The sequence below is a fragment of the Wolffia australiana genome, chromosome 1, assembly GCF_029677425.1.
Source record: "Wolffia australiana isolate 7733 chromosome 1, ASM2967742v1".
In the NCBI taxonomy this organism is placed as follows: Eukaryota; Viridiplantae; Streptophyta; class Magnoliopsida; order Alismatales; family Araceae; genus Wolffia; species Wolffia australiana.
The window spans coordinates 3,751,567-3,812,514 of NC_135835.1; the positions used below are offsets into that span (position 1 = coordinate 3,751,567).

General features: G+C 39.4%; 3 protein-coding genes across 5 annotated transcripts; 2 read left to right on the forward strand and 1 right to left on the reverse strand.

Annotated features, from left to right (window-relative positions):
• Positions 1–477: 477 nt before the first annotated feature.
• LOC144702338 (Leucine-rich repeat protein kinase family protein) lies at positions 478–8,488 on the forward strand. Of its 3 annotated transcripts, none has more exons than XM_078574357.1 (14): positions 478–631; positions 708–842; positions 2,904–3,435; positions 4,163–4,674; positions 4,749–4,881; positions 5,025–5,096; positions 5,173–5,241; positions 5,325–5,396; positions 6,024–6,092; positions 6,255–6,418; positions 6,495–6,863; positions 6,934–7,002; positions 7,070–7,392; positions 7,974–8,488. In XM_078574357.1, exons 3-14 carry the CDS (start codon positions 2,981–2,983, stop codon positions 8,283–8,285), a joined length of 2,619 nt encoding a protein of 872 aa, XP_078430483.1. In that variant the 5' UTR covers positions 478–631; positions 708–842; positions 2,904–2,980; the 3' UTR covers positions 8,286–8,488. The 3 variants fall into 3 exon arrangements, with proteins under 3 accessions (XP_078430483.1, XP_078430490.1, XP_078430475.1); XM_078574364.1 differs by having other exon boundaries at positions 509–631; positions 700–842; XM_078574349.1 differs by lacking the exons at positions 478–631; positions 708–842 and adding an exon at positions 1,500–2,340.
• A 24,398-nt stretch (positions 8,489–32,886) lies between these two features.
• On the forward strand, positions 32,887–37,811 carry ABCI10 (ABC transporter family protein). Its single transcript, XM_078574374.1, has 6 exons — positions 32,887–33,031; positions 33,109–33,343; positions 36,211–36,297; positions 36,982–37,107; positions 37,235–37,357; positions 37,554–37,811. The coding sequence occupies exons 1-6, from the start codon at positions 32,943–32,945 to the stop codon at positions 37,716–37,718; spliced, it is 825 nt and encodes a 274-aa protein (XP_078430500.1). The 5' UTR covers positions 32,887–32,942; the 3' UTR covers positions 37,719–37,811.
• Positions 37,812–38,563: 752 nt separating this feature from the next.
• Positions 38,564–54,513, reverse strand: SNI1 (negative regulator of systemic acquired resistance (SNI1)). The gene is made up of 15 exons (XM_078574387.1): positions 54,373–54,513; positions 54,210–54,276; positions 53,920–54,013; positions 53,754–53,828; positions 53,544–53,636; positions 52,175–52,243; positions 46,657–46,738; positions 46,514–46,563; positions 45,599–45,811; positions 45,446–45,516; positions 45,287–45,356; positions 44,822–44,887; positions 39,515–39,667; positions 39,120–39,244; positions 38,564–38,742 (listed from the first exon to the last, which is right to left on the reverse strand). The coding sequence occupies exons 1-15, from the start codon at positions 54,476–54,478 to the stop codon at positions 38,664–38,666; spliced, it is 1,413 nt and encodes a 470-aa protein (XP_078430513.1). The 5' UTR covers positions 54,479–54,513; the 3' UTR covers positions 38,564–38,663.
• Between the last annotated feature and the right edge of the window lie 6,435 nt (positions 54,514–60,948).

Sequence of the window (60,948 nt, forward strand, 5' to 3'; positions counted from 1 at the left end):
GTAGACAACAAAATTAGAGAATTGGCATCTTCCAGTGCAAGGAATAATGTATTACAAAGTAATTATTATACCTAGACAAGCGGGATGCGTTTTCATTTAATATAGCTTGGAAAGTGAAAATAATACTTTCACGGCAGAAACCTGCATTGAACTGAATCTACCGGACACGTGGCAGCTTTCTATTTGGATAAATCGATTTCGATCAGATCGGATATGTCGATCTGATCGAATCATTCGACCAGATCGAACAAGATCGATCCGAACGAACTAGCTCGACTTCTTGATCGTCGGATCGGATGAAGCCTAGGATCAACGGCGATTCGATCTGATCCGATACGATCACGGTAAGCGTACCTCCCGGCGGTGGATTTAGGGAGCTAGTCACCGCCCATGGAGTAGGCGAGCCGGTCACTGCTCGGTAAGAGTACCTCCATTGGATTATAACGTGGAAGCCGCATATAAAACAGAGAAGACGACAGAAGTGGGGACTTGCTTGGAGAGGAAGTTTGACACAGAACGGACTTTCAAATTTCCGCTCGTCTTCTTCCCGGCAAATGGCAGGATCAGCGTTTAGTGGAAAACTTTCCCTAACAAGCCTGAACGGCTCCGCCGATTGCCGATCCGATGCTAGGTTCGAATTCCATTGTGTTTTTAGCGATCTCATTTCTCCGGAGTTCTTCGTTTCCTAATGCGGAGCAGCCTTGCAGATGGATCTGGCGGAGTAGTTTTAACAGATCAGCGTGTCTTGGCGCTTTTGAACTGGCGGTTGAAAGGTCCCATTCTAGTCTGAAGCAGTGGATCGTCGTGTTCTGAAGATTCTGATCTCATCCAGCGCACGTCAGGTTTACAGTTTTAATCTTCTCCTTTGAAGTGAATTAGTGAAATTTAGCGAGAGAGAGAGTTTTACCTTAATAACGAACTCAGATAATTCTCAGGTTTTAGCGGCATTGATTTGGAATTCAGATCGTTTCTTATTAGATCTTTTGTTTGTTTAAAGTTGAGATCCTCGACGGTGATTAGTAAGAACGTCGATTTCTAGGGAGAGAATGGGGGAGGGAGGGAGGGAGAGAGGGAGAGAGAGAGAGAGTGGGAGAGTGAGAGGGAAAGAGAGAGTGGAGAGTGTGAGAGTAAGAGAGAGGGAGGGAGAGAGAGAAAGAGATAAAAAGAGAGAGTGGAGCGAGAGAAAGTCAGAAAGAGAGAGAAATAGAGAGGGAGGGAGAGAGAGAAAGAGAGAAAGAGGGAGGAGACGGAGGGAGAGAGAGAGAAAGAGAGAGAGGGAGGGGAGAGAGAGAGAAAAAAAAGAGGGAGAGAGAAAGAGAGAGAGAGAGAGAGGGAGGGAGACAGAGAGAGAGAGAGGGAGAGAGAGAGAGAGAAAGAGAGAGAGGGAAGGAGAAAGAAAGAAAGGAAGAAAGAGAGAGGGACATCTCCATTTCATCGTGAAAAAGAGAGAAAAAGGGAGAAAGAGAGGGAGAGAGGGAGGGAAAGAGAGAGGGAGAGGGAGGAAAAGAGAGAGAAAGAGAGAGGGAAGGGAAGAGAGCGAAAAGGGAAGGCAAAGAGAGAGAGAGCAGAGAAAGAGAGAGGGAAGGGAAGAGAGCGAAAAGGGAAGGCAAAGAGAGAGAGAGCAGGGAGAGAACAAATAGAGAGGAAAAGAGAGAACGAGGAAGGGTGAGAGAGAGAGAGAGAGAGAGAGAGAGGGAAAGAGAGGGAAAGAGAGGGAAGGAGAGGGAAAGAGAGAGAGAGAGAGAGATAGATAGATAGATAGATAGATAGAGAGAGAGAGAGAGAGAGAGAGAGGGAAAGAGAGGGAAAGAGAGGGAAGGAGAGGGAAAGAGAGAGATAGAGAGATAGATAGATAGATAGAGAGAGAGAGAGAGAGAGAGAGAGAGAGAGAGAGAGAGAGAGAGAGAGAGAGAGAGAGAGAGAGAGAGAAGAGAAACGTAACTGATTACCGGATAGAGGGATTGGGAGGGAAGGGCGGTGTACGTGCGAAAACCCGAAATGATGGCGGAATACTTCGTTTAGTTCGCACGAGTGCCAGAGGTCCCAGGTTGTCTGCCTCAGTTTCACCTTCACCGCTGGTGAGCGAGGTTTCATCATTGCTCCCATGCTTTGAAGCTTCAAATATCGGCAATGAGTTTGTAAAGCTCGTTCTCTTGTCCACTCGTCTTCCGTCTCTCCGAAAGAGCACAACCCGCCTCCAATCTTTTCTTTCATCTTTCCCTACCTTTTCCGCAAGATCCTGCTCCCGCGGAAGGATTCCTTCGGTCCAAATGGAGTCGTTCTTCATATTTGCTTTGCTGTTTCTCTCCTTCTTTGTCGTCGTGGATGCTCAGATGCCTGGTGAGTGCTATTTTTTCTTCCATTTTGGCGTGGTAGTAGCCATTGATGGCCAGCTGCTTGTCTGAATTTATGTTTCGTGAATCCGTGTTTTCTGGAATTTATTAATGGTCCCCTGGTCATAAAAACTGCATAGACTCGACTAAGATGTCTGCATCCGTTTTAAAGATCCGAATTTAAGGGTTCTTGCAAGTTCGAGCCGATGTCCTGCGAAAGAAGCCGTTAATGTTCCTCACACCGGAGAGATTACACGATGAAATGGGGATATTTTCTGTAGATGTTTTTGGGTTATTGTCCTTTCTCTGGAAGATGAGATCCAACAATGCCAAGTTAATGGGATCTAGATCAATTTTTGAAAAAAAAAAGGCCAAAATTTCAATGAATAAAGCTTTTATTATGTTTTTCCCTTCGTTTATTCATGTACAAATTTCCATTCCAATATTAAGTGGACAAGTTCGATGCCAAGTTTACTCTGGATTTGATTTCCTCCCGAATTGACGTACATACAGTGTGACAAATGATCTCGAATTTCATTCGGCTTAGAAATATGAATTTCTTCGTGTCAGGTTTTGTTAGCGTTGACTGTGGTGGAGCAGAAAACTACACTGATACTATAGGACTTGTCTGGAGCCCTGATAATGAAATGGTTTTCGGTGAATCAGCTTCGATATCTGTTCCTGGTGAACTCAGGAAGCAGTACACTACAGTGAGATACTTCCCTGCAGATAATAGGAAGTACTGTTATACATTTCAAGTCTTAAATAGAGCTAGATACTTAGTCAGAGCTACCTTCTTGTATGGGAACTTTGACAACAGCAATGTCTATCCTAAGTTTGATATTTCGCTTGGCGCTACGACTTGGACGGCCATTGTGATATCTGATGCAAATACTATAGAAACGGAAGAGTTGATTTTGCTTGCTGGATCTCCAACAATTAGTGTATGTCTTTCAAATGCTACCACTGGACGACCGTTCATTTCCACACTTGAGCTTCGTCAATTTAATGGTTCACTCTACTACACCGAATATGAGACAAAATTCTTTCTCGGAGTGTCTGCAAGAATAAATTTTGGCGCAGAGAGCAATGCCTCTGTCAGGTATTGTCTATCTAGCGGTTATTTTCCCTTTAATTTTTCAAATGTTCATTTGTTTGTTCTAGTATATAACTTTTGATTTTTTCACGTGACAATTTAATGAGGGATCAGTGACGGTTTTGCATTCCTGCCTTCCATGGATCACCATATAGGTGTTCGCTTACGTAAGGCCTGTTTTAGTTGTGGGTTCGTGACTCCCTCTCCTTACACAATTCAATGGCAGGGACATGAGGAAATATTCCTCTTTTGTTTCTCTTCTGGTATAATTTATTAATTATAATTATTGTTTTAATATGATTTCTGATTGATAACGCATTTGACTGTGTTGATTATTATTTTCAGTAGGGTGTCATAATACATTGTCATGATGCATTTTATGTGGTGGGGGAGACTAAATTATCACCCCTCTGACTAAAGTTGCAGGCCTCTGGTTAGAGGTGGGGGAGTGGATAATTTGGCTTATGGGAAGGGAAGTTTGATGTGTAGCCGCAATTCTTTTCTTTCCAAACTCACATTTAGTCGCTTGTATAAATTTTTAGAACTTTTTTTTTGATGTATTATGTGATTTTGTCATAAAACATTGCCTATTTTGTTTTACTAATTATTTTTACAACTGTTTTGTGGTTTTTGCAAGGAGGTGACTTAATTGTTTTCTTCTGATGTGTCCTAACTTCTTTTTTCTGATGATTCATGGAGGAAAGGATTTTTAATGAATACTTTATTATTTCAGGTACCCTGACGACTCATTTGATAGAATATGGCAATCTGACTCATTAAAGAAAGCAAACTATCTTGTTGATGTTGCCGATGGGACTGAGAAGATATCCACGAAAATGCCAATCTTTGTCAACACAGGTGAACGACCACCGCAGAAGGTGATGCAGACTGCTGTGGTGGGACAGAGCGGTTCTCTAACTTACAGGTTAAATCTTAAGGGCTTTCCGGCAGCCGGTTGGGCAGTATCATACTTTGCTGAAATTGAAGATTTGGCTCCTGATGAGACTAGGAAATTCAGGTTGTTCCTTCCTGGCCCAGAAAATCCTCAGAGCACGAAGGTTATTGTTAACGTTCAGGAAAATGCTCAGGGAAAGTATCGGTTATATGAGCCTGGCTATACGAATATATCTTTTCCTTTCGTATTTCCCTTCGCATTCAGGAAAACCAATGATTCGACCAGGGGTCCTATCCTCAATGCTTTGGAGATTAATCGATACGTACGAATAAGTGACGGCTCTAAAGATGGTAAATAATCTTCTATAGAGTGTTCTTTCTAGGGAAATTAAGTCTCTTGCTAAGTGGTTGCATTTGAATTTCAGCTGTTGCAATGGGCAGTTTCCTTTCGCTGTATGGAACGGCTGACTGGGCCCAGGAGGGGGGAGACCCGTGCCTGCCAGCATCATGGTCCTGGGTGCAATGCAGTTCTTCCTCCAGTCCTTATGTGGTATCGATGTAATTGAAACCAAATGCTCCGCTAATTATGATTTCTCACTATTTGGTTTCAGAATCATGCAACTAAACTGGGGTGCATGTTTTATATTTCCCGTATAATTTTACTCGATTCATTGTGCTGATAACTCTACAATTTTGTGCAGCGTTCTGTCGAGGAAAAATATAAGTGGCATTATTCCATTGGAGTTGACACAGTTGACTGGCCTTGTTGAGCTGTAAGATAATTTCCTTTAGCCTTTTCTTTGAGGTTATGTTGTGCCATGGTGCGTCATTGATCTTGTAAATCTTCAGATGGCTTGATGGGAATGCTTTAACTGGCTCTATCCCTGATTTTAGTGGGTGCATAAACCTGAAGATAATGTAAGATGTTTGGCCAAACATTGCGTTTTCTGGATAATCATTCTTATTCTGCGCTAGTTGAATATATTATCATATTTTTTCAGCCATCTCGAGGACAACAAATTGACTGGCGATTTGCCCATATCTCTTGGCAAACTTCCAAATTTGAAAGAACTGTATGTACGCTGACCTCTTCAAGCCAAACTTTATGGTAGTTTTTTTTGGGGTTTGTACTTTCCATTCTCATTTGCACTATTGCTCGGGTTGGCATGTATCTCTTTATCATTTCCCGTCGCCGCCTCGAAAACCATATCCAAGTCTTTTTTGGACTTGCGAATTCAGGTTGTGTATGCTGTCTATTTTTTTGCTCTAAATATTTCTAATGATACTTTTCTATCGCTATTGTATGTTTTTTCTCCTTTCTCTTCGGCAATTAACCGAGATTGCTGTCCGTTTCTAAGTTTTCATGAATCATATCGAGTTTCTACATGTCAACGGCTTTGGATGATCTTCATTATTGCTCGCACAATATGAAAAAACTGTTTTGGAAAATCTGGTAGCAGGCATTTACCTCTTGCCTTGCCGGACCATCTCTCATTACGATTATCCTCTATGGTTCTGCTAATACGTGGACCCATTCTGGAGAATAGGGCGATTGGATAGTATCTTGGATTTCCGAAGCTTCCATGCTTAAACGTGGAGAGGGTGTCTGCCTCCAAAAATGTGTTGTTATTTGCTGCTTATGACGTGAAGTTTACAAAAGGAGGCTATCTAAAGAACATGTTCCTGGCTCTTGGATGCAGGTACCTGCAGAACAACATGCTGTCAGGCGTTGTGCCTCAGGGTATTCTCAACAGGAACATTATTCTTAAGTGAGCATTCTTTCACCCAGTTGAACTGTACCGTGGGGCTATTTTTTTCTTAATAAAAAAGCATCCCAAGATAAAGAAAGCAATATATTAACCAAACTGTGTGGCATGCAGAATAATGTTCAGAGCTGTTGGAACTAATTTTTATATTTTTTCTCTTAATAGTATATCTGGGAACGCAAATCTTAGAGAAGAAACGCACAAGAGCAAATCCCTCACAATCTTTCTTGCCGTGCTGGGCTCTTTCCTGCTGCTAGTGTCTCTATTCGCATGTTCTCTGCTTGTATTCAAGAACAAGAGGAAGAAAAAAAACGAGCTCAGCATAGAAGGTACCCTTCATCTCATTGACATGTACCATCTCGCCTCCTTTAAAATGTGTCTCATTAAAAGCCGGGGATTGTTCAGTTGCATCCAGCGTGGGCCCCCCATCCAGAAAGCTCATGTCCTATTTCAGTGGTGTATCCCCACAAAAGACAAACTGCTTCTCGCTGACCGAGTTGGAGGAGGCGACGGGGAAATTTGACCGGGTTATTGGGTCGGGCGGGTATGGCGTCGTGTACTATGGGAAGCTCCAGGATGGCCAGGAGATCGCAGTCAAAGTGTTGATCAATGATTCGTACCAGGGCACCAGAGAGTTCTCCAACGAGGTATCTCTTCTCTCGAGGATTCATCACAGGAACCTGGTTCCCTTCCTGGGTTATTGCCAAGAGGGTGGGAAGAACATCCTCGTCTACGAATTCATGCACAACGGCACTCTCAAGGACCATCTCTTCGGTCAGTGCCCAGACATATAACCCTATTGCGTTGAAATTGCATTAAAATCCTGACCGTTGCTCGACTGCAGGATGCTTTTCCGCAGAACAGAGCCTCAGCTGGATCAAGCGGCTGGAGATTGCCGAGGAGGCCGGCCGAGGTCATTGGTGAATCTTTTATTCGTTTATTTTATTTTATTCTAAAATTCTATTATTGGGGGGGAACAGGGATAGAGTATCTCCACACAGGGTGCACGCCAGGGGTGATTCATCGGGATCTGAAGAGCAGCAACATCCTGCTGGACAAGAACATGAGAGCCAAGGTCTCTGACTTTGGGCTGTCCAAGCTGGCAGTTGATGGCTCCTCGCACGTGTCCAGCGTCGTGCGAGGGACGGTCGGGTACCTGGACCCCGAGTACTATGTGTCGCAGCAGTTGACACTGAAGAGCGATGTTTACAGCTTTGGGGTCCTCCTTCTGGAGCTCATCTCCGGTCAACAGGCCATTTCCAATGAGAGGTTCGGCCCCAACTATTGCAACATCGTCCCGTGGGTAAGCAACAACCATTAGATTCACTGTCAATCTTCGCCATCACCTTTGATGATGTCAAGTCTTCATTATTCGTCTCTGGCATTTGTCCTTGCCTTGACGAAATTATCATCGTCTGTCGTCCTCTTGTGATCGAACCTTTGTTGACCTCACTCAGATGACGAGTGGTACCCATCCCTGTCATTTGTCCTCGACAAATTGTCGTTTACGACGATGATAAGAGGAGAAAAAATCATCACCATCCCCATCATGTCTTTGATGTGATGACGAGGGTGAGACATCATCATTGTCTCGCATTATCAGACATTTGTTAACATCTCTCAAAGTGACGAATGGTCACCATCCCCGTCATTTTGTCCTCGACAGGATGACGAGGCAAATGGATACGTGTGACGATGACGAGTCGTCACTTCCCTTCCCGATCATCCTGAACAAAAGAAAAATTGCCATCGGCCGTTCAGATGACGAGATGATGGCAAGAGGAAATGATGAAATGGTCAGAGAATGAGGATGATGTTAATCATCTTTCTTAAACACTAATTAATGATTGAGGCTGAGGATGAGGTCAATGGGGTCAAATGCAGGCAAAGGCGCATATCGAGAGTGGGAATATTCAGGGGATCATTGACCCAGCACTGGGGGATCGGTTCAACTTGCAGTCAGTGTGGAAGGTGGCAGAGCAGGCGATGATGTGCGTTCACCAGCACGGCATGGCGAGACCGACCATGCCAAAGATCCTCAAGGAACTCCGCGAGGCCATCGCCATTGAGCGCGGGGTGGAGTCCGGCCCGGATGATGATGATGATCTTGATGCATCCTCTTCGTCTGCTCACTTGCCTGGTCCGTCGTTGTTCCCTTCCTTTGGTGACGATGTCTCCCTTCCATCTGCTCGGTAGCCATTTCTACTGATGCCTACAAGACCAAGGTACAAGTGAGCCTGGTCTGTGAATAGGACGCTGGAAACAGTGGAGCATCCTGATTGGTGTTAAGTGGAAAGAAATGTTATTCCTTTTTTTTATTTTGATATGATACAGATATGAAGATATAGATATCAAACTAGATATATTGTTTTTGAAGAAAACTAGATATTAACAATTGTTGTTTAAAGTGTTGAGAGTTGACCAGGAGTCTAGTTTAATTAGGTGAACCTTATTAGTTGTTATTGTAACAGTGAATATTAATTGTTATTTGATAGATATGCATTTTTTGCTTACCTTAAAGGAGTTTATTTGCAAGGTACACTATTTAAGGTTAAGTTTTAATCTAATAATACCCCAGGGTGACTCGATGGGTCAGAAGGCTTCCTATTTAAGGTTACGCTTCTCCTAATAATGCAGATATATTGATGTTTCAAGGTATAAAAAGGCGACAAATTCTGAAGACGATGAATAATGACACTAATATCATAACATTAAGTGGTTGCATGAACTCCTCATTACAGATGACCGTCTGATCCACTCATTGCTGCAAGCAGGAGGGATCCAGAACAAAGCCCCCACTCCTATTCCAGTGATACCAGGTGGCCTCCTTTTCTTATTTATTTTCTTGGTATTACATAAGTTAACATTATTTCAATTCTCATTAAAATTTGACACCTTGTGGTTTTCTTGGTTATCCATTCCTCCAATGCAGAACCTTAATAATAAAAGAGATATAGTAGGGTCTTCGGTAATTTTATCTTTAACATCCTAAAAGAAAATCTGTCAGTTCATAAAAGAAAATCGGATCATTGATGAATGAGAACTGAGTCAAATTAAAGTCAACAACCATGGGTATGAGAGCACTAAAAATGTCATAATATGTTTTTTCCCTATTCTAACAAATGTCACGAAGTTATCACCAAAACTAAGCTAAAAGAAATTAAACAATTAAAAAATACATGATTGAACTTTTTCACCTATCACAATTATGGAGATCTAGAGTTCCAGCTATTGCACAATGTTTGGATGATTTATCAAAGTTTGTGTTTTATTCCAGCTAAGTTATAGTATTGGAGAATAACTAAAAATAAAAAAAATTAAATCATAATTTTTTTTATCACCTCGAAAAGTATTTGAAACTTATTTACTAAAATTAGAAGAATAAATTCTAAATGTAGAGGGAGTGTTGAAAGAAAATTCCAACAAATGTCCATCAAAATTGCAGTGAATTACATTTTGATATATCCTGTGAACTTACAATGCTAGGAATATATATATTGAAAAAGATTATGGTCATTTTTGTAATGTCAACATTGGTTCGTGATGGTAATATAGACATGAACCCTAAAGTTTCATTTTTTTTATTCACAAGTCCTCATTCGGTTTAACTGCATTATTTAGTAATTTCTCACTCTTCATCCATCCCTTTATATTCAGAAAGCAACGATGAAAATAAATACTTTTGCGCGTAAACATATAAATATATTCAGAAAGCAACTGATCGTCTTAGTAGACATAAATAATAGAACCAAAGTTTCCGAGATTACTTCTTAAAATGTTATGAATTATTTCCTTTCTGTAGGGTCTTCTAATGACTGCTAATCTGATCAATAAAGGTAGAAACAGGGTAAAATAAATTATGATCGGGCTCCAAATATTTCATTTTCATCTTTCAAAAGTGCCTCTAGAGTGTTTTTAAATTGGTTTTCAAAGCTCAACTTCCAGATGAAAAACACTCTTAAGATTCTTCAAACCTTGAAGTGAAGCTTTAGCAACTGATCGTCATAAAATAGAGGTGCACCTGCAGTTGATTGATAAATTATGTACAATACTCGTGCTTTTCTGTTGTGTATCTATTTGTATGTATGCCCTCTATCCACCTTTAAAAGACATTATCATTTACAATCCATCGTAACTAACCAGATCAACTAACTCCTCATTTTAATCCCAAAAAGCTTATTAATTGGTTTTCCCACCTCAGCTTCTCAAATGAAAATTGTTTTAAGACTCTTCCAATGGAAGCTTTGTATATTTAACGTCATAACTAGTGCGTAATCATCAGTATCTTTATGTTGTGTATATGTTTGTTCTTTGTTTTTTCTCTACTGATAAATAATCTTCATGAAAAATACATCGTAATTTTAATGACAGAAACTGATATTCACATCCAGCAAAAGGTGAAACCATCTACGTGTTAATGCATTGACAAGCACAATGCTCAACTAGGAATGTCTCTCTGTACGGACGCCGCCAAGCACACTTCTTTGGGAAACCTCCGCCACATGTTGCCACCGTCTGTACACATCAACTGCCGAGAAGCCGCCAAAGCTTCTCGATCCCAGTGCTGCCACCAATGTCCTCGGGACAAGTAATCCTCTGTCATGAACATACCTCCCCAGCACAAAAGTTGCACGGTCCCGATGAGTTGTTCAACTGCTGTCAGGAGGTGCCACGAAGGCCGATGCGCGTCATCATGCCATTCGGCATGGTGACGTTCAGGCGGCTGAGTACTGCTATAAATGGCCTGAACCTCCTTTGAATGCCTATAAATAGTCGGACGTTGTGTTTGTGAAGTTATGGGATTTTCCTCTCCAGTCCCAGTCTCTTCCTCTTCGCCCTCTCTCTCCTTTGCTACTACTCCTTACACTACGAGCTATGCTCCCTAAGTACATTAAATTCCAACAAATGTCCATTAAAGACACTATTGTTTTACTTTTCCATATTTATTTCTCTCCATCCAAGGACGAAGAAGGATCCTCTAGCCAGCTACTATTATCTTACTCTTTCTTCCTTGTGTCTATTGGTGTCTGGAAGATGTTTTATTTCAGTACCCAGGAGGAGGAATGCACAATCCACATGCGGGTGAGATCAGAAGCGGCACACGCGTAGATCTGAGGGTCGATGTGAGAATTTTGTTCAGATTTGCTGTCATTGAATTATTCATTGTACACCACATTTTTCATAACTTCGCTCTGTTGGTCGCTGTTTGCTGGGAGTGCATGTCCTGCACCGATCTTCCCCCACCGCAAACGTCAGATCTGCACACAGAAGTGCAAGCATCTCCAACCATGCCGATGAGAGCATCATTCATTTTCATCTCAACAAGGATCTTGATAGCCGAGTGTAAAACTCTTACTAATGAACCACATACCCATACTAGTGGCTAGGATCAAATATAAGTTCAAAGATAGATGGTCAGGATAAAACGTAGATAGGTTAAAATCTAGCTGTCAGGGTCAAAGATAGATAGGGGTTAATCGAACAGTCACGATTTATCTTAGCACAGCCATTACACTCTGTTATAACGGCTATGATTAAGTTATAAAAACTAACTACTAATAGCTATTAGCTAATAGGATAAATAAAAACCAATGTTAAGAGATTCATTTTATGGATTAACAATGATTTTGGCTGAGGCCTCGACAACTCCATGTCTCTCTCTCTACTCCACCTCCTCTCTATGTCTCCTCGTTCTTGCGCAAGATCTTGAAATCCTTCAGATCTCTTGTTGCTTGATAACTGTCGAAACACCTAACTGAAAAAAATAATTATGGACTTATGTTTGTTGCCTTGTATATTCCATTTTCAGGAGGTTACCCGTCTTGAGGAAATCGCGACACTTCCAGCGTCGATGAATGCTGTTCAATGCCAAGGTCATCTTTTTTTTGTCTAATTGAAAAGTCTTGAGGGGAAGCCTTTTGGATAAATACCAATTGACTTACTGAAGTCTCTCTGAGTAATGGGATGCTCAAGAGAAAAGTCTAATTGCCATATGACCCAAGGATCTGATCCCTATTTATATGAAGCGGTGATACTTGATCCTCTTTAGTCTATCTTAATTAATCCCTTCATTATAATTAACACAGACTTAGCCTCTACACGCTAAATAACCATAATTATTTTTATAAATGTCTTAATTCCATCATTAAGTGAATCACATTAATTAGGATTTGTAATTCATAGCTTAACCATACGCAATTATACACACACACACACACACACACACACACACACACATATATATATATATAACTGTCCAGAGATTAACATATTAATCCAACATAAATTTCTATCTCTAGTTCTACATAAAGACTACATGATCGAAAACTTAGTACCCAGAAAGACTGCAGAAAGACTACATGCAGAATGACTCCAAATGACTACCGAGAAATTCAACGTAATTAAAAACTTAGTACCCATCATTCAACCAGAAAGGGGCACATTTTATAGAAAAGTCATCATTTGTAAGGAGCCGTAATCTCTTTACTTCATTCCTTCTATTTCTTCATTCCAAACCACGTACATGTTTGTGCCCGATTCTGACTGATCGTGTTTGTGTTCGTGTTCATTCATGTCCGTTCGCATGTTTGCGAACGAACGAAATTTTTTTCCGATCCCTAACTGCAACCCATTTTAATGGGAAAATAGAATATGTGGAGTGATAAGATGAAGTCTTTGTTCAGAAGCAATGCATTTTATTTCCCTAATAATTGAAAATTCCATTGTAATCCTTATTGAAACATCTAAACGTACCCCTTGGAAGTTTCAAATACAATTTCACTAAAACAAGAAAGTTCCAGCTTTGTAGGAAGAAAACAAAGGTTCGCAGAATTAGATCATAGTAAGACTCAATAGATTGCAGAATGTGGAAAACATGAATGATTTAATTCTTTTGCGAACGGAATTACAAAGACAATTATGCCTAGAACTACCCTGCACTAAGCACTTAAATTAAACAAGTACATGTAGAACTACCCGACAACTCCGTACTATTAAACACGTCCACATTACACTATTATTCAGCATTCGAAAGGTTCAATAATCATTACCGAGAAACTCCATGTGATAGAGAACTTATTACCCAGCATCCAAAGAGTTCACAAACAATTACAGAGATATTCAACATGGTAGAAAACATAGTGCCCATCATTCAACCAGAGAGGGCACATTTGAAGGAAAAAACATCATTTTTAAGAAACCGTACTCTCTTTAATTATTCCTTTTATTTCTGCATTTCAAACTGCGAACATGTTCGAGTCCGATTCTGACCATTTGTGTTCATGTTCATTTGTCTTCGTTTGCATGTTCGCGAACGAATGGAATTTTTTCCCCATCCCTAACTGCAACCCGTTTTAATGGGAAAAAATATTCTATGTGGACTGATAAGATTAAGTCCTCATTTATAAGCAATGCATTTCACTTCCCTAATAATTGAAACTTCCATCATAATTCTTATTTAAACATCTAAACGCACCCCTTGGAAGTTTCAATTACAGTTGCACTAAAAAAGGAAAGTTTCAGCTATGGAGGAAGAAAACAAAGGTTCCTAGAATTCGATCATAGTATGACTCGATGGTTTGCAAAATCAGGAAACCCATAGAAGACATGGAACGAAACTATATATTAAAGCTCTCACCTTTTCTCCGTGGTTTCAAAAGAAACCCTTTAATTCAGAGGCATAAAAAATGAATGATATTATTCTTTTGCAAATAGAATTAAAGAGACTATTCCGCCTTGAACTACCCAACGTTAAACATTAATATTAAACAAGTACGTCTAGATCTACCCAGAAAATCCATTGTATTAAACACGTCCACATTACACTATTACCCATCATTCAAAAGGTTAAAAAAATATTACCGAGAAACTCTATGTGATACAAAACATATTACCCAGCATCCAAAGAATTCACAAATGATTATAGAGAAATTCAGCATAAATGAAAACTTAGTACCCATCATTCAACTAGAGAGGTCCACATTTTAAAGCATAAGTCATCATTTGTAAGGAAGCCGTACTCTCTTTACTTCATTCCTTATATTTCTGCATTCCAAACTGCTTGCATGTTCGTATCCCACTGTGGTCATTCATGTTCATGTTCATTCGTGTTGGTTAGCATGTTTGCGAACAAACGAAACATTTTCTTCCCATCCCTTACTGCAACCTCTTTTAATGGGGAAAAATATTTTATGTGGAGTGATAAGATGAAGTCCTTGGTTAGAAGTAATGCACTTCATTTCCTAATAATTGAAACTTCAATCATAATTGTTATTGAAACTTCTATACTTGCTCCCTGGAAGTTTCAATTACAATTGCACGAGAAACAATAAAGTTCCAGCTTGGGAGGAAGCAAAAAAAGGTTCCCAGAACTGGACCTTCGTAAGACTGGATGGATTACAAAAACAGGAAACACTAATATTAAACAAGTACGTCTAGAGCTACCTAGCAACTCCATAGTATTAAACATGTCTACATTACACTATTACCCAGAATTTGGAAGGTTCAATAATTATTACCGAGAAACTCCATGTGATACAAAACTTATTACCTAGCATCCAAAGAGTTCACAAACGATCACAGATAAATTCAATGTAATTGAAAACTTAGTACCCGTCATTCAACCAGAGAAGGGCACATTTTAAAGCACAAGTATCATTTGTAAACAAAGTGTACTCTCTTTACTCCATCCCTTCTATTTCTGCATTCCAAAGTGTGTGCATGTTCGTGTCCGACTGTGGCCATTCGTAATCGTGTTCGTGTTTGTTCATGTTCGTTCGCATGTTTGCCAAAGAGCAAAATAATTTTTTCCACCCCTGACTACAACCCATTTGAATGAGGAAAAATATTCTGTGGACTGATAAGATGAAGTGGTTGTTCAGAAGCAATGCATTTCTTTTCCCTAATAATTGAAACTTCTATCGTAATCGTAATTGAAACTTTTAGACACATTCCCTTGAAGTTTCAATTACAATTGCACGAGATACAAGAAAGTTCCAGCTTTGGAGGAAGAAAACAAGGATTCCAAGAATTCGACCCTAGTAAAACAAAGATTTTAATTTTTTTTTATTTTGTATACTTTTCATGTTTCTCCTTTATATTTTTGCTTTGGATTTTGCCTTGTGGGGTTGAAAATACGAGGCATATAGATCACACGTTTCTCTTGCCCTTGCTCCATATCCTGCTTCTTGTTCTTATTTCTCATAGCTTATACCCTTTTTCATAGGTGTTTGAGATTTATCACTTGTAGGACAAAGATATGCGTTTAGGAGCTTAGGCTTGAGACGAGAGATTTACAGCACATCTCAAGGTTATAAGGTGATAATCAATGACTGAAGAGTAGGCTCAGAAGTTCAGATTGGTCATGTTCATTTACTGAGTAGTACAATGAATCGCGTTCTGACTCACCGTCTACTCTCAAGTGAGACATCAAGGACTGTGGATCATGATCATGGTGATAGATTCCCAGTTTCACCTCTCTTCCTCCTCAGGTGGTTCCCCACATTATTCGAGAGATGCTAGAACCCTCTGTCATTCTTCATCTAAGAAGTCATCGGATTGGATGTTTAAGTGGGTTATGTGTATATGCACTTAAAGGAGCATATAATGCAGCACGTGGTATGAATAAAATTTGCTACCCCCATTGATAAATCATGTTTGTTGATGATGTGCATGAAAAACACAACTACTAGGGGTAGAAAGAGCCAAATAAATCTTCTCCTTGGCTTCCAGCAGTTTGGCCTCTTCATTGTCGGCTTGGTTGACGGCACGTGACATATCCTATGGGTTCACCTCCTTGGCATTTTTTTGGAAGCAAATAAAATTCTAACTATAAAATCAGACCTAACTAGAAAAAATTGAAACTAAGATAGTGGACTGGGTTGTCTCCCAGAAAGTGCTGATTTTATAGTCTTCAGTCAGACTTTATAGAATTTCATAACTATACCCATATGTATATATTTGTATTTTAAGGTTGAATTTAAAAATCCCTTGACTTCTAACAAGTATAATTTCAATCTTAGTGGGAATTCAAGGTGCTTTTGATCCCCTAAATGATATTCAATGAACTCAAAAGTCTCCCTTCCAAAATGATCTTCAATGTACTTAAAAAAATCAAGCCAATTTTTAGAATTGTGATCCTCAAGTGGTTCCTCTAAATATGGATTCTCATCACCCTCAAAATCAGGAGAGTCTAAACATGTGTTCTCTCCTCTGCATATATGATTCTCAAATGTACCTTCCCTTTCATTTATAATTATCATGGAGTTTTTGTCCTCAATCTCATAAAATGGGGGCTCAATCACCAAATCACGTCCAATATTTTCCTTTGGTAGATTTTCTAATGTAACACAAGAGGATCTAAATGTGTGTCATCTCCTCTAAATGTATGATCATCTAATTCATATGTATCTTCTTTGTTATCAGTGATAATCATAGGGTTTACATCATTATCCTCAAGGAGCGGATGCTCCATCACCGTATCAACACTTACATCCTGCCCTGCGAGATCTTCCAGAGTATGATTAGGGATATGTTCTGGTTCATTCCCAAAAATGTGATGAGATGCACCAGTATGATGAGATTCTAAATTATCTAACCTTTTCATCAGATCTTCATTTCTATTGCTGATTAGCTCTGCTCCATTGTCTCCATCATCATATCCTTCATTGATTGCTCGGTGGGGGATGAATGAGGTTCATCCATGGCATATGATTCATCTTCTCTAGGGAGAGAGTGTATTGTTCCTGACCTCTCTCCTGCTCAAAGAGAAAAAAACTATATCCATGTTGTGGCTCATGGTACCCACAAGTGTCATGTTGACCTTGCTCAAGTGGATGGAGGTGATTGTACTGCCCTTGATCTTGCACTTTTGTACCCTGTCTATCATGAGAGAACTCCTCATAGTCATCCTCAGGGTATGAGAAATAAAATCGTGCTCTTTGATTACCTCCATATTTCCTCAATAAATTATACTCTACCTCATCCCAAGTAAACAAATCCCTAGATATCTCCCTAGAATGAGGCTATCTCCCTAGATAGCCTCATTCTAACCGTTTCAAGTGGGATGTGACAAAAATGGTCACTGTCACATGCATTGAGGAAATCTGCAAGATACTCATAAGGCCTTTCCATTGGATATCCATGATAAATTGGTAGGAGATTAATCATATACGGATCCACCCTAAATATTGTGCATCCATCTAAGGATGCATGATTCCTTGTGTCTTGCCTAAGAGGTGTTCATCTAGGATGTTCTTCAGGTCCTACTCTGCCCTGGATTTGATAATTCTGGGCCATAGTGTTGTTGGATATCGAACAGTCATGTTGTTGGATATCAGAGTAAGTATCGTATGAGTATGATATCTGATTATCATATGAAAAGTCATACCCATCCCAAGGTGAGAATGGGTATTCATACCCTGAATGAGCATTCATCCAACTATAGTTTCCTTCCATCATCAATCATGATAAGGAAGGTACATAGAGATTTTCAATAATATCTCTTTCAAAAGGGTAGAATGTAAAATCATTAAAAATAGAAATGTAAAGAACACAAAAAATGAAAATTAGAAATAACAGAAATTAGAAAATAAAATTTCACCTGAAATTTTAAATATTTCCTAAACCTGAAACAGGTTAGCAATAATGCATGCAAGTATAAAAATATTGTAATTAAAATAATCTTAATTAGGAGAGAAAAGATGTCACCTCAAATTTCTCATAATTAGCTGTAATAAGATGAAATTAATTTTCCTGTAATTTTAGGCTCAAGAAAATAGAAAATAATAGTAATAATAAAGAAAATAAAACAACTCAAAAATCAAATCAACCTAAGGGACGCCAGTCCCCGGCAACGGTGCCAATTTGATGGAGGCAAATTGGGTAATAAATTTCAAATGTCGTTGTAATTTGAATTTGCCTACAATCAAATAAATTTGAAAAAATATATAACTTACTCAAATGTATGGTGTGAGTAAGGTCATCTCCGCAGGGATTGGCCATTAGGGATGTATTCGATAATGGAGTTCTTAGTTAGTAGGAGTAAAAATAATGGCGATAGTCAATAAATGGATTTTTAGTAGTAAAAATCTACACATTTTAGGGGCATTATATGCATCATTTTATTTATAGTATCTCTATTTTACTATAAATTTGTTCTCTGTGCATTATTTCATGAAAATCCTCAATATGGCCATTTTTATTATAAAAAATTTTTTAGTGCATGAAAGCCATTTTGTTGTTGTTTTTGTTACCTCATTTTAAAAGAAAAGGGCTTACGACATTCAAAATAAAAAGATATATAAAAAAGGGGGTTTTGAAGTGGCAGTTCAAGGACAAGTCAGTGGCCATCAAGCAAGCCGCCGAGCTAGTGAGCGCAATGCACTCAAGCCGACCCAGCAGCCAGCAAGGCCCACCGAACAAGGACCCCATCACAGACAGGACTGGAGACAACCACAAGGCCCACACAAGTGAGGCCCAACAGTTAAGCCCATAGGGGCCCAAGGTATCCGCGAACACGAGACTAATTATTCCAATTCAAAATGAGAAATGTCTAGCCCTTTTTATACCATTAAATCTTTTAAAAACGTTCCATATGGGATTAGATCCCATCCTCTCTTTCCGCTTCGTGTTGGGCCAGGCTGAGAAACAATGAAATCAATCGCAGCCCAATGGGCTGCGATCATTTTAGCTTTAAGAAGAATTAATGATCAGGCTTCGAGCCGACCTGGCCTGAAGCCTGTATAATTTCGGGCCATTTTAATTATAGGGATATGATCTTGTCCGTCCGATCTTCTCAAAGACGATCGGATGGTGAGATCTATCTGTTATTTATAAATTATTTTAAATCTTTTTTCAGGTCCTTTGATTGGTTGATGGATGCTGACGGGGATCACGGGACCCACAATGGGCGAATCAAAGCACGCAAAGCTGATGGGGCAGCTGACACAGCTTGCTGACGCGGTAACACACGGGTACACCGATCAGAATGGGTCCACAGCTGCAATTTAATTGCAGCCGTCGACCCAAAATAGAAGAAGAATCGGATGGCTGGAGGGCAATCTCATCCTTTTTAGCCCCTGGCCATCCTCCTCATCGGCCGGCCGACAGAATCCGCTGATGAGGGGACCACCGGCCGGTCCAACGGCCTCAGGAAGGCCGTTGGATCAAGCCTATCTCCAAGGGGTCGAGAGAACACCTCTCGACCCTTTAAAGGGGGGTTTTGGCACTTAATTTTCTATCATTCGACCATTGTCCAGATACGGCAAGTGAAGGTCCCTTCGGAGCTTTGAAGCAAGACGGCAGCGTTGTGAGAGTGCCGGTGGCTGTGGAAGAGTCGGGGAGGATTCAAGGGAGAGATAGGAGCGCTTGATTCTGTGCCAACAAGGGAGAGAAGCGAGGTGAAAAAACATACTGAGGTTAGGCGGCAGAGATCGGCGCAGCCATCCCCATTCTTCGATTCAGGTTGGAATCGGGTAATCTGAGCTCATATTTGTTGAATTTCAAGAGTATTATAGTTTAATTTTGTCTCAAGATTAGTTTAATCTTTGATATAATCCATTTCGATTAAAATTTGTCACCGCGACTTCGATTGGGGATTTCATCAAACATCTCGTGAGTTTGATAAATATTCTCCATTTATATAAGTTACTATCTACCAACCTTATAAAAATTTAAAACATACACACCTATCCTACCCCTACTTGTGAAGGGCATTCTGTCAAACACCTCATGGGCGTTCGACAGAATTACCCTTGTTAATTTGATATCCTATTATAAATCATATATATATATACAAATATATATATATATATATATATATATATATATATATATATATATATATATATATATATATATATATGTGCCACCTAATCGTCTTCTATCAGGTATTTTGTCAAACACCTCATGGGCATTCAAAAGAAATACTCCCTTATGCCTGACTTTCTGCTATAAAACCTATGTAGACTATAACGCCATCTGGTTTCGACCCTCTCTCGGGAATTTGGTCGAACACCTTCAAGGTGTTCGACTATATAAAAAAACATAAAAAAATATAAATTGTATAAAAACATCTAAGCTACCTATATTAATCCTATTCTAAATATCTTACCTACATAAGTAGCATTCTATAATACAGTCTATCTTGTGGGTATATAAATACTTCTTAACTACCATTATTGCCTCCTCACTCCTTAATATCTCTCTATACTTATCTTAACTCTTACTTAGTATATTATAGTCAGATAATTACTTAACATTCTTTCTTTACATATCTTCTTAGTATATACTACTCAACCCTTTTGTTCTCTCTTAATATATCTTTCTCCCTATCTATCTTATTAATATATATAAAAGTACTTCTCTGAGCTTCTACTTCTTCCCTCTTATTACTACTTACTCTTATTAAGTACTCTATACTTCTCACTAACTATATTAATACCATCTTTAATTATACTAACTAATATCTTACTTCAATTATTCTTAGTATCTATAATATATAACTACATATAATATCTAATATTCCCTATCTTTACTAATTACTTAATTCTTCTTTGTTTCATTATCTTTAGTATTATTACTATATCTTATTAACTAACAGCTCAATTATCAAATACATCTCTAAAGGCCAGTCCCTGTGGAGACGACCTTACTCCTACTATACAGTTGAGTAAGTTTCTATATTTTATCAAATTTATTTGATTGTAGGCAAATTAAAAATACAACGACAATTAAAATTAACACCGCAATTTGCCTCCGTCAATAGTAAGTATAAGAAGAGATAAGTAATCAGTAAGAATAGGAAGAATTAGTTTAATACGATAACTATAGAAGAGAGATGAGATATTATATATATTATGGATACTAAGAATCTTAAACAAGTGAGAAACTAGATATTATAGTTAAATATGGTATTAATATAGTTAGTGAAGAAGAATAGAGTACTGAATAAGAGTAATTAGTAATAAGAGGGAAGAAAAAAGTAGAAGCAAGAGAAGTACTTCTATATGTATTAATAAGATAGATAGGGAGATAGATATATTAAGAGAGAACAAAAGGGTTAACGTAGTATTTATATATACTAAGAAGATATCTAAAGAGAGAGTATGAAGTAAGTATCTAACAATAATATACTAAGTAAGAGTTTAATAGGTATAGAGAGATATTAAGGAGTAAAGAAGTAGTAATAGAAATTAAGAAGTATTTATAGCAATATAAAATTACCTATAGGTATAGGATACTCCTTATATAGGTTTAGTAGTTATTATAGAATAAGTATAGGTACTTTTATATGTTTTTATAAGATTTTATATTTTTATATATTTGCTTATAGTCGATTTAAAGAAATATCGGGTGATTTAGTCGAACACCCGACAGGTGTTTGACTCAAGGCCCGAAAGCAGGTCAAAATCACAGAGATATATGTTATATTTAATTTTTATAGACTTTTTATATACTTATTATACAGATTTGTATAGGAGAAAACTTGAGTAAAAGAGGGTAGTTCTGTCAAACGCCTCTCAGGTGTTCGACGGAATGCCCAAAAGAGGTTGGGCTATATATTTTTTATATGTTTTTAGATTTGAATAAGATCGATAGAGGCAAACTTATATAAATCAATAAAACTTATATAAATCAATAAGATTGATAGAGGCAAACTGTTTGCTAAAATGCTTCAAAGAGGCCGTGATACCAAATTTTAACGAAACTTGATCACTATATAGATTGAATGAGAAATTTAGCATCCAGATTAATTGAAAACATAAAAATCAACCGAAGAAACTCTTAAGATAACCTGAATTACCCTGATTCGAAGACGAGAGTGGCGGCGCCAATCGTCGCCGCCGAGCTTCGGTTTAGGATTTCCCTCGTTCTTCTCCTCCATTCGGGTGCAAATCCAAGCTGCTCCAGAACTTCTTCGGCACCGACCAGAGCTTCAAGAATGCTTAGAGGGTTGTCATGCCCCTCCTCCTGCTCTTGCAGCTGCTAGATGGGATCCCTGCCGTCGCTCTAGACTTATGGTTTAAGGATGCGAATTGAGGGGCTATGGAGCCCCTTTTAAGGCCAGGGAGATATCTTCCATGGCCGTCGATGGGGGAGAAACAGTTGTGGGGATCCTCCCAAGCCGTCGGATCACCTGATGCGGTACTTCTCAGCAGCAAACCGCCGGCGACTCGCCGTGGAAGATAGCCATGGGCGGAGATGGACGGATCTGCACATGGCTATCCAATCTCCTTAAGAGAGAAACCGACGGCTATGTTTAATTTGTAGCCGTGGTCCACTCTCACATGATGCACCCGCCATGTAACCTCAACCAGCCTCGTCAACAGGCCACATTAGCTTGTATCCTTCTGATTCGCTCTTTGTGGGGCCTAGTCATCCTCGTCATACTCGCCAGCCAATACAAAGCCTGAAAAACAAATTAAAAATAGATTAAATAGGGCGAGGTAGATCTCACCATCTGATCTTCTTTGAGAAGATGGACGGCTGAGATCATATCGTGCTACTTAAAGTAAGCAAGAAAAGACATGGACTTTGGGCCGGGTTCACTCGAAGCCCAGTCTCAATTACTTCTTGTTTTCTTTAGATCGCAGCCAGTTGGGGGATGGTTCTACATGATGTAGTGAATCTAGGCAGAAGTACGTGCAGGCCCCAACTCTTGGGGTTTCACCAAGCCCTAGGCTCTGGTGTGGGTGACAGGTGACAATGACGGTGACCTCCTGACCCTCGTCCGAGCGACGATGGAAACTACGGCCCGAGCAGATTGAATCTGTTGGCGCCCACACGTAATAGACGGGCTAGGCCCATACATAAGAAATCACCCAAGACGTATCCCTCGTGATGTAATTTTCTCTCACTTATTCAAACCCGAGTGTGGTGGAGAGCAACCAAGAGTTCTACTAAATGCATTAAAATTAACTGGCGAGCAAGGGGAATGTGGTATTGATAATCTCACTTTTAAGGGTTTTAATTCATCGTTGGTAATTGAGATTATTCAATAAAAATATATTTACCTGTACTTAAGAATACTTAGTGATGAGTACAGATCGTCTCCACATTGAACGGCGAGTAAGGAATTAATTTCTTATGATAGTGATGATCAACGAGAGGATAGATGAAGACAAGAGTTGAGGATATGAGCTAGTGATATTGAGTAAAAGTACGTAAGTTATATGTTAATTTAACTTAAGAAAATAGTAAGTGAATGTGACGGACACGATGATGGATGATGGTATGAACGAGGATAGTTGTTGGATGTGGAGTGGTATGATAGAGAGGATAGAGAGACGAGTTAAGAGAATATAAATGATAAATGTGACTGAACATACGATGAAAAACACTAATTAGGTGAATTATGATGTCGGGAAAGAAACAACGCAAGGCAAAGACACTTTCCTTAGATCCTTTCGTTCCGCCAGGATCACAGTGATTTACGAGTTCCGGTAAGCTCCCCCTCTTCTCCAAAGCTTCTCCCCACACACCCAAGACACCAAGAACACACTTGACAGATCTCAAAACTCACTATCTTTCGATCAACCAACACAAGTAGGAAGAAAGTTCAAGATGAATTTCACAATGATCCAGGCCTCTATTTATAGATCACAGGGAATGGACGGAAAGGGGAGGGGAAGACGAAGCAGTACTAAAAATTTCAGCTCACTTGGAGTTGTAGATCAAAAGTTATGGTCGTTTGAAGTTGAAGAAATCCTAGCCCTTGAAATTTTCTCTCTCCTCATCATCGTCATCATTTTTCGTGGTCGTTGAGAAGTCAAACCGCGCTGCATTCTGCACTTTTACTATTCTGTGTGGCACTTTTTGTATTCCGTGCCACGTGCACCTAGGAAGAAGAAAAAGACAAAAGAGAGAAAAAGAAAAACAAAAAAAAAGAAGATGATTCGCAGCTGACGTGCGGTGCATCAGCGCGCGCCACGTCAGCACGGTATATATTTTTTTCTAAAAAAATAGATGGATGCGCGCGCGCCACGTCACCTCGTGAGAATCAAGAGAGAGAGAGAGAAAGTCATTTTTTGTCTTTTGCGCCTCGATCTTCGTTGAATTTATTACAAAAAATACCTTCTTTTTTTTCATTCGTCCAGGTCGCCCCCCTGCATCAGAAATTCAAAAAATTGATTCCTTAGCTATATTGCAATCATCGCTTCATGAATCACGAAGTGATGATTGCGTGATAAAATGATTGGATGTCGCCAATCATTATAATCATTTCTAATTTGTTGTTGTTCGACTAATTGAATGGTGACACATGGCGGCACAAAATAAAAGGGCTTAAAAATATTGAAAAAACCATATTAATTAAAATAAAATCCCTAAAAATACATATAAATATATATTTCGACTTAGAAAAATCATATGTTTCCAAATTTATTCTGTCTCAAAAAATTACAGAAAAATCATATTCTGTCTCAAAAAATTATATTCTTTTAGAATCTATTGTTAGAAAAATCCCAAAAAATGCAGAAAATTCAGAAATGCATTCTAAAAATAGATTTAATCATTTTAGTCTTGATAACATGCAAATATAAATAATTTAATGCAGATAAACATGTAAATATGATCATATAAGGCACTAAAATGTATGTTATCAGGATGGGAGGCGTGGCATAGTGTAGGTGGTGTGTCAGAGTTTGATGACACAACACGGTGCAGGCAGCATGGCAGTCTCGGCAGTGCAGTAAGGGAGTGCAGGGGCACAGTTGGTCGTGTGGACGACGCAAGCGATGATGGGCAGCGTAGTGGCAGAGCATGAGACAGCACGGGCGGCAGGTGGCGTGGCACGCGGCACACAATCGACAACGCAGGCGGTCTGGCAGTGCAAGGGTGAACGGGGTCGGCGGCAATGACCTGGCAGGTGGCACGGTGTGTGGCGAGCGACATGCTGAGCGGGGGGGTGCATGAGGCAGCGCAGGTGGCCGCTGGCACAGCGCATGGCGGGCGGCAAGCTGTGCGGGCAGACATGCAGCACACGCACGTGGGGGGTTGGCGGCAACGGTGCGGCTGTGTGTTGCGCACAGTGGGTGGCGGCTGCAAGGTGAGCGGCGGCTCCGCAGATGCATGGCAGCCCTGGCGTGGGCAGGGCGGGCACCAGGCAAGGACTGTGGGGCAACGCGCGGATCGCGCAGGCAATGCGGTGTGCCGCGGTGCTGTCTGCATGGCGCATGGGCAGTGTGCGCGGTGCATCGTGCAGAGGCGCTAGCCACGCGGAACGCAGGCGATGATGATCTACGCGCATGGCACGTAGCGGCAGTGCAGCAGCAGGGAGAGACAACGGGGCAGTGCACGTAGCGGCAGTGCAGCTGCGCGGGATGCGGGCTATGGGTTGGCACGCGCGGTGCGTAGCGAGCAGCAGGGAGAGACAACGGGGCAAGCAGGGGCTGCGTACCCTTTCTCCATTTCCTCCTCCTCTCCTCTCCCTCTTCTTCTTTCTCTTCAAGAGACCCGTGACTGAACAAACCCCCAAATTCAAAACAAACGACTGGTCTGCCCTAAGTTGGGCGTCCATCATCCCTTATGTAGGGGTCATGATTGTCCCCTTACAATGGGTCCAATAAGGGGCCCTCTAACATGGGGACCCCAGTTTTTAAAGACAAAACACAACATCAAAACACAAAATCACGAGACACGACAACACGACAATACGAAAACACGACACACGACAACACGAATACATGACACACGACAAACACATGAACACGACGAACACATAGACAAACACGACGAACATAACAAGCATGTGTCGGGGAAAAATCAAAACACTCGAATACGCGGACATGCTTTACCCGGGGTATTTGAACCCAGATGTCTTCACCTTCGCCTTGGCGTGCCGGTCAAGTTGAATACGAACAGGCGGGGCCGTTGATCACGAGGGTGATGGCTCCGATGACGTCTCTGATGGAGTGGGACTGCTCTCTCGATCAATTTCTTTCTTCAACTTCAATATTGACTTCACCCCTGCGATTGCATAGATAAAATAGTAGAACATTAGAAAATTAACAGTCTTAAATAAATTTTTACTAAGAAATTATGGACTATGTAAAGCATGTATACAAAATGACATAAAAATGCAATTTTTATCTCTTGCTCTATTTAGTGGGTGAAATGCAAAGTTCTGGTAAAATTGAAGATAATACACATGAAGTGATCCCAAAATGTCTTTAAAATGTGTATGTTTACATGCCACATTCGTGTTCGTATTTGTTCGTGTCCGTTCGTATGTTTGCAAATGAACTAAACATTTTTCCCATCCCTAACTGCAACCCCTTTTAATGGAGAAAAATATTCTATGTCGAGTGATATGATGAAGTCCTTGTTCAGAAGCAATGCATTTCCTATTCCTAATAATTGAAACTTCCATCGTCATCGTAATTGAAACTTCTATACACAAACCATGGAAGTTTCAATTACAATTGCACGGCAAACAACAAAGTTCCACGTTAGGAGAAAGAAAACAAAGGTTCCCCAAATTCGGCCTTAGTAAGACTGGATAGATTACAGAATCAGGAAACCCACAGAAAACATGGAATAAAACCATTTATTAAAGATCTCGGGTTTTCTCCATGGTTTCAATAGAATCCCTACAACTCCGATGCAATAAATGATATAATTCTTTTGAGAACAGAATTAAAGATACAATTACACCTAAAACTACACTGCACTAAACACGTAAACAAGTACATCTAGAGCTGCCCGGCAACTACATAGTATTCAACATGTCCACATTACACTATTACCCAGCATTCGAAAGGTTCAAATATTATTACCGAGAAACTCAACGTGATACAAAACATATTACCCAGCATCAAAAGAGTTCACAAGTGATGATAGAGAAATTAAACTTAATTGAAAACTTTGTACCCATCATTCAACCTGAGAGGGGCACATTTTAAAGCAGAAGTCATCATTTGTAAAGAAACCATACTCTCTTTACTTCATTTTTTTCTATTTGTGGAATCTAAACTGCGTGCATGTTCGTGTCCGATTGTAGCCATTTGTGTTCCTATTCGTTCGTGTCTGTTCACATGTTCGTGAATGAACAAAACATTTTTCCCATCCCTTACTGCAACCCCTTTTAATGGGGAAAAATATCTATGTGGCATGATAAGATGAAGTGGTTGTTCAGAAGTAATGTATTTCATTTCCCTAATAATGTAAACTTCCATCGTAATCATAATGGAAAATTCTATATGCAATCTCTGCAAGTTTCAATTACAATTGCACGAGAAATAGGAAAGTTCCAGCTTTGCAGGAAGAAAACAAAGGTTCCCAGAACTCGACCTTAGTAAGACTCAATGGAGTACAGAATCAAGAAACCCACAGAAGACATGGAACAAAACTATATATTAAAGCTCTCGGATTTCTCCATGGTTTCAATAAAATCCATATAGTTTTGACGCAAAATGAATGATATAATTCTTTTGAGAACAAAATTAAACAGACAATTACACCTAGAACTACCCAGTACTAAAAATCAATATTAAACAAGTACGTCTAGAGCTTCCCGGCAACTCCGTAATATTAAACGCGTCTACATTACACTATTACCTAGCATTCAAAAGGTTAAAAAATTATTACCGAGAAACTCTACGTGACACAAAACTTATTGCCCAACCTCCAAAGAGTTCACAAATGATTACAGAGAAATTTAACATAATTGAAAACTTAGTACCCATCATTCATGCAGAGAGGGGCACATTTTAAAGCATATGTAATCATTTGTAAAGAAATGGTACTTACCGTACTCTCTTTAATTCATTCCTTCTATTTCTGCATTTTAAATTGCATTCATGTTCTTGTCCGATTCTGACCGTTTTTTGTTCGTGTTCCTTCGTGTCCATTCACATGTTCGCTAATGAACGAAACATTTTTCCTATCCCTAACTACAGCCCCTTTTAATGTGAAAAATATTATATGTGAAGTGATGAGGTGAATTCATTGTTCATAAGCAATGAACTTCATTTCCCTAATAATTGACACTTCCATCGTAAACGTAATTGAAACTTCTATACACACTCCCTGGAAGTTTCAATTACAATTGCATGAGAAATAAGAAAGTTCCAGCTTTGGGGGAAGAAAACAAAGATTTGTAGAACTCGACCTTAGGGAGACTCGATGGGTTACAGAATCAGGAAGCCCACAGAAGACATGGAACAAAACTATATATTGAAGCTCTCAGATTTCTCCATGGTTTCAATAAAATCCATATAGTTTTGACGCAAAAAATGAATGATATAATTACTTTATGAACAGAATTAAAGAGACAATTACGCCTAGAACTACCCAACACTAAACACTAATATTAAAAAAGTACGTCTAGAGCTACCTAGAAACTCTGTAGTATTAAACACATCCATATTACACTATTATCCAGCATCTGAAAGGTTTAAAAATTATTACCGAGAAATCCTACGTAATACAAAACTTATTACCCAGCATCCAAAGAGTTCACAAATGATTATAGAGAAATTCAACGTAATTAAAAACTTAGTACCCATCATTCAACAAGAGAGGGGCACAGAAAGCTTAATCTGATTTTCTTACATTTAGAAGGCTTAGCTTAGGCTTGGTTCATATATGTGGAAAAACAATTTTGATTTGAAAAGTTGTTAGATTCCAAACAACAATTTGAACGTATGTATGGATTTTCTTCATAATCTCTTCGACAAAACACAAATTTCAAGCGATATGAACTGTTTCAGATTATTGTGCATATTTTGAATTACTATTGGCTTATCTCCCTCCACGGGATCAGGATGGTCTTGGAAACTACATATATTAATGGGCTTAAGCCAGTAATTCATGCCGAAGTCCCAAAATATTAGTCATTCAAAATCCAACAAATTGAATCTGAAGCAACCCTAAAAATAATGTGGCAAACTTGCCCAACCAGCCAGACTGATTTAAATATATTATCCTTTAAGGAAACACCTCCGAGAGTGCTACAAGAAAATACAGCTTCATCTTCATTTTCAAAATTTTGAAACTGGCCAAGTGCAACCTCAAACCAGAGAAATCTAAAATAACCTCCACTAAGAAACCGACAGAAAATTTATCACAGCCTCCGAGAAAGAAGATTATGTGGTTAACTGATGAGGAGTTTCATTGAAGGAAAGAGAAGGGGATTTGTTACCATTGCAATGACAAATATCTCCCAGGCCACAGGTGCAAGAGAGAGTTAAATATATTTTTGGTCCAAGAAGATGATGATAATAAAGACATGCTGGTCAATGATGAGGATCTAATGCAAATGGATGACACACCTATCTTGGAGGGCTCCCTATGTGCACTCGGTTTGGTCTCCAAGCCCCAAAGGTTTGTTGAAGTTATGGTGTGAGCTTTTGGGACGCCCACTTATAATTCTCATCGACAGCGGCGCTTCTCATAACCTCATTCATATGAGAGTTGTCAGGGATTTCCACATTCCTATTGAGGGGTCAATCTGTTTTAACCTTATTTAGGCAATGGTTCTATCAGAAGGGTGACCGGGTTGTGCATGGATGTACCACTTACAATCCAGGGCCTAAGTTTTTATCAAGATTTCATTCATTATGACTTGGGAAGAATTGATATCATTCTTGGCATCCAACGGCTGGAAACACCGGGGTGGTTTTCATGCAATTATGAACAGTTAATGATCTAGATTCTATAGGACGATCAGATTTTTACCATCCAGGCACATCAAACCTTAAATCCTACCAAGGTATTCTCATGTCATTCGATGCATGCTCATGAATCTCTGGAAGAAACTATTAAAGTCAACAGGAAACACACTCTCCAACCAGTAGAGGTTACACGATAAGCTATACTCACTTCTAGAGTCACATCAGAAAGCTTATCTCTCTTAATTAAAACGGATCTAGGTGTAAGAAAAGAAGATTGATATGAGATCCACTAGGATCTACCCAACTGACCGCCGAGAATAGCCCTTCCAGCTGCTCCAGCTCCTGCTTTGCAAGGGCCTTAAAAGAAAAGAAAAAGATAGTTCATTCCCCTTTTTGCCCTCCCCCATAGTGTTATTTATAGCCATCTAATTCAAACTCCTTCAGTTGTTCCCTTTCCCGCCTTTTTGAACCGCCTTCTTCTATATTCTCTGCTGAAATACTTATCAGTTTCTTAAATAATATAAAGCTTTCCTTTTGACCTGAGTTTTATCATCTACGATACAAATAGGTCATTTTCATTATGTTAATGTTTTTAATTTCATCAAAGAGTAGGAAATATACACAAGGGAGGTGTGGGGATACACTATGTAACAGAGTCAGAAGCAAGATTATTGAGCTACGTACTGGATCCGTAGGTCTAAAGTTGTGCGGTGGAAATTCATAAAAGGGGATTGAGCGCTTGAAAACCATGTTTTGTGATTTAGCTTAATAACCATGTTTTGAAATATGTTATGACATGTGACTTTGTCCGATGAGATCTAATGTGTATTGTAGATCACGGTTATGCATCTCATTTTTGCCAAGGATTTTGAATCTTTTGTGACAGTGAGCTGCATTAAATAATAAAAAATGATGAACTTAAAATGCTTGAATTTCATGATTCCAATTATTTTAATTTATTATTAAAATAATTCCCTATTATATGTATAAAAAATAGTTTTTAATAAGCTAACTATCTTTAAGTCCAATTTAAGTAGGTCAAAGTGAAATACCTTGACATCTTCATCACCGATATGTTGAATTCAATAGCCCAAAAATATTCCTTGGTATTTATACCTCTTTTAAGGAAAACACAACACGTTATTTGGAATATAGTGGTCTAGTGTGAGTTCTTTCTTTTGGATTCTTATTATATTTCCTCAATCCTATTTATATAATTTTCACGATAGGAATCCATTAGGATATACACCACACATGTTCTGTGGTTCATTTTTTATCCTTCGTCTTCTACATTTGAAATCTAAGCTTGTAGGATCCACTCATTATTTATAGTATCTCCTCCATTCTTATTGTATACTTCAAATGATTCTCATAAATAAATACATATTTTATTATATATTCCCAAAACCTTATAGCTTGATCATGGAAACTGGATTCGCCTTATTTACCATAGCTTAGAATGTATTTTTTAATCATCTTAACTCATGGAAATGATGTGACCTAGGTGATCAAGACTATAGTATGGAAAGTAGTGATTGAGGCTCTAGGGAAGAATTATCTAGTACAGGTATAGAGACTAGCCCCAAAGTATATATAAATAACCGAATCAGTATTTATCTCTCAGTGCAGTTCACACACACATATGAGATAGTTCACATAAAGTTGGGAGATAGATAAACGTATGATGAACCTAACTTCACCCAGCCTACGTTATAATCATTATTCCAGGTTTTAGAAACAACTATCCAAAAAATTATAGAGTACATAATTACAGTGATGTGACATATAGATGTAATTTACAAGTCTACATTATTATAATGAAACGACAAGGCTACTATTTGTATAGTTTTGTGAAAACTCTAAAGCACTTTGTTTGAAAAGATTATTATCTTATCATTGTGCATATTTCTGGTTAGACAAGTAGGTTTTCATTATTATGTATGATAGTCCAAGAGAAATGATGTAGTGCATGTCATAATTAACTTATAATAATTTGTGATAAATTATACTAATACATGGGTGCATATAAATCTTATACATAGAAAAGGGTTCAGCATAAAAATTGGGATCCTTAGCTTCACATTTATCTAAACGTATTTCTGAAAACTGATTGTTTATTTTCAATATATTTTCTTTAAATATAAAAATGTAATCTTAAAGATAATAGGTTTTGAATTATTTATATTTTAACAAAAGTATAGACCTTTTTACAGAAGGCATGACTAAGAACATTATATGCTTTCAGCATAATTACAAATGTCAGTTTAAAGTTTTGATCATAGATTTAAATTTAGTTTTATATTATTTTGTCTCATGTATTTCCTTTCAAGACAATGCAATGTCATTCTACTAATAGGTGTGGGGTTCTTATCCAAATTTACACACGACTTTGTTACCTTGGGGCTATTTGTCCAAGTGTAGAGTCCATAATTGAAGGGACTACAAAGAAGATATGATTCTTATATTATACAATAGATTTTTCAGCTGTATGATGTGTTATACTCAATGACATACAGCTCATTTATGCCTAGACTGCATCTCTGTGTTTCTGAGTAACTAGATTTACTAATATATCACAAAGGAATCACAACTTACTAACATACAGAGTTTGTAAGTGAACTTAAACGGCATGAACTTTATTCTACACTTTCTAAAAAAGAATCATAATAGTTTGCACAATACCAAGGTGCATTCATTTCATATTATATTGGGTCAACCTTTTTACGTCCTGATATTTAAAATGAGCTATAAATTAAGCTGGTACATTTATCAGAATCAGACATTAAATATGAATGCTTTGACTGGTACATTTATCACAAGCAGAATTTTCACATGGATATCTGAACGTAGCAATCACAAATAGTAAAACATATGACTCATTGCGAGAAAAAAAGAAGAAAAAAAAAGGAAAAAAAAACACTCCTATCAAGTTATCACCAACCTTGAAGATGCAGTCTTTGAATTTCAGTTAACTTGCTTTGAACTGAAACAAAACTAACAATGGATATTCTCCTGGTAATGATTTTCAGATATTTTTGTCAAAGTCAGCAATCTCATTTTCAATATTAGTAACCAAGTAATTGAATTAGAGGGGGCCTAATTATGGTTGTTATTTGCATGGCAATCAAGCCATATATTTATAAAGCTACCTTCCAAGTTAAAATATATGAAAGTTTTATTCATGAACTAACCCTTTTCGTCTTTCACAAGTAAGATTTCGCCGTCCCCGGTCGTATCTTCGATGCATAGCCTCGGATTCTTGCATCTTCTGCAGCGTTCATCTGCCTGTTTGATCGCTGATGAACGACCGTCTCCATCATCTTCATATAGGTGAACAAACGAGGTTAATTTTTCGAGCTATAACGTTCATTCACTGCTTAATCTTTGAATGTGTACCTTTTCTGTAGTCTGAAGCTTCCTTTGAGGAGTCAGCGCAGGGAGCTCCGCGCGTTTGCTCGGCGTAGACGCGTGCCAGCACAGGATGCGACTACGGCTATCGAAGTGCAGGATCTCTGTTTTTCTTTGACGGGAAACAATGGCAGGGTGACTCCGATCCTCAGAAATTGTCAACTCCGCGTTCCAATGGGTCAGCTGTGGATGCTACTCGGACCCAATGGCTGTGGCAAATCCACTCTACTCAAGGTTTTTTCTTTCCTTCCAATCTTATCTCTTTTCATCTACTTGCCCGAGCAGAGTCTAACTCTCCTTCCACCTAATTTTGAAAACTGGGAATCAAATTGTCCATGAAGGCTTATCATTTTCTTGATTTAAATAGATGTCTCGATCAAATATAACTAAATTGAGCAAAAAGATCCCTTTAGAGTCTATGTATGTGTGGGGATGTCTATTGTTTTTTTACATTGTATCAAAGCCAGAGGCAACTTAGGGCTCACATTTCCCTCGCCACCCACCCATTGCAGTGGTACCGTGCCAGTACTGTCCTTATCTGTGCCCCTGTAGTTATGGGTGACATTGCATTTGCTACTGGTGTGATAAGTCAGTTCCTGTATGCTCCACACTCATCTCATATAGCTGCTTTCAAGCTCACTCCTGGCTATTTGATGTAATACCTTGGAAAAAGCTGGGGTTTGGGTGTTAGAGTTCTTAGACCTTTGGGGGTTCTCCATCTACAGTGTATGAATTTGGCACTGTTGACAAAATAGGTGGAAAGAGTTCTTCAAGTGGAGATTTCAAGACTTTGGCCTTGCATGGAATCTGTATGCCATAGTTAGAGAATGTTAGGATGGAGCATGGAATCCAATCTTAGAAGGCGCTTTGTCAGAGCAGAGGGTTGAAGAATTGATGGGCGTGCTACAGGCGTTCACACATCTTAGACCTTTGAGCGAGACACAATACGGAGGGGAGTGGCGTGGCACCTCCCTTTCTGCAAGGAATTCCTAAATGAAAATCAGAGGATCCAAAAGCCATTACCTCATATGGCTTGTTGTGGAAACATAAAGGTCCTGAAGAAACCCATAATGAAAAGAGGCTCAACCCTCATAAACTTGATTTAGGGTTTTGATACGATTCCTATAAAAGTTTATGAAAGGAGAAAATGTCAAGGACAGTACTGCTGACCTGGCAGAATAACTACCATTTCTTAACTGGTAGTTTAGGAAGGAATAAAGAATACTATAAATAAAGAAGGCTGGCAGAGGGAGGGGGAATCTTCGGTTGGAGACTTCTTGGGCTTACAAGAGCTGGGAGAACGGACTGCATTCAGCCAAGCATCCGAGGGGGTTCAAATATGCCGGAAGGACGACGACGGGAGACTGGAGGGATATCCGCTTGAAAGATCAAGTAGAGCGACTTCCCAATTGTAAGTAATTTGTTCCCATTTATAATACTACCAATTCGATACAAGAGCGTATCAGGTTCATTACAAGTTACTTATAGTGGAAAGGGGAGAGTCCAAAATAAGCCCATTTTAATGGGCTATTACATAGAGGTATAAGAGAGAAAGAGAAAGAAGCCCATTCAGCAGTTCCCATAAAGGTGTGGATTTCTTGGTTGGTTGATGAGGCGGTGACTAGTGACACAGGCCTTCCAAAGAAGAATTTTGCCTGACGCCTCGACAAAATATTTATTGTGCACAAAGGGGCAAGGAAGACTGTTCCATCTTTTCTTTGCATTCCAATTTTCCCCGGTGGCATGGGCATCGTGACAGATCCTAGGGGTAGATATCTCTTCTGACAAGTCCTTCTCGGACTCTATGAGAGAAGCCAGATCTAGGTGAATTATGGAATAGAGAAGCCTCTCGCGGTGCTATGGGCAATCTGACTGCACTGCAATGAGGTGGTGTTTAAAAGGGACATGATGTTGAGGATGGCCTCAACAGAGAACGTTTTCATGATGTGGAGTCGCTTATGGTATAGTGGTTTAAAAGGGGTTGAAGGAAGGGAGGGCCATTTTGGTCATTGTGTGTATTGAACATTTTTCTATCTTAATAGAATCCAGTTGATCACAGTTTTCGGTTGAACTTTCTACTTCTTAAAAAGAACCCTAGAAACAAACTTCTAATTCATCCCCACCTGCATCTGGCAGGGTAAAGACAGTCAATATCTTTGTACCACTCTTTCTCTCTGGTACGATTTTCTTACTGAATCCTACCAAAGTCTGGGTCCCATCCAGCGCCACCCGTCTTCTGCTCTAATTTGGGAGCAGAAAGTGAAAGAGTTCAAGAGATAACTTAAGATCAAGAAATCAAACCTTCAATTTTCTTCAAAATAATAAGGTTCTAGAATCCAATTGACCTCTAGAACTTTCTAGTCTTCTTAATATTTCTAGAACCTACTGGAACCTTCTAGAATCTTTGAGAATCAAGCTAACCAATAGTGACTAAACACTTGAGCCATATAGTGTCTTAATTTCGTACTGGTACTACGAGGTATTTGTGCAGAGTTTGGAGGGTCCAATATTACAGCTATCTACAAAAGATATCAGGCATGGCATACTAGGACAGGGAGAGAACACCCTGTTATGAGGCAGGTGATATGCCCACTGAGATATGAAACTAGCCTTTGCGACGGTAACTGTATATATTCTTTGATTAAATTGTTCATAAAAATATATATATTCTTCGATTAAGAGAAATAGTAATATGCCTCTCTTCTTTCTTCCATTGCCCTAAGAATACCTTCTTCCTGATAGCTCTCTGTATCACCCTCTATCTCATCAGTCTGAAACTGAGCTGGAAGCAAAGATCTTGGCATACCCTACTAATGTTTGTAAGGTGTTTAATGTAAATTTGTAATCTATATGAATATGTAAAGCAGATGAAATGGAATGAAAAAATGTGAGCTTAAGGGCAAAATTGTGTCTCCAGGCGGGGCTCTTCCCCTCCAGCCTAGATTATCTCTTAACTATACGAGGTTGACACTGCTCGATGGTAGCTTTTAAATTAATCTCTGATATTATGTTCTGTTGTTATAAAGAGGACCCCAAAGATCATTAAAAATGTTTGCACATGTTTTCTTATTGCTAAAGAGCTTTGCATCTTCAATATTCAGATCTTGGCTGGACTCCTAAATCCGACTAGTGGCACTGTTTTTGTTAATACGCCGAAGAGCTTTGTTTTTCAAAATCCAGAGCATCAGGTATGATCATTTCCTCATTGAGATTTCAAATTTCTTTTGCATGCATTTTCATGGGCCTGATAATTACGTTGAACTAGAACGGATGATACCGTGCGACTACGTACTACACACCTCAGAAGTTGTTGCTTAAATTTGCATGTTTCTTTCAACGATTTAAGGACTATGTGGTCATTTTGAAATAGTTTCAAAAAGTTAACTAGAAAATGATATGCAACTTATTCTACTTAAAGATGTCAAGTCCTACATCGGGAGAATGATGGGAAATAAGAAAATGGAATAATGGTTTTCCTACAGAAGTCAATTTACGGTATCTTTAATTTTTGGTTTTCCAACAGAAATCTTCCTGACCGTGGCCTAAATCTCTATTTGATTTTTCTTCCATTTAACCAATCCAAGCATACTGCGTGAATACAAAGTGCGTAGAGAGAATGGATGCAAACAACGTTCATCGTCCACAGATAAATCATGCTTTTTTTGTTGTTTCAAGATTTCGTGATGTTCTCTCAAAAGTTCATGGTTTCAAAGATATTTTTTGTCAAATTTTCATGATTTTCATGATGTTTTTTCTTCAAATAATAAATAGGTTTTCAAAAAAAAATAATAATAAATAGGTTCCCCTGATTTCGTCGATTTTGAATTTTGACTGTATATTTCTTATATTCTACTTTAGCATGTTCTTCCTAGATTGTGATGCCAACAGTAGAAGCGGATGTGGCATTTGGCCTTGGAAAGTTTGATCTCTCCGCCGAAGAAGTGAATGAAAGAGTTTCTAATGCTTTAAACTCCGTGGGCATGGCAAAATATATTCAGGTAACCCTCACATTATCTATCCTTCATACACTCATTTGATCTTACTATTCAGCCGACCATTCATTGGTTGATCTTTGGATCATCCATGAGATTGATACAATGACTAATTTCATCTCTCATTGCTCAGAGACCAGTGCAGACTCTTAGTGGCGGTCAGAAACAAAGGGTTGCAATTGCAGGAGCCTTGGCCGAAGCATGTAAAGTATTGCTCTTGGACGAGCTTACCACCTTTCTGGATGTGAAGGACCAGGTATATATTTCACCTTTTCCAGTAATAACAATACATCATTACCAAGGAAAATCAGGAACACATTTATCATCTCAAACGTTATAGCTTGCATAGGTTCTCATGGAAGAGCAAATCCCCATGTTAAAGAATTCTGGCATTACCTTTAAAAGTGCTTCGTATATTCACTTAAAAGTAATTTTGCTTTGTTTGACAACAGCTTGGAGTCATTAAGGCTGTAAAAAGTTCGGTGAACACTGGAGTTGCAGCACTTTGGGTGACACACCGATTAGAAGAACTCAAATATGCAGATGGGGCGTTTTACATGGAAGATGGGCAGATTGTGAAGCAGATGGATGCATCTAATGTTGCTAATTTCATTTAATCCATGACATTTATATTTAAAATAAGTGTTGCACCTTATTAAATCATTCTCCCTGAGTTGAAATTCACGGTGAATGGAGCTGCTACACAGAAATTGCATCCATCCCATTTTCTCAGATTTATCACTCGCACCCCCAAAATAGTTTTTTCGGATGTAAAATTCTAGAGTACGCCTCCATGAGAACCACATCTAATTTCATAAAGGTGAGCCTAAATTCTTGGAGATTATTATGAAAATTTCCTGTCACAAGGACTGAAGTATTACCATTCCAAGAGTCCAAAAAATAATGTTTTCAACTATTCTGGGATCACCTATACAAGTGGGAGTTGCACTCTTTTGATTTCTAAGAACCAAATTACTATTATAGCATTGAGTTTGTGTCATCAATCATCCATGTGATTGATGAGATCTTAATGAAGGAAATCTTTACTGCCTCCATCTAGTAACATATGTTTTAGAACATGCTGATTTTTGGACTACAGTCGTTTAGAAAACATCATTGGCCATGGCCAGCGGTGGCGATTCCAGGACTGGGCCCATGCAGCTGTTGCAGCTGGGGACGTGCCGATGCTTGCACTGGCCATTGCCGCCGTCATGGCTGCCAACGATGTTGGCACTGGCGCCACTGATTGGCACCAGCTCCGGCCCTTGACAGTACACAAAGGCATCTTTTTGGGAAAAAAATCTACAGGGATTCAGTGTCGTGATGGCAATCGATAGCAGATGTTGATGTTGATACCATGACATCAATTCACATCTTCATCATGACCCGAGGTTGCAAATCCAAGCTGGTACTAAGTGTTTAGAGTGGGTCAGATCTTACCCAGAAACCAAGGTCCAAAGCATAAGACAAAAGGTATGACATTTCATCCAAACATGAATATATTTTAGCTTCGCCACAAGGAGAGTTAGATCTGCCGGCAAGTCCCATAAATCTATCGGGCATTATATTTGAGAATCCAGAGTAAGAATAGTTCCAGCAGAAAACAAAGCTTCCTTTTCGAAGGCCGAAAGATGAATATCTCTGCACATCAAAGCACTAAAAATTATACTTACAATGAAAACCAAAAAAATGGCATTGGAATTCTAGTGGAATTTGTTTTTCAACAATAAATGTTTAAGCTTGGTAGCAACTAACATCACGGGCAAGAGGCCCACGAATGATTAAGTTATTTTTAGCTCATGGTTGTAGACGCAACCAACTGAGAAACATGGGAAGGTCTATACTACGCATTCACGGATGAATGGCGTCTAAGTTATCTTGGCAGTAAACCAATTAGACTTTGTTATCATTCAAATGGAAGAGTAGATGGCGTGAACCTAAAGGACACCTCTTAAGCAATTCGTGGCAGAGTAGGAAATATGGAAAGCTTATGAGAACTCAAACTTAGATTCACTTACCCATTTTTCCGAATGTTTTCAAGCGCGCATATGAGGTCCTCGGAAACCTCCAAAAGAGAGTCATCTCTCTTGATTCCATTGACGGTGCTCGGGGATTTCTTTTTGTAGCTCAAAGATATGTACGCCTGAAAAAAAATCAGTTTACAGTTCCATAAATTAATTTATGTTTCATAAATCCCTTTACGTATGTCTGAAGTTCTATGGAACCCTTAAATCCAGACTATGAAATACTAACTGATGCGAGGACTTTTTTTATTGAGTGAACATACAAACATAACATCACGAATAAAACTTCAAAGCCTTAACATCACGAAGAAAATAAAAAGTAACCTTTACATGATTGATTTCATTTGGTGTCCAATATCGTAAAAAATGGATCGCAAATAAGAGTCAACCTGAAAACCATGGGCAAGCAGTAGCTTTGCAACCTCTGAAGACATCTTCCTGGTAATGCTTTTCACGTTTCTAACATCCCCAAACCACTTCAAAATGGCTTCAAAAGTAGCATTATCAGAAGAGCTCTTTGATTTACGTGTGTGAACACTGGACTGAAAAAGGAACACCAAAATCATACAGTTGAAAGGAAATATGAATCATATAAAAATTTGGAAGAAATCAGGATCAGGCTCTAATGTTTGTAAACTGGATTCATTTACTGATGACAAAAGACTAGTTTAAATATCAGCGACAGCAGAAGCAAAATAAAGCAGAAAATAAGTGATAAGGGCACATTAGACTCTAGCACAATATTAGTAACATATGACAAGGTTGGATATTGTCTAACACCCTCACTTTAAGAGAAGTGTGGATATGGCACATCCCAAGCTAGCTTTCTGATTGAAGAAGGTTGAAACTGGGAGACCTTTTAGGAAGACCTCAGCAGTCTGATCAGAAAATTCAACAAATAAAAGGAAAATCACTCCAGCATCCATTTTCTCCTTGATCAAGTATCAATCTCCACATGCTTCGTCAGAGTATAAGTAGCAACGGCCGGCTTATTATCACAGCAAAAGTGGTATGGACCATCAGGTATGACCTGGAGGTCTTGTAAGATGGATTGGATCCACAGGCTTTCACAGATTGGGCAAAGATATTTCAGCACTAGATTGGGCAACCACAAGTTGTTTCTTACTTTTCCTACTGACTAAGCTACTGAAGACAAAGGCATAGTATCCTCTTGTAGACCTTCTATACACAACAGAACCTGCATTATCAGTGTCTATGTAGATCTTCACGGTTGTCATGGGCCTTCCAAAAAAGAATACCCTAGCCTGGAGGACCCTTGAGATGTGCAAGGACCTGATGGGCAGCTTGAAGATGGATTTTGTGGGGATGATGCATGAACTGGCTCAGCAAGTGAAAGGAAAATGTAACTTCTGGTCGGGTGTGAGATAATCATTTTAACTTCCCGATCACCCTTTGATAGGAATCCCTATTTAATAGAGGGTTGTCATCTCCTTTGCCGAATTTTTCATTTGACAGCTTTACATACCAGTCGCCCCATTTCCTGCAATAAGTCCAAAGTGTATTTATGTTGTGAGACAAATATACCTTTTTTAGAATCTGACACTTTTATACCCAGAAAATAACTTAATTTCGTCACTGATGTGATGTTGGATCCTGTGGCAAGTGACATACTTGGTCGCTTCGCCTCCCCAAAATCCATATCAGTTATGAAAGTCATCAACATAGAGAATCAGGACTATTAACCCAGGCTACCCATGCTTGATAAAGAGGGTCTGACCACGACTGCTCTGTAGCCTTGCTGCTTCATAGTTGTGGTAAATCTCTAACACCATATGTGATGTACGGTTTGAGTTCATATAGAATGCCTATTTTAACTTACACATGATACCCAAACTGCTGCTTGGCTTATACCCTGGAGATGCAGACATGTAGGCATCTTCCTCATATTCTTCATGAAGAAAAGTATTCCTCACATCCTATTGTTAGATGATAGGATCCTTGAGAGGATCCTCAACCTATCTAGGGGTAGTTTTGTCAGGTTAGCCCACAGGGGTATTTGGCTATTATGTATTTCCTTTAAATAAGGATGCCCTCCCTTTAGGAGGGCAGCCGAGAAGACATAGATTGAAGGTCTTCTTGTCTCCCTTCTCCTCATCTAGGTCTGGTCTCCCTCTCTCCCTCAACAATCCCCTGCCCTCGTGATCGTCTCTACTTTACCGCGTGTTCAGGTGGCTCGTCCCCGGTCGATCCCTGCCCCATCCGTTCGACCCCTCCTCAGATCATTCCCTTTTCACCTCTCTACCCGGGAACTTCTACCTCGCCTCGTCCTCTACCCCCCTTCTGATACGCGCCTAGATCAAGGTTTGTATCAAGTTGGCCACAAGATCATGTATAATTCCGATATTTTCCATCTTGCTGATATCACTGAAGTATCTTGTGGAGTTTTTGGTACGATCCCTGGCCCTCCTGGGGGGAGTCTTGTCTTTTGACCTTTATGGGCATCTAGGCCCCTCCCCTCCAATGTTTCCTTTAAATAGCACAGCCCTCCTTTTCGGAGGACAGACTGGAAGTTATCTTATTGGCTACTCATGTCCCTTCTATCCTCTATGTCCAAGCGCCATCTACCCTGCTACGATAACCATCCTCATGATATCACTAAAGTATCTTGTGGATCCCTATCCCCTTTCGTTCAGCCTCTCCCACGAACATACCTGTTCTCTCCTCATCTCCCTGCGAGTTTCCCTCTCGTCTCTCTGTGAACGACATTGAACGCATCTTTGGTTATCATTGTTGTTGGAATCCTGTTACAAGGGTGGATCAATCAGGCTCTCGAGTCGGGATCACATTAAATTTCTAGAATGGTGATGGGATCCTTGATAGGATCTTCAACCTATCCAGGGGTAGTCTCATCCTATTAGCCCATAAGGGCATTTCAGTCATTTGGCTTTTATGTATTTCCTTTAAATAGGGATGCACTCCCTTTAGGAGGGTAGCCAAGAAGAATGAAGTAAGGTCTCTTGTCTCCCCTCTCCAAGTCTAGGTCCCCTCTCTCTCTCTACAATCCCCGTCCCTCGTGATCGCTATTCCTCACCGCATCTTCAGGCGGCTCGTCCCCAGTCAATCCCTGCCCATCTGTTCTACCCTTCCTCAAATCATTCCCGTTTCTCCTCTCTACCCCGGGAAGTTCTACCCCACCTTGTCCGTTACTCCCCTCTAATACGAGCCAAGATCGAGGTTCATATCAAATGGCCTCTTAGGATAATCCGGAACAATGTATATATTGATTCCATTGTTCACCCAAATAGAGCTCTGATCTGAGAAGAGAATCCCGAACTAGAAACGAGAATGGATAGGATCCTTGATAGGATCCTTAACCTATCGAGGGGTAGTTTTGTCATGTTAGCGCATAGGGGCATTTCAGTCATTTGGCTATTATGTATTCCTTTAAATAGGGATGCCCTCCCGTTTGAGGGTAGCCAAGAAGAAGAATGAAGTAGTGTTCTTGTCTCCCTCTCCTCATCTAGGTCTGGTCTCCCTCCCTCCCTCAACGGTCCCCAGCCCTCATGATCGTCTCTACCTCACCGCGTCTTCAGGCGGCTCATCCTTGGCCGATTCCCTACCCCCTCTGCTCGGCCTCCTCTCGGATCCTTCCCGTTTCACCTCTCAACCCCGGGAACTTCTACCTCGCCTTGTTCTCTAACCCCTTCCGATATGAGCCTAGATCAAGGTTCGTATCAAAACAAGAACAAAAAAGAGGGAGAAGATATGAATTCAGGACTGACAGTTCCTCCTCCCTCCTGCTCGCAGGTGCCTCCTGCTGCCCAGCCCAGCTACAGCTGCCCGACGTGGAACTTTCTTAAAAATAGATTCCCTTCATATCCTGCTCCTTTTAATTGTAGGGTCCCTTCACACGTGCGAGTGAGCTCTCGTGTGCATCCTGGCATAACATGCTCATTTTTTGGTGTGTCGGCAAAATGTGCTTGAAGAGAACATATTACTTTCCCACTGCGGTGAAAGTTCTGCAGTAATCTACACCATGACTGTGTAATCCTTTGGCTACTACCTGAGTTCATATTGCACCAAGGTGCCATTTGCATTATATTGGGGTAAATATACCCATTTCCACCCAACTGCCTTTGTTTTCCTAGAGGCAAGAAAACCAGGTCCTATATTCTGTTTTCTTCTAGTGTGGTCATTTCCTCCATCTCTCGACCCCATTTTGTTCACCAGTATGGGCTTATCTCCTGGTCTGGTAGTCATGACTGAGCCAATTCCGGAGAGAAATAACTGATCCAGCCTGCTCAACCTGTTATAGGACACATAATTTGAAATAGGATGTAAATGTTTATTGGTGCAGCTCCTGGTACCTTTGCAAAGTGTAATGAGCCAATGCAACTGTTCCTTGGACATTTGAGTTCCCTCATCAGGGTCGAGAATAGTTCCAGCGGATCCGATTTCAGGTTCTTTACGAGTAGCCAGTTCAGGTTCATCACCTGGGGGCTCTTGCTGAAATGCCACTGAAATGGTATGTTCAACGGATGGTCCAGAGATGACATTCGTGTCAATTCTCTTCCAGCCAACTGAGAGGATGCATCACATCCCAAAAATCACCATGACATTAACCAGAGTTGACATGAAGATCAACAGCCATTGGAGAGCTACAGCCACCATAAGACTTCCCTTCATCAAATGTCACATAGGCAGAGGTAAAAAATATTTAGGGTTTTTAAGCATGATTCATTAACTAATGATGAAGAAAGTGTTGGTTTAAGTGCCAGCCACTGTGGAAGATGGTAGAACCCTCCGCGGACGTTGTATGTTGTAGGACCCAACAATGCAGCAAGTAAAGCTCAACTCGATCGGAATGTATAAGAACTATAACTTCAAGAAATGAACTTGATCCGAGAGAATAAGGATGAGAGACAGTAGCTCCTCAACAAGTCTGAGAAGCATCGAACAAGAAAACTAGTTCAATGCAGGCGAGACCAGATCGACTCTCTTCCTGAGGTGGTGGTGGAACAAGCTGGTTCGGCCCCTTCCTCCTCGAGAGAATCTCCCGTAGCTAACTCCGGACGAATGCGTACCCCTTCGCCTCTGCTGAGACCCCTCTTTATTCACTTCTGCTCCTGGTAGTACACATACCGTTGGTCGCTCGTGCTCCAGGCTGGCACATGACGTGGATGCTCCCTTTCGACGTTTGCTTTGGTAATTCCTAGGGAGGATTTTATCAGAAGAAAAGAGAGAATGTAGAAAATAAGGAAGATGTGATACTGGCCCTTTAGACACTAGCCCAAAACCAGTTACATACGACAAATTAGATACTCTCTACCAGAGGCCAAATTAAATTTCTAAACGTTTAAAGATGAAATGTTATATCCATATTGGGAAATCCATGACACCAACACATGGTGTATCTTAAGAAACTGAGTCAAAGCATTCATCCAGACAAAGTTCAATTCCCTTCAATAATGATACGCACAAAAGCTTAAGTACAGATACAGAGAAATAAGAAAACCTAAAACAAAACAATTTTATTTGAGCTGGATGAGATAAAACATTTATCTCAGATTTCAAAGAGCCTATCTAGAATTTATTTTCAAAATTAAAACCCTAAGACGTGCATTATATCATTTTCTAACAGTGACATTAGAAACTTTTTAGGAATTTCAGAAGACGATGGAATTCAAGTCCTTGTTTATTAATGTAATACAAGAAAGGAAAAGCTGAGAGCATACTCCAGCACAGTATTTCCTTAAGTAGTGCACAATTATCTCAATCTTCCATTCTGCTTTTGAAAATGCCTGCAACAAGAAATTCTCGATCAGCAGATCAAACTGTTCTCCTCTGGACAAAAGATAAATAATAGAAAAAGAAGTGGACATGATAATAAGGAATAACCGTAGGTTTGTAATTAATTCCTTAAAAGAATATTGGAAACGTAGTTCCCACTTTCATTGAAAATACACATGGAGGTTTCACCAGCCTTGAAGTCTATGATGCTACATGTGCATACTTGCTTCTTACAGCGATGTTGCCTTCAATAATCCAATTGAAGAAACGAAAGCATAATATATATATTTCGAACTGATACCTTAAGAATCAGTTAAGAATCAATTTACTACACAAGCATAATTAACGTTGCCAATGAAGAATCGAGCAATTCAACAAGAAAAAAATCTGGCAGGACGCTGGACACTTACATGCAAAAAAGGAGAAATCACATCTGTGTTATATGATAGCTGATCTACAATCATCTCCAAGAGAGGAACCCTACACATGAGAGAACATTATTTAGTGATCAACTTCTTCCAGAAACGGGAAGGAAATAAGCTCAACTGGGTGACGGACAATTCTTGAACCTTACTGCATCAGCCCGTGATGTGTATCCTTGAATATCCGCAGCTTTCCGATGGATATCATAAAGAGTTATCTGAAAATGAAGGCATGAGGAGATGACCTGCTCTATGACTAATTTTTTTCCAAATACCAATTTTTATTTGTGCAAGACCTACCAATGAAAAGAGCTTCTCGATGGCATCCACTGTTTTCAGTCCCATCTCCAGAGTTCCATAGAGAAAGGTAAGATCCCTACAACCGTCAACCTCAGCCGCCTTCATCCGATTAACATGATCACAAAAATTGTCATCCTTCTGACATAAAAACCCCCCTGATACGATGTCAATACAATCTTGAATAAAGTTACGGACATTGATCTTGCGAGATCCCTGAAAGCATTGGATTTTTAGGTCTAACAGTAAACGTATTTCTTTCCCATCTTCTGAAAAGATATATTGACATAAAACTTCAATTTAGGAAGATGACATCACTGGCCCATCCGGCAACAAGTTTATAGAAGTTAGATCAGCCTCATATTATTGCGTACAATAAAAGATAAACCATTATGATGTGACACGTAACGTTAAAAGATAAACCATTATGTGCTTCCTCGAGGTCCAGTGACACTTCATTTTTGAAAGAAAAAACCAACATTGTCCCATTGTGTGATATCAAATGCTTGCCTCCTCAACATAAACCTCAATAGAAACACAGAATTCAAAATCATGGAGTAACAACTCCAAAATCCACGTGGGTCTCAAATTTTTGGAGGAAATCAGAAGTCCAACTATTTTCCATGCATTTAAAAAGTTTAGAAACCCCATATACAAGACAATGAAAAGAAACAGAAGAATCATAGAGTAGCTTCTGGAGGTTTGACAGAGGAGGTTCCGGAGAGGAGAAAGGAGAAAAGAAATGAACTGTCTCACCTTGTTAACAGATGATTCTGGTATTTATACCAGACGGTCACAAAAGGAAGAGAAAAATAAATAACGGAAAGAGAATAAGAGAAATAAAAAAATGTCTGATAAGTGAAATAAGAATCAAAAACACATATGCAGAAAAATTGGGAAAATATAATCAAAATTTACCAGAATCAAGCTAAGCAACGATTCTCTTAGAAATACCCAACTCATGGTGGCTGCAAAAAGCAAACGATAAATGAAATCTATAATGTTATATTGTGAACCGGAACTTGGCAACAATAAAAACTAAAAAAATGATGCGCAAGAACCTTTATACATTGTTTCCCGAAGTTGAAAATCTCCCTCCAGGACATGAACTAGGTAGTGGTATAGCAGCAACTTCTTGAAAATCTGCTCATAAATTTCAATCTATATTTCTCAGAATCTAGCACCAATTTTAAGTTTTTACTTCTGGAAATGGACTAAATACTAGCAAGGTAAAAAGTAAATACTCAGACTACGGAGAAAATTTATTAAAAGGATGAGCTAATCATATCTCGAAGATAAAATATTTACCATTTAACTTGGTGAATCATTAACATGTATAGACCAGAGGGGCAGACAATGTGCTCTAACTGCTGAAATCAAGAGTTAGAGCAGGAGAAAGAAGATGAACAGCAAGAGAGATCCCCCTTCAGGTAGTTCTTCCACTTCATGATGGCCAGCATTATAGCCATTAGCTCTTGCTCATAGGCCACCTTCACCTGAGAGGTTGCAGGGAGGAACTGGCGGAAGTTGGCGACGAGTCTCTCATGCAGCAGCATGGCACCCAGCCCAATTCCAGATGCGACCATCTCCACCACAAATGGCCATTCAAAATCTGGAAGGTCCAGGGTGATGGCTACTGTGATCACTGTCTTCAGTAGAAGGAAACCCTCCTGCGCTTTGTCTGTCCATGCAAAGGTGTCTTTCAGCAATCACACCTGGGTCGTGCCAAAGTTCCAAAATGAGCGACGAATAGGCAGAAGTAACATGTTGATATGATACAACGAGCGTGAAGATGAAGACGAGCGTGAAGATTCAGACGAGCGAGCTCGTCGCTTCGCTCCCCCCCTGCTCACTCGCGCCTTTACTTCACTCCTGCTCGGATTTATGCAAGGACGAAGGCCCTTCAGCGGCCCAACCCAGAAGCACAGGCCCAGCCCATGACACAATCTACTTACGCCCCACCTCAATGGAGGTTAGATCAGAAAATGACATAATAAGCTCTCCACTCCTCTCTCTCGTAATGTCCTCCTCTCCCTGACCTGGATGTGACTCTCCTCTTGTGCTCACAGGTCAACAACGTCTTCCCTTGCCAAGCCACGATTGTTCATTGGCAATCCTTCATCACTCCCGTTCACAACTTCTCTACCCCAGGAACCTCTCCAGTCTCTCTCTATCGCCCTCTATTCTCCTTGTGCTACATTGAACATCATCAGTTATTGAAAATGTTTCTTGATTGAATTCAAGATTACAAGCTGCGCCCCGAGCTAGTTCCCCACCCGGGAACGTATCATCTGCCTGCGCTCTGTCTGACCATGCAAAGGTGTCCGTCAGCCAGCAGCACTTATGGGATACATTAGCCCATACCCGTTTCAACCCCATTTACCAGGCCAAGCCAGGAGAGGCCCAATTAGAGATTGCCCAATCCCCTACAAAAGGAGATTAGCAGCACCGAAATGACAAGCATAATTCACTGGGAGACTCTCTTTATCTCTCTCTACCCTTTCCATCCTGGTGTAGCTGATACGTTCCCGCATCAGGGACAGATCGATGATCAAAATGTAATTTCAATTTCAATGAGAAAAGGTTCAAGTGTTCCGATGTAGCTTCAGCACTAGAAAGAGAAGGGGGGGAGGTGAAGGGTAGAAGAAGTTCCTGGTGGAATGAAAGGAAAAGGGAATGATGAGGGGGATTTAGCAAGGGTTCGTCGGAGAGCAGCCATGCGCTCGGCAGGAGAAGTGAGAGCACTGACCTGCGAGCCAAGATAGGGAGAAGCCACGACCAAGACGAGAGGGAAGAGAGGACGAGAGAAAAGGGGCAAGGCTTACTGTGTGATTTCCTGCCCCAAGCTTCCTCGAGTGGGGTTTTAAGTAGGAGACGTTGTGGGCTGGCCTTGTGCGTGCATAGTAGGCCCTGTTTGGGCCTTCCTCCGTACATATACTCGCTGCTGGATCATATCAGTGGCTCAGAGGCACATTTCTTGAGGCCCATGAGGAAGTGGGGGCCTAAGATAGAGATTCTTCTAGAAACTGAGAAAACCAGCATAAAAGTGCTTAGAGATCCCTAAGATAGAGATTCTTCCTATGCCAGAATCCTCTGACAGACTCCTCTTCTGCTAGACTCTCCAGAATCTATATTTCTACTACACTGCTTCAGAGGTACAAATGTTCAGTTTTGTCTTTTCAGAGTCTTCTTGAGCCACACAACATCTTCTGAAAGATTCTACAGCTCAGAAGCTGCAGTATATATCTGGTCAGGCCAGACTGGCTTCTGATCTTATGTTTTAGCTTGTCACAGTTGTTTTTCTCAATGTTTTAAGTTATCTTTTTAAGGATACTGTCATTATGGACGACAATGAACCTTTAGTGGTCTATATAAGGTCCCATTGTAACATTGAAGGATGGTAACTGAAGTATTTTGTTTTCCAAAGGAAATTGTTTTCCCCCTCTGTTCGTTCTCCCAGTAAGAGAATGATCTACTGCTTGTGGACTCAAGCACAACCCCCTTGTGGATTCAAGCATTGAAGAGGCTAATTTTGTGGATTCAGGACTTCCCTGCTTCATGTAGAGCAAGGTTTGTGGATTCAGGTCATCTTTCTACACTGCTCCTGTGCTAAGGCGTGACCTCTTCTCTTCTGAACTCCTCCCTCTATTACCTTCTTGCATACATCCTTACTGCCTGTAGGCGACCAAGGCGGATATCTTCCCCCACCTCTCTCTCTTGTACTATCTTTCTTGATCTCCCCTTGACACATGTTCAGAACATTTGCTTTCATTGTTAATTGATGTTTTCAATAAAATTTCTCCTTTACATCTGGTATTTTGACAGATATGTTTTAGAATGTTGATCCAAGATGCCTAGGGGTGCAGCCAAGGGATGATGAGAGTCTCTGATCAATAAATCTTCATTCCAGCATGGCAGACGAGCAAAGGATGGACACCCTCTATTTGCATCTAGAGAAGTGCTCCCATAAAAGGGAGTCCTCCCAGCGTCCTCAACCAAGCATTTATCACCCAGGTGGTTGTCGCTGAAGCCTCAACCTTTTACGGAACCGGAGGCCACCAGCGTCCCTGCATCCTCGTCAGCTATTGATGGTCCGTAAGAGGGACCATTGACGACCCTGCTGCTCCTAGCATTGGCGAAAGTTGTCCGCCTTCTGACTGTCATCCTCGCTGCTGTATTGGTTTCCGCCACCGGTGCTTCCAACAACATCATCTTGGCGAATGCCACTACCTTTGGTGCCCCCACCAAATCCGTGGCTGGCTTGGCTGGCACCAATCCAGCCACAGGACAGGCCCGACCTTCCACCCATGGCACCATTGCTTACTGTAGTGCCCCAAAAGGGCAGAAGCCCAATAACCACCCACAGACAGTTATCGTGAAGCATGGCAGGCGGATGTGAGACTCTCGCCTGAGTCACAATGGATCCAGGCCCCTCCAGGCTACCAGGAAGGCCCGAACTCAACCCACTAGAGCCCAACCATGAGGTTTCATTCCTGGAGCTTTTTGGGCCCATCTGGGGGACCAGGCCATCTGATATGATACCAGGCCGTTGTTACGCCAAACGGGGGCCCCGTACGTCATCCAAACCATTCTATCGGCCTAACTAGGCCTAAACCGTTAGGCTTCCTCCCGTATATATACACATACAGGGAAGAAAGAAGGACATGAAGAATTTCCACCGTAAGTCACCCTCTTCTTTCTTGAATTTCCCTTAATTCCTTCTCGCACTAACGCTTACCTCTTCTTGTTCCCGCCACTCACATCTTTCCATCAGGCATAGCAACCCCTATCCCGCAGAATCGAAGCTGCGGCTCCAAGGGAGAAAATCACCCACGCAGTAGCTGTAATCTTTCCTTTCTCTCTCTCTCTCGACCTCTCCTTCTATTCTATCATATCGAACAATCTTGGAGACAGTTACATATTCAAGAATTGTCCAAGGAATTGGAATCTTCCATTGTCAAATTACATAGATACATTTCAAGTACGTATCACCATCAAGGTGCAGGCCATGCACTACAGAATGCCCAGGCCAAGTGGAGGGAAATCACGTTGTGGCACCTGCCTTGAATCTCCTCCTTGTTGGCACCCTTCCCATCATCCATCATGGAGAGGTGACCATCGTCCCCCTGTCCCCCGCTGGAGGAGTGTCCGTATCCTCTGCATCGTCAGGGTGAATCCCTGATGAAACCTGATTATGCTGTTCCTTCTTGCAACAATGCCCCAGGCCAAAACGATCATTGCATTAGAAGCATGGACCCCTTGCCCTCCGATCTCAGATTTCATCCTCCATGAGCCCCAATTCTGTCTTCTGGACTAGATGGGGCGGCCACCCAGCCTCACCTATACTGACCCCAGAGGACAGAGCACCAGCAGTGGAGGAGAATCCCCTGACATCCCCAGGGAGTCCCCCAGGTTCTTCAAGTAGTAGTGGGATCCGAAGGAGGCAAACTTCCCTGGAAGCACATTTGGCAACTTCAGCACCCGGAAGACCTTGATGTGAACATCCTCTTGGATCGAGATAATCATGGTCTCCCAAATACCCATAGGCTGTCACATCCAGGATGTGGGGAGGAATGTCCAGAGTGAACTGCACTATATTTTTGAAGGTTGAGCAGTTGCATATTAGAAGAAAAGTATATAGATGACTCAATTTAACGAGTCACTGATATCTACCGTCAGTACGTAGAGGTTGCATGTTCATTCCTACACCATCCATACATTTTTTGGCATTAAATTTAGTAAATCATGGTAACCAAGCAGGCAATTCTATGCGGGGATCTCAACTCAACTATCAGCCCCATTCGAAAAGGGTCCTATGGCGGGAGTTATTTAATGTGGTAAGAGGTTCAGATATCAGCTCCACATCTGATGTGCACACTTGCCCCATGCGTTTGGGGCAGTCAGAAATTCGCCCATCCCTAATGTGAAGCCCTCTGCATTATCAATATTCTGGTAGGTCAACAGGTCCAGTTAATTTTCCCAATTTGGCATCTCTACAACGACAAAGCAACCATTATCTTTGCTCATGATCCTGTTCAGCATTTTGCAAGAAACTTGTTCAAGTCAATATAATCAGTCGATATCAATCAATATAATCAAAAATTTTGATTATATCGAAGATAAGCATGAATCAGGCTTCTGTGAGACCATTATTATTGTCTCTCTTTCACATGCCATGGAAATCTTCACCAAATGTCTTCCTACTCAATAGTTTATCTTCTATGCGGCAGGTTGGGTTTTTTAACATCCATTTCTCATATTGGGAATAATGGACCACATGCAATGGTATCACACCAGTTTCTTACTTTCTTTTATTTTAGCAGTTGAACCCAGGATTATTTTTCCATGTCAATTTACCTCTTTTAATTTTTTTTAACTTTGTTTATATTTCCAAATGTAAGGAATTCATCTGTTCCAATGAATTACTGATTAATATTTCGCCAGAATGAGGATTCATCACATCATGAACTATCAAAGGAAAAGGTCTAGTTAAACATAAAAAATAGAAATAACTACGTTTAATAAGCATGCATTGGTAAATCTGTCATTGGCCAGAAATAAAAAGGAAAAGCAACATGCCTGCAATGTTACTCCAAACTCTAGTGCACCAGCCAATTGAGCAACATCACGAGTTAATACCGAAAATTCCTGAAAATTACAGAGTAAATATTCAAAATCAGCTTGTCAATAACTACATGTACGTGCACGCATAAAAGTATGTAGCATAATCGAAAACTGCTTGCACATTTAGAAACAAGATAGAAGCACGTCAAGGCAAATACAACTATAAAACCATAAGTACAATATAAAAACATATGCCTTAATGGAATCAGATATTTGTTGCTTTGAATGAGTTAAATTTTTGCATTCATTCAAACTGTAATAACAATGTATAACAGCGATACAGACCCACTCGAGTAATCAATAGAATTAAGACAACTCACGGTAGATATCCACAATAACAGCACGTAATTCCAATAAAAATAGAAAACACAAGACTTCCCACCAGGCTCCCGCCATCCTCCTTCCAACGAGTCGACCCCTTCACCCCAAACCGTACTACAACTTTATAAGGACTAATCACATGATCAATTAAAAATAATGTGATTAGCTATAATTGCTTCTGAGGGCACTGGCTGTCCGTCCATGGAGTTACTTGCTGTAATTGGTCTTCTTGATACTTTTTTGTTTCTCTCCATCTGCAGTAGTTGGGTTCAGCAGCATTTCTGCATTAACATGTGCTTAAACTTTTTTTGAAAAAATTAACATGCCTTTAATAAGGTAGACCGAAAGAAGTAGAAAAAATGCAGCTGTCAAGAGCACAAGCGATGAGAAAGAACCTTAGACAGGAGAATAAGAAAGACAGAACACATTATCATTTCATTTCAGTAAAACCTGGTTTAAATACCAGGTATCAATACATTGTGGATAGGCTAATGGGAAGACCCATTAGCCTGTATCTCATAAAGTAAGCGACCCGATAGTAGATAATATGCCATGATATAACGCAATTTGCTGACAATGCAGCAGTCAAGGGCACAACTTATCAATAAAAAAAAACAACTTATCAATCAGTCCACTAGATGAAAAGATGATAAATCTTGATAACATTCAACAATTAGGTAGAAAATTACATAAAACGTCAGACAAAAGAAATATTTGAGTGGAAGCTGAGGTACTACTCTCCACAATCACTGCATCTTAAAAAAATCAATCTAGAACTTCTTGGCTCAATGCAATAGAAAAAAACACTTTTAAGGCCAACATAAACTAATAAACAATCATCAAAGGTGCATACAATTGAGATAACGAGAGAAAATATCAACTGAAAAAGTTCCAAAAGAGACGGGGATTATAAATAATACAAAAATATGAGCAGCCACTCGTTCTCAGATATCCCAATAAAAGAAATAAAGAAAAGGTGATCAAATGACATTAGTAGACAAACATGAGCATCAAGTTGATTCTTTGAAAATTCAGACGTTTCAGTTCGGCCGGTGGTGTGCATGTTCAGAGATCTCCCACCAAAGGGTATCCATGCCTGTAAAGAAGATTAAAGAAGAAACTGTATGTCACTCTGAAATAAATAATTGCAGGAATACAGCGCCAGAAGTAAGACAATCGGAAATAACAACAAAATGATTCCGTCTCGAATTACCTCTTTGGCCACTACAAGTTCAGGCAATGTATTACTAGATCTTTCTTTGAGCACAAGGGAGACTCTGGGGAAGTGCTGCATACCAGGAAGAAGCAAAATTAACGTCATGAAGTGTGGTTTAGGGGAAAGACATCGACACAGAGACAGATGAAAACATACAGACAACCTTTTCCAGCTGAACTAAAAGCTGATAACTTGCCATGATCTCGTCTAAAGAAGTTCCATTTCTGAAAATCTGGAAAACTGCATCATGCATTTTCCTGTGGGTTGGCATACACGTTAGTTGATTATTAAATCCGCGCTTAACTTAAACATTTAATGCACAGATCAAATTAAGCACTTGATGCAGAGAAACTCCGGGCGAAATGGATATGAAAGGGATAACTCATGATCTAAAAACTTCTACAAACGTCAAAAGGACAAACACAGTTTTTCGGAAGCATGAGTAGTAATTACCAGGTGACAGTAGTCGGGGAATCAGATACGAGCGACGCAAAGCGAACGGCCTCCAAGAATGCGAGCCCTGTTTGCAAGTCAAAAGTCATCAATAATTATAATGGTGTACAAAAAGGATTAATCACGGCAACAAGGAATGCAAAGACGGTTTAAATGTGATTACTGTCTTCATGAATGTCGTGGCTGTCATCGCTCGCACCAGAATCAAGGATGGCCAAGATGTCCTCTTCGAAGCCTCTCTTTCCCTTCAGATTGTCGTCTGGTTGCATTTTCAAGAGACGGGGAAGCGACCAGACAAACCTCTCAAGCCAAGAGTGCAAACAACGTAGTAGTCATTAATAGTTCCGGATCGTCTCGGACGTGAACGATGAACGGGACGGAACGAATTCGTCCCGACCGACGTCCGGATTCAGTGCAGGGACGAAGGACGGAACGAATTTTTCGTCCGACGCTACGAAAACCGTCCTGTCCAGTTCTCCCGGGACAAATTTTCGTCCCGTCCGGGAAAAAACATCCCGTCTCTCATCTGGGACGAAAAACCCATTTTATGTTTTTAATATATTAATATAGATTTTTCTAAGTTTTTAGGGACATGCAGAGGAGAGAGAATGCAAAGGGACATATGTACAATTATTTCTGAGCAGCGTCAACTTGTATGCGCCTAAAAATACAGGGACTTTGATGTAACTTGTCATAGTGAGGACATAGCTACATCTCAACCGTCAGCTGCGAAAACGGCTTTTTTCATCCAGATTCGTCCGTCCATCGTCCGAGACCTCCGGACGGACTGCGTTTTCATCCCACAGGACGAAAACCGTCCCATCCAGTGGTCCCCCAAACAAATTATCGTCCCTAATTTCGTCCAAACCCTTGGACGGGACGATTTTTTCGTCTGGGGACCAAAAAATCATCGTGTCCGTGTCCCTGCACTATAAGTGTATGACACTGCTCAAGTGCTCTGTGCCTACTTATTCATCTCATTCGACCATCCAACTAAGATAGTCTTGTCTGTGTGAAGAAAATTATTTGACATATTGCGAGAATTTATATTTGTTTGCACCAGATTGAATTGAATCGTATAGAGTAAACAATAGATCATTCTGTCATTTTATAGGCCAAATTTTAGGAATTATAGATTTTATGTATAAAAAAATTAAGAGCTTTAAATCAGATATATCACTAATTTTAAACACAATAAAGTAGCATGATGGCATTAACAATTTCATCCTGTAGTCTTTAATACAAAAGATCAAAAAAGGCAATGGGATAACAATTTAGCCATAGTTCTGAAGAGTATTCTGGATATTCTGTTTTTAGACTGATATTACAATCAAGGATCGTTCAGCCATTGATAGAGATTTATCATTGAAGATTCCAAGTCTCGGGATATAAATATTAGGTTATTTTATCTTGCTAATGTGGCACACACATGAAGGTCCAAAAAATATTTGTAAAAATAGAAAATTAAATATCTTAAAACGAGCTAGATACCAGACTATCAAATGTATGGAAATCTTATGACTTTAACTGTGAATATTATATATCAAGATGTGGAAATCTTACGACTTTAAATATAAAGCATGGACTCCATGATAAACTTTGAAAGTCTTCTTGAACACTTATCCGAATACAATGGCTCAGTGAAAGAGGATGGTGATACTGGCCGTGTTCTGATCTCAAACAAACAGATTTACCTTTTATTGAATCCAAATTACAAGATGTGTGTTTTGGGAATCATAAGTCATAACATATCCATCAAATGTCTCTTTGTGAGCCTTGCTACCTGAGTCTGCGGCAAACTTCTTCAAATATAAGCCATTTTATTGTTGCATAGTATCCAAAACAATAAACATAGTTAATGGGATTAAGTCACTTAGATTAGAAATGTACTAAAATTCATAGATGTATTTGTCTAGTTGGCAGAGTGACAAGGACAATTACGGTTTCAAATTATTAAAAATCAGATATATTTTATATCCATAAGTGATGTGTTTTGAATCTAGAACCTAGAACCATCCTTGTTATCATTCACAAGCTTCGAAATGCACTACAAAGTGGAAAATGCGAATTAGAAATCCATGGGAGGATCTATGATTTTTACATACATATGGGGACACAATTTCTGAAAAAAAATTTCACTGTTTTATTTCAATTTTACTTGATCAAGGATTCAAAATTATGAAAAGGGATATCCATTAAATGAGCAGAATTTCATAAAACTTTGTGTTCAATGTGGAGTCACTTAAATGATTTATAAGGAGAATATATTCTAATCTATTATTATTCTGCTGTCAATTTATGTATATTTTATGGATTTTTTCACAAAACTATTTAAGTTCTTTTAAAAAACTAAATGTAAAATTTGTATGATAAGGAAATATGTTACAGATGGAAAATGTACATTTTCATCTTGAAGAACATTCTTTCATTTTTTTAAAGGAAATAATCTGAGCGAAAGATATTTAATTATTTATTTAGACATTTTTAACTGGTATAAGAAATTTCCATCACCATTCCCAACAGATAGCTTACTTTTTTGAAGTAATAGATGTTGTAATATTTTTAAAATAAAAAAATTAATAACCTTGTTGATTGAGACACCAATGGAAAATAGGAAACTTGCTGAGGAACTAATGGGAATCGATCACTACAAACAAACTGAATGTTGATAAAATTTAAAGTTTTTGCTTTGAAATTGAATATTGTTTAAGACAAAATATTGTAATACCAATGATTTAGTGTCAAAATTGAATTTGTCTATATTATTAATTCTTTATTAAATTTATTACCTTAATAGGTAAAAAATAAGTTGAAGAAATGTTTTTATTGATAGTAGATATGGATATCATTAATGTATATTTTTTATTTTGGGCTTCCAATATTTTTATGAAATACTGATTAAAGGTATATTTTTCTTAGATTGATACGCAGTTCATTATAGATAGAATTTTCGAGGCTAGACACTACAAATATTTTCAAACACATTGGCACGTTGATAATTACAGTAATTATATGACATGTTTTGAATGATTGGTGTAAAACACCTTGACACGTAACTAGTGGGAATGGCATGTTATCAGAATATAAGATGCCTTGCATTTAAGCAATGCAAGTTAATAGTACATCCCTATCTTTATTATTTGTTCTACTATACTATTTCATATTAAAATATGTTATATGTATAAATATAAATATTTGAAGTTCTAAATATAAATAACAACTTTATGGAATTTTCTGAGTTAAAATATATATTTATACGTATTTTTTGGGTTTTTATTTTATTTCATATGAATTTTTAAGTATTTTTGGCTTTTTTGGCGCAGGTGATGTGGCACACTCACAGCCACTCATTCAAAACAAAGAAAAAAGAAGAAAGAAGAGGGTCACATGGCGCGCTGATGCGCCACCGCATCATCCTCCGGAAAAAAACATGTTTTTAATGTGTTTCTTTTGTTTTCTTCTTCTCTTTTTTTTCTTTTTCTTCCTCCAAGGAGCACGTGCGCAGAAAAAGATAAATGCACGTGGAAGACCAAAAAGCACGTAATATGAGGCATTTTGACTTGTTAATGGGCGCGAAAATTATATTCTATCTCAAAAATTATATTCTTTTGGAATATATTGTTAGAAAAATCTCACAAAATGTAGAAAATTCAGAAATTTGTTCTAAAAATAGATTTAGTCATTTTAAGCTTGATAACATGCAAATATGAGTAATTTAATGCAGAAAAACATGTAAATATAATAAGATAAGTCACTAGAAATGCATGTTTTCAGACCCCCCAACTTAAATCATTGCTAGTCCCTTAGAAATGACATTTAAAATCTCTTGGTTGATCCATTCACCTTATAATCCTAACAACATGAGCTTGAAGTAATCATGATATCAATTACGCCTCTAAGTATGATTATACCCATGTAATGCTAGAATGTGTATGAGAGACTCCCTTGTGATTTTGGAAAGAGCTGGTGGTCATGAGGAGTGAAGCCTACTTCTCGCCGGGTATGATACTATAATCTAGGTAATGCTGTCCCTCACTTTCTCACATCACTCACACATGATGGTTCCCAAAAAAAAACTAAGTTTGCTCCCTCTTGAGAGTAAAAGATAGTCATTATTCACTTCTTATGTAAACATAAAATATCAATTGTGTATCAAGGAATCACGTGTGATGAGACTCCTATCTAACAATGAGTAAAGAGAGAAGAGAATGAGGAATGGCTCAAAAGAATGGGTGAGAGGTATGTTAAGGATGATTGAAGATCTTAGAATACTTGGATAGCTTACTCCCAAGATAGACAAAAATAGTAGAATGGTATGAGAGAATGAGTGAAGATGGAGGTTATCAACTAAGCCTGGGTGATAATTTAATCAACATTCATAACGAGTAAACAGAGATGCTTCCAAGAAAAACCCCACTTTTTTTTTATTCCTCCTTTTAAAAAAAAAATCCTTTCTTCTTTTTTTTTTCAAATGGAAGCTTAATATGGGAATGGATAATGGTTGATCAACTACACAACATTAGTTGCATTCCAGGCTAGTACCATGAAGATGAACTCAGAAGAGAGAACATATGCATGAACAAAGAGAAGTATACATAGGAAAATATATCATAATTGGGTGATATCACAAAGGAAAGAGGAGAAGAAACTTGGGAATGAGCATATCATAGTATTCTAGGACTAGCGGGAAATAGATGGGCACCTATAAGAATGAGTGAAATTGGGTTAATGGTAAGGGTAAGCTAGGGGAAATGGGTGAAGAGGATATACTTATAGGTTTCAAAAGGTATTTCAAGGTGGCCCAAGGAAAGGTGATTCTGTTCTTAAGAATTTGAAATATGACCATTTTTACCTCAAGAGAGATTCACTTAGTGGAGATTTGAAACTTTATACTTGATTCACTCATTGGTGGGTGGATGATGGTGGCTCACTCGGCATTCCCCTAAGACGATAGTACTTCAATCCTTTGATTTTCATGTCTGTTCCTCACCATGTCAGATATCCTAATCATTTGGAAGAAAAACACATGCATCTAGACCATGTTTCATACCGTTAAGAGATGTATTTGATCCGCTACACGAGCCTAACTTCTATACTCATGTTGCTAGGACACGGGGTGACTGATTCTCCAAGATGGGCATGATTAAATTCATACAATTATCTACCCCCCCAACTTGCAAATATGTAAGGAATAAAAATATTTTTGGAACCAAAGTTCTTTTTTTTTATATCCCCCCCTACTTAAAATATGCATGGTCCCTAATGCAAGAAAATAAAAAACATAAGGAAGAGGATAGTCTAACCGTGATTCTTTTTCTTCCGAAGTCACTATCTTGCCATGGATCCTTGTGCATGATATGGTTGCTTCCATATTTTATTCTCCTAAAACTCAAAATTATCTAGAAAGATAGTTAAAAGATATCAAATGGAAGATAAGTAAAAAAAATTGAAAGCAGCAAATCTTAGGTACGAAACAAAATATACTAATGCAAGACTAAACCCCTGGTTCAAGAAGGTCTATCATTGCTTCCATAGGTTGGGGTTCTAGCTCCAAGTGTGGTTTTAGCCTTTGTCTATTCATCTTGAACTGTCCACTTGTCTTTGGATCTGAAATCAAAACAGCTCCATAATCAAACAGTTTGATAATGATAAATGGACCATCCCATCTGCTCCTAAGCTTTCCTGGAAACAATTTCAAACAAGAATTATAAAGCCATACTTTTTGATTTTCATAGAAATTTCTTCTGTTTAACTTGCTATTGTGAAAGGCTTTCATTTTGGATTTGTAAACTACAGAATTTGTGTATGCTTCATTTCTTAGTTCTTGAAATTCTTGGAGTTGTAGCATACGATTTTTCCCTGCATCTTCCATAGCAAGATTCAATTTTCTAATTCCCAATAAGCTCGATGTTGAATCTCAACAGGAAGATGGCATGCCTTTACAAATATAAGGGGACATCCCAATGGGTCCCTTATAGACTGTCCTATAAGCTCATAATGCATCGGGTAATCTTTCGCTCCAATCCCTACCATCCGGTCGCACGATCTTTTTAAGGATTTTTTGATTTCATGATTACTAACCTCAACCTGGCCATTGGCTTGTGGATGGTAAGGAGTTGTCATCTTATAATGAACCCCATACTTCTTGAGGAGGGATCTGAAATGGGAGTGATTGAAATGCGATCCACCATCACTAATGATTGCCCCCAGGGCATCCAAAACGAGAAAATATATTTTTGAGTTAAAAATTTAAGTATGACTTTATGATCACTTGTCCTCATGGGAATTGCTTCAACCCACTTAGACACATAACAACCACCATCAGAATATATTCGTGCCCATGTGATGGTGGAAAAGGTCCCATGAAATCTATGCCCCACAAATCAAATAGTTCTATTTCAATAATAGGTTTGAGTGGCATAACATCATTCTTCTTAAGATTTACCATCGATTGACATATCAAGAAATTCTTACAAAACTCAAAAGAATCTCTAAATAAAGTTGGCCAAAAGAAACCACATTGAAGCACTTTAGATGCTGTAATCTTGGAAGAGAAATGTCCACCACAAAAAAGATGAATGACAAAATTCTAAGATACTTCTATGTTCTTCTTCAGGCACACATCTTCTTAATATTTGGTCTACACCTAAGTGAAAAAGTTCAGGATACTCCCAAAAATAAAATTTAACTTCTTGAAGGAATTTCTTTTTCTCTTGTTCATTCCAATCATCAGGGGTTC

Bases quoted from the DNA above. Each gene is read 5' to 3' on its own strand.
- ABCI10 (XM_078574374.1), top strand. From the start codon at position 32,943: ATGCATAGCCTCGGATTCTTGCATCTTCTGCAGCGTTCATCTGCCTGT. The intron at 33,032-33,108 runs GTGAACAAACGA...CCTTTTCTGTAG, and splicing joins TCTCCATCATCTTCATATAG to TCTGAAGCTTCCTTTGAGGA. The intron at 33,344-36,210 runs GTTTTTTCTTTC...TTCAATATTCAG, and splicing joins GCAAATCCACTCTACTCAAG to ATCTTGGCTGGACTCCTAAA.
- SNI1 (XM_078574387.1), bottom strand. From the start codon at position 54,478: ATGCAACCAGACGACAATCTGAAGGGAAAGAGAGGCTTCGAAGAGGAC. The intron at 46,739-52,174 runs GCATGTTGCTTT...ATTTATGAGCAG, and splicing joins AGTTTGGAGTAACATTGCAG to ATTTTCAAGAAGTTGCTGCT. The intron at 44,888-45,286 runs GTAAGTGTCCAG...TTCTTGTTGCAG, and splicing joins TGATTTCTCCTTTTTTGCAT to GCATTTTCAAAAGCAGAATG.
- LOC144702338 (XM_078574349.1), top strand. From the start codon at position 2,271: ATGGAGTCGTTCTTCATATTTGCTTTGCTGTTTCTCTCCTTCTTTGTC. The intron at 4,675-4,748 runs GTAAATAATCTT...TTTGAATTTCAG, and splicing joins AAGTGACGGCTCTAAAGATG to CTGTTGCAATGGGCAGTTTC. The intron at 5,242-5,324 runs GTAAGATGTTTG...ATATTTTTTCAG, and splicing joins TGCATAAACCTGAAGATAAT to CCATCTCGAGGACAACAAAT.